We start from the raw sequence: 72,089 nt of genomic DNA, 5'->3' as shown, positions 1-72,089 counted from the left end.
CACTATGAGTTCAGCTGCCTTAGGTACCCAAGTCTGTGGACCATTTGAAGACTTTACTCAAGGAAAAATTACAACTAAAGAAGGGATTTGTTTTGCAATTTGAAGACCCAGACTTTGATAATGCACTGTGTAACTTGCACAGCATTGATGAGTTGCCAGCAGAAAAGGCTGTCTTGAAGGTAATTTATGGGGCAGTTATGGCCTGGTGGTAGGGAACTGGTCTTGTGACCGGAGGGTCGTGGGTTTGATTCCCAGACCTGAGGCCATGACTGAGGTGCCCTTGAGCAAGGCACCTAACCCCAACTGCTCCCCGGGCGCCGGGCTAGGGCTGCCCACCGCTCTGGGCACGTGTGCACCACAGCCCCCTAGTAATGACTGATGTGTGTGTGTGTGTGTGTGAACTGCACAGATGGGTTAAAAGTGGAGGACAAATTTCGATTGGGATGTAAAAAAAAATCACAATTGACAAAATATGGCACTTTTTTTTTGGGAAATGGAGCCATCGTCAGCACAAGATATATCAGATGTAAGCTCTGTGCCCTCCTTGGACACAGCAAGTTTGTCAAGTTCATCAGGTTCACTCCGAAGTCCAACAACTGTTTGCCCAAGAAACTTGCGAAGTGTTACACAGTGGCCTTCCCCCTTCCGTGTGCCTACGTTTTCACTTGATGTTGAACTTAGGCTACAAAAGGCTAATGAGATCTATCAGGAAACAAAGAAACCCTTGAATGTCCGCAGGGACATGAAGTCTGAGATACTGGACAAGCTTGCACAGACCATTTTTTAAATCAAAGCATACCCTGATGCATGTGAGATTGAGTCAGTTGCATCTGCACTTGTACAGAAACATCCATGCCTTAAAGAACCTGGCACAGGTTCAGGTTGGGATGGCTGGGTGATGAGCATTAAATTTAAACTAGGCAACTACCGTGCAAAATTGCAGGATGCTGGATGCTCGGAAGTGAATATCAACTGGAAAAGAGAAAGAGTTGAGGGTAAAGAGTTGAGGGTAAAGAGTTGAGGGTAAAGGGTTGAGGGTAAAGGGTTGAGGGTAAAGAGTTGAGGGTAAAGGGTTGAGGGTAAAGGGTTGAGGGTAAAGAGTTGAGGGTAAAGGGTTGAGGGTAAAGAGTTGAGGGTAAAGGGTTAGGGTAAAGAATTGAGGGTAAAGGGGCAGGAAATGAAGACACTTTTGGAGTACCTGGATGAACAGGTTCCGATTTCCGATTGTGGGTTCAATCTGGTGATTATTTAACTCTAAACGAAGCCACTCCTGTGGGATATAGTTATATACATAGACCTAGACTGTCAGGCAGTGGAGGTGGAATATGTATAATCTATCGTGATTGTTTAGAAATTCATCAGAAATACTTAGATATCTCAAACCCATTTGAGATGCAGTCTATTAATGTAATTAGTCCATCTGAAAATAAAAGTACATTCTCCCTAACTAATGTATACAGACCACCAGGGCCTTACTCAGATTTCTTAAACGATTTCACCGATTTTGCAGCAAATTTAGCAGTATGTAGTGACAAAATATTAATGGTAGGAGACTTTAACATACACTTTGATAATGCGGAGGATCCACTGACAAGGGCTTTTACTTCTATATTGAACTCTGTCGGCATTAAACAAAACGTAGTAGGACCTACACATTATCGAAATCATACCCTAGATCTAATATTAACGCTGGGTATTGACGTAGATAATATAAACATACTCCCGCAAACCGTAGCAATCTCCGATCATTATTTAGTAAAATTCGATTTTCACCTTAACATAAATACCCGCCCGTCTCCTCGGCAGTGTATAAAGCGCTCGATAAATTCATCAACAGCAACACAGTTTATTGAAACCCTCCCTGACTTAACTGCTTTAGCCCCCTCGCCATCCGATCCAGGAGAGTTAGATAGTCTAACCGACTACTTAGAGAATACCTGCAGATCAGCTCTAGATATAGTAGCTCCACTAAAATATAAAAAAGCTAGATCCAAAAAGCTCGCCCCGTGGTACACTGACCAAACTAGAAACTTAAAACAAATAGCACGTAAATTAGAGCGGAAATGGCGAACTACTAAATTGGAAGTATTCCACTGTGCCTGGAAGGATAGCATTATTGACTACAAACGGGCACTCACTAAAGCACGCTCAGCATACTTAGCCTCACTGATATTCTAAACTTACAAAAAATCAAGCAGGCACAGAACCTCAAATTCCAGTAAACCTCACTAGTAATGTATTTATAGATTTCTTTGATAATAAAATAGAGAATATTAGACAAAATATAAAACCCTTTATTAGCAATACAACTGGTATGTCATCTGGTTTGGTTGATATTGATTTAAATTACAATATAATAAATAAAAAACTTGATGCTTTTCATCCACTCCCAAAATCAGAATTAGAGAAAATAATTTCTTCCTTAAATTGTACTACCTGCACACTAGACTCAGTTCCCTCAAAGTTATTAAAAGAGGTATTACCAGCTGTAACTGAACCTCTTCTAACTATAGTTAACTCATCCATTACAATAGGTCACATGCCCAAATCATGTAAATTAGCAATTATCAAACCTCTGATCAAGAAACCAAATCTTGATCCGACTGTGCTATCTAATTATAGACCCATTTCAAACACATCATTTATATCTATGATCATAGAAAAAGCTGTTGCCCAGCAATTATGCCTATATCTGCATAGGAATAACACATTTGAAAAGTTCCAATCTGGTTTTAGGCCCCATCACAGTACTGAAACATCATTAGTTAAAGTAACAAATGATCTCCTCCTTGCATCAGATCAAGGCTATGTATCACTGTTAGTGCTTCTTGATCTTAGTGCAGCTTTCGACACAATTGATCATAGGATCTTGCTAGAAAGGTTAGAACGCTGGGTTGGAGTCTCAGGCACAACCCTTTCATGGTTTCAGTCTTACTTAACAAATCGCTATCAGTTTGTAGAGCTCAATAATATTTCATCCAAACGTACAATGGTTAAATATGGGGTCCCGCAAGGCTCCATCTTAGGACCACTATTATTTACATTATATATGCTACCATTGGGCACAATTATAAACAAACATGGTGTCAATTTTCACTGCTATGCGGATGACACTCAACTTTACGTATCAGCCAAACCCGATGACAAACTCAGTTTAGGAAAAATTGAGGCCTGTGTAAGAGATATTAAATGCTGGATGTCTCTAAACTTCCTACAATTAAATGAGGACAAAACAGAAGTTCTCCTTGAGGGCCTTAAGGCCGCAAGACAGAAAATTCCAAATTTAATGCTTAATCTTGCAGACTATCCCATTACACCTGGCACAGTAGCCAAAAACCTAGGCGTCATACTCCACTCCGACCTATCATTTGATAAATACATAGATAATACTACTAGGATAGCTTTTCTACATCTCCGCAACATTGCCAAATTAAGAAATGCATTATCACAGGATGATGCAGAAAAATTGGTGCACGCCTTTGTTAGCTCTAGACTAGACTACTGCAATTCACTACTGTCAGGATGTTCAAATAGGAATCTAAATAAACTTCAAGTAGTTCAAAATGCCGCAGCTAGAGTTCTGACCAGAACTAGAAAATTTCAGCATATTAGACCAGTCCTATCAGCCCTGCATTGGCTCCCAGTTAAATTTCGTATTGATTTTAAAATTCTATTATTAGTATATAAAGCACTACACGGGCTTGCTCCTGAATACCTCCAGGAAATTATTTCCTACTATGAACCCCCACGTCAACTAAGATCACAGGGTGCTGGTCTGTTATTAGTTCCACAAATTAACAAGGTAACAGCAGGGGGAAGAGCCTTTTCTTATAAGGCCCCCCAGCTTTGGAATAATCTTTCTAAATGTGTCCGGGACTCTGACACAGTCACAATCTTTAAATCTAGGTTGAAAACCCACTTATTTAGTCTAGCGTTTGATAATTAATATCCCCCTTAGATAAAGGTACAGATCCAGGGGTTCATAGATGAAGGGTTTTATGGTAGACTGGGGTGCTGGTGCTGTCATCCTGTCACTGCTCGTGGTCACTCAAGTTTGTTGACAGTGCAGAGGACGGATGCCATTGTCTCAGAATGCCCCCAAGCCTATGTTACCTTCTGGTTCTGCCTTTTTAGCTAGGCTGTAATAATTTAACTAAATGCCGGAGTTGCTGCCACACTCCGGAAATGTTTATAATTTTACCTGTCCTGTATATGTCCTCATACAGAGCTAATTTTCCCTGTTTCATTTCTCCACATGGCTGCCCGCCTGCTTGAGGAATAATGAGATGAGGAGACCAGCGATCCATCCTGGGCCAGCCACCTCCTGCCTAACCGGATGCATACATCATGATGGACATTATTACATATTTTTCCTTTTCTTTCTGTCTAAATTGTTGTTGTTGTCATGGTGACCGGTGTCGGCCAGAGGAGGATGGGTTCCCCCCCTGAGTCTTGGTTCCTCTCAAGGTTTCTTCCTCATGCAAAAAAACTAGGGAGTTTTTCCTTGCCACTGTCGCCTTTGGCTTGCTCACTGGGGGCTAGGACTCGGCACTTGTAAAGCTGCTTTGTGACAACAACTGTTGTAAAAAGCGCTATATAAATAAAATTTGATTGATTGATTGATTGACTACATTTTAGTGGAGCTACTATATCTAGAGCTGATCTGCAGGTATTCTCTAAGTAGTCGGTTAGACTATCTAACTCTCCTGGATCGCATGGCGAGTGGGCTAAAGCAGTTAAGTCAGGGAGGGTTTCAATAAACTGTGTTGCTGTTGATGAATTTATCGAGCGCTTTATACACTGCCGAGGAGACGGGCGGGTATTTATGTTAAGGTGAAAATCGAATTTTACTAAATAATGATCGGAGATTGCTACGGTTTGCGGGAGTATGTTTATATTATCTATGTCGATACCCAGCGTTAATATTAGATCTAGGGTATGATTTCGATAATGTGTAGGTCCTACTACGTTTTGTTTAATGCCAACAGAGTTCAATATAGAAGTAAAAGCCCTTGTCAGTGGATCCTCCGCATTATCCCACCATTATTATTTTGTCACTACATACTGCTAAATTTGCTGCAAAATCGGTGAAATCGTTTAAGAAATCTGAGTAAGGCCCTGGTGGTCTGTATACATTAGTTAGGGAGAATGTACTTTTATTTTCAGATGGACTAATTACATTAATAGACTGCATCTCAAATGAGTTTGAGATATCTAAGTATTTCTGATGAATTTCTAAAGGGGTCACCAACCTTTTTGAAGTTGGGAGCTACTTCTTGGATACCAATTATTGCGGAGGGCTACCAGAAAGAAAGTTGTTGAGCGGGGGGGGGGGGGGGGGGGGGTGGCGAACGAAAGTTGTTGGGGGGGGGGGGGTATTGGGTTCATGTGCGCATGTCAATTGCTAAGCGGGAAGCAACCGCGGACAATCGCTAATAGCAGCAAAAACATAAACGATGCAGCGCTTTGGTGCATGGCAATATAGTGAGCGGTTTTTAAAACAAGCCCGCGGGCGACTCATAACGCGGGCGACATGGTGCCCACGGGCACCACGTTGGTGACCCCTGCGATAGATTATACATATTCCACCTCCTCTGCCTGACAGTCTAGGTCTATGTATATAACTATATCCCACAGGAATGACTTCGTTTAGAGCTAAAACGAGTACTCTTTTTTTTTTTTTGCTCTGCGAGAGTACAGTCTCTTAAGATTAAACTTTGCTAAGTGGACAGGTCTTTGCATGGCTTAATCCTCCACTCTACCCTTGGTCACTGAACCCTTCTGTTTCCTGAACACAACAAATGGTTCTGCATTACACCCGGTTGCATTATACAGCTACCAAGTTTTTTCAGTTAACATTTCCTGACATTATTTTTTGGTTGCATTACACAGTTTTCAGTAATTATTAACATAACATTTAGTAAAGACATGTTGTAATACTTTTTAATAAATGTTTTATTAATGTTGTTAATGTTTTTATTAATCTTGTTGGATTGTGTTCTTTATTGATATAAAAATACTACATTTATTGCTTTTGTCTTAAAATATTAAGTTGACTTTGCTGAACTTTTTTTTACAGTGTACATAACAAATTAAGCTACCCTTAAAAATTTCTTACAGTATAAAAAAAGAAGAAAGAAAAATAGAAAGAAAAAAAGCAGTGTTAAGCAATTAACACTTGTAACTTTCAAAAATTTCCCTGCATACCATTTTTTTTTTTATGAAAATGTTCTACACATTCGTAAATCCATGTTGACATCATTCCAATATTTAACTCCAACAACAGATATACATCTCCTTTTAACCTCTTTTCCAGCTCTTTGAACAACAAATTTACAAACATCTCTCAAGTCATATTTAGACTTGTGCATTGAAAAAAACCTTTGTACACAGGCAGGAAGTAAATTTATTTTTACTTTGTACATTATTTGCATTATTTTATAATAAACCAAGTCATAAAATTTCATAACATGGGATTTTATAAAAAGTATATTAGTATGCTCATAATATCCAACTTTATTAATAATACGTATAGCTTGTTTTTGTAAAAGAACTATAGCATTTAATGCTGTTTTATATACGTAGAACCCCACACTTCCACACAATATGACATATAAGGAAGTATCAATCAGAATTTTTCCTCTGCATTTTCCCATCTGTTCAGTGAGAACACACACTAGGGATCACTAGGGGGCTGTGGAACACACACACACACACTAGTGATCACTAGGGGGCCAAGATATACACACACACACACACACTAGTGATCACTAGAGGACACACACAAATACACTAGTGATCACTTTAGGGCTGTGGTACACACACACACACAACCCCACACACACAAACACTAGTGATCACTAGGGGGCTGTGGTACACACACACTAGTGATCACTAGAGGGCTGTGGGGGGGCGGTGTGTGTGTGTGTGTGTGTGTGTGTGTGTGTGTGTGTGTGTGTGTTCTCTTTAGCATTGTTCTGCCTCAGCCCTGTTTATGTCTTGGTTATGTGTCTGTCTCTGACTACCCTGTGTATTAATATGTATATGTGTATGAATGTGTATATGTGTATGAATATGTATATGAACCTGACTTAAGACTCCCACTCTGTGTGTGGATTTGACTTAATAAACCTCATATGTATAATAATAGTAAATAGTAAACCTTGTATATATAATAATATAATTAACCTCATATATATAATAATAGTAAATAGTAAACCTTGTATATATAATTATATAATAAACCTCATATATATAATAATAGTAAATAGTAAACCTTGTATATATAATTATATAATAAACCTCATATATATATAATAATAGTAAACCTTGTCTATATAATTATATAATAAACCTCATATATATAATAATAGTAAATACTTTGTATATATAATAATATAATAAACCTCACATATATACAGTGCTGGTCAAAAGTATTGGCACCCCTGCAGTTCTGTCAGATAATGCTCAATTTCTCCCAGGGAATGATTGCAATTACAAATGCTTTGATATAAAAATGTTAATTTAATTTGTCTTCAATGGAAACCCACAAAAATAATTGTCGTAAAGCCAAATTGGATATAATTCCACACCAAACATAAAATGGATTAAAGTTGACTCAAACTCTGTCCTGTGTCCTTGTGTGTACCACATTGAGCATGGTGAAGAGAAAGAAGACCAAAGAAAACTCTGAGGACTTGAGAAGCAAAATTGTTAGGAAGCACGGGCAATCTCAAGGCTACAAGTCCATCTCCAAAGACCTGAATGTTCCTGTGTCTACCGTGCGCAGTGTCATCAAGACGTTTAAAGCCCATGGCACTGTGGCTAACCTCCCTAGATGTGGACGGAAAAGAAATATTGGCGAGAGAATCCAACAAACAATTGTGCGGATGGTGGATAAAGAACCTCGACTAACATCCAAACAAGTTCAAGCTGCCCTGCAGTCCGAGGGTACAACAGTGCCAACCCGTACTATCCGTTGGCGTCTGAATGAAAAGGGACTCCATGGTAGGATACCCAGGAAGACCTCACTTCTGACCCAGAGACATAAAAAAGCCAGGCTGGAGTTTGCCAAAACTTACCTGAGAAAGCCAAAAATGTTTTGGAAGAATGTTCTCTGGTCAGATGAGACAAAAGTAGAGCTTTTTGGGAAAAGGAATCAACATAAGAATTTACAGGAAAAAAAAATGAGGCCTTCAAAGAAAAGAACACGGCCCCTACAGTCAAACATGGTGGAGGTTCCCTGATGTTTTGGGGTTGCTTTGCTGCCTCTGGCACTGGACTGCTTGAACGTGTGCATGGCATTATGAAGTCTGAAGACTACCAACAAATTTTGCAGCATAATGTAGGGCCCAGTGTGAGAAAGCTGGGTCTCCCTCAGAGGTCACGGGTCTTCCAGCAGGACAATGACCCAAAAAGCACTAGAAAATGGTTTGAGAGAAAGCATTGAAGACTTCTAAAGTGGCCAGCAATGAGTACAGACCTAAATCCCATAGAACACCTGGAGAGATTTCAAAATGGCAGTTTAGAGAAGGCACCCTTCAAATCTCAGGGACCTGGAGCAGTTTGCCAAAAAATAATGGTTTAAAATTCCAGCAGAGCATTGTGAAACTCAGTGATGGGTACCGGAAGGTGTTGTTAGCAGTTATTTTGTCTAAAGGTTGTGCTACCAAGTATTAGGCTGAGGGTGCCAATACTTTTGTCCGGCCCATTTTTGGAGTTTTGTGTAAAATGATATTTGATTTGACTTTTTTTTCATTCTCTTTTGTGTTTTTTCATTGCAAGCAAAATAAATGAAAATATTAATACCAAAGCATTTGTGATTGCAATCATTTTCTGGAAGAAATTGAGTATTCTCTGACAGAATTGCAGGGGCCAGCACTGTATATATATATATAATAAACTTCATGAATATAATTATATTGTCACGGTACGGCGGGCCCCCTACTGGTCGCCTCCGTCTACAGCTGCAGTTGTCCTGTTGTTGTTGTTTTGTTGTGTATGTCCCTCAGGTGGGTGGGGCCCACGATCCGTCTCACCTGAGGGTTGTTTGTTTGCCTATATATGTCTTGTCTTTGTACCAGTTGACCGCTGGTTATTATTTCCTTCATTTGGATCATGTCACGGGTTTTTGGTTTGCGCACTTTCTCTATTAAACCATACTTTTTCCCTGAGACTTGGCGTGATCGCTTCCATTTTGTTTCGCTCACCCTGCCCGTCACAGAATAATCAGCTGCTTTCGGAAGCCGCCAGTCTCCTTTTTTTTCTCCTTTCATGTCTCGTGGTCATGTCTCATGGTAAGTGTTTGTCTGCGTGGTGTTTGTGTGAAGAGTTCCGCCGTGCTTATGTGTTGTGTGTGTGGCACGGCGAGGACCAGGGCGTCTTCCCTGGGAAAACTCTTCATGTTGTGTGGTCGCCAAATTGTTATGTGTACGGGTGTTGGGGGGAGACCGGCTGTGGTCCCATGCCATCACATGACACACTGCATCACATGAAACACTGTTCCAGGCAGATAGGTGCCTGTTTTTGCACGAATTATTGTTGTATATTTCAAGCATTAAACGCATTGGTAGGAACTGATACGTGGAATAACAGCTTTGTTTTGTAACAGGTGCATTGTTCTTGGTATATTGGAAACTAACCCTAACCCTAATAAGAAGGATAACCCTGTAGCAGTGAGGGTCCCTGGAGGCCCTTCAGAATGTCTCATATTCTTCTGAAGTCTTTTGGGTTATGGTTACTCATTAGAAGATGAGGTTGATGTTGTTTAAATGTTGTAAAACGTTCTGCATAATTAATTGTTCCAGGGATTTATCACCATGTTATTACTAATTAATTGGTAATCTTTGTGTATGGTCTGTCATTCTTATTCATTTTTATGGTACTTGCATCTGTAATGAAGTAAAATGCAGTAAATGCAGTAAAATATTAATTTACTACCATCCAACCCTTCCACCCCCACATCCACACCCTCCACCCCCACCTCCACCCCCACAGCGATCCTTACAGCGAGCACTCAGAACCTCAAGCTTGGCTCGACTCGAAACTCCACGCTTAAAGTCTTCATGGAAGACAAGGCTCCAGACTATTTTCCGTCCTGGCTTCAAGATGGTGGAACGATCTTCCATTAGCTGCTAGGACTGCAGAGTCTATTGCTATCTTCAAGTGTAGACTGAAGACTCACCTGTTTGTTGAGTTCTTACCAGAACACTAACTCAGCTGATACCACTTGCCATTGTTCTTAAATTTTATGTCGGTCTATGGTTATTAGCAGACGTGTGGACTCGAGTCACATGACTTGGACTCGAGTCTGACTCGAGTCACTAAACTGATGACTTGTGACTTGACTCGACAACATCACTGAAGACTTGCGACTTGACTTAGACTTACCTTTACTGACTTGGACTTGGAATCGGACTTGAGCTTTAAGACTTGAAAAGACTTGAAATCCTTATTTTAACATAATAAATAAGTAATATAGAATCACATAACTGGATCATTTTGTATTAAATGGTGCTGTAAAATGTGAACTGCTCAGCTCAGTTTATCCGTAACCTACAGGTGAAGTTCTGCAGCCGATCGGGGGAGAGGGGGAGGGGTGGGGGCAGCAGGGTTGAATTTGTGCAGAGAGGACAAGCAACATGCTCCCAAACATTATCCTGTTCAATTATAAAGATTATGCTGTTGTGAATAAAAGAAGAACTGCGATATGCAAGACATGTGGAGTCAGGATAAGAGATGGAGATGCAACCACTTTGTTCGACATTTGAGGCTGCACAAAACAAAGTAGCCTAAGTCTCTGCTATGTATATTTAACATAATGCTATAACGGTTAGCTAGCTAGCTGGAATGTGATGAGTCTAATCACTTTTACACATACACAGTAGTGTATGCACACACACATACATTTACAGATGTGCACACACACAGTAGTGTATGCACACACACATACATGTACAGATGTGCACACACACATACATTTACAGATGTGCACACACAGATTTACAGATGTGCACACACACAGTAGTGTATGCACACACACATACATTTACAGATGTGCACACACACATACATTTACAGATGTGCACACACAGTAGTGTATGCACACACACACATTTACAGATGTGCACACACACAGTAGTGTATGCACACACACATACATGTACAGATGTGCACACACACATACATTTACAGATGTGCACACACACAGTAGTGTATGCACACACACACATTTACAGATGTGCACACACACATACATTTACAGATGTGCACACACACAGTAGTGTATGCACACACACATACATGTACAGATGTGCCAGAGGTGGGACCAAGTCAGTGTTTTGCAAGTCTCAAGTAAGTCCAAGTCTTTATCCTCAAGTCCCAAGTCAAGTCTCAAGCAAAGACAGTCAACTCAAGTCAAGTCTCGAGTCAAGACAGGCAACCGTCAAGTCAAGTCCCAAGTCTGAAACTTGGAATTTCAAGTCCTTTCGAGTCTTTTTTTTTTTTTACAGGCACCAACGCTTTACGAATGCTACGCTGATGCGTTTCTTTACTCGTTTTGTTGGTGTCCGCCAGCCAAAAGATGACAGATCATTTACATTTTATCTTCTCTTAATTACATAAATGTACTTAAACAAGAATGTTTCGTTACATCATTTTACACGAAAATAGCAAGCTTCATCGTAAGCAAGATGCTGTCATTACGAATGGTTATTCTAAACATTTGGATTAAATGTTTAAATATAGACTAATAAAAGGTTAGGGTTATTTTTTCATTGTTTTCTGTTATTGTGGGGTCACGGTGTAGGCTACTATTGTTACCTGGAGATTCAGTGGGGTCACATATTCTGATGGCTGCCGTCAGAATTGGTGAGCCCAGTTAAAAAGGCTCACCTGTACATCCCATTCATGATTTCTTTGTTGGCTGCAATGGCGAGGGGATGGTAAATCTTGTTTAAGTACATTTATGTAATTAAGAGACGATAAATGTAAATATAAACATCTGTCATATTTTGGCTCGTGGACACCAACAAAACGAGTAAAGTGCATCAGCGTAGTTTACGTAGCATTCGTAAAGCGTTTGTGCCTCTGAACAGAAACTGTGAAATAGCTCCCCCTGTGGTCACAAAACTCGACGGTCACAGAATCTGGTGTAACGCCGGTGTTCTGAAAATCTGTGCTACCCCTCGAGCTGTCCTACCTTGGGCTACTGCGCATGCGCATGCTAAGATTACGTCACTCTCAGCGCACATGGCGCACACCCGTAGCGCAAAATTATAGACATATCTATCGATTCTTGCTACCATGTCAAAATGTAGTACCACAGCAGTAGCTGTACGTACGATCATGTTATAGGCTATATTACCTTATCCGAACGTGCTTCTACCATTGATACTGTATGTACGATCATTTAATAGGCTATATTACCTTATCCAAACATGTTTCTACCATTAATACTGTAGATGCGATCATTTTATAGGCTACATTACCTTATCCAAACATGCTTCTACCATTAATACTGTAGGTACGATCATTTTATAGGCTACATTACCTTATCAGAACGTGCATCCAGCATTAATACTGTAGTTAGGTACGATCATATTATAGGCTATATTTACCTTATCAGAACGGGTGTACAGCATTAATACTGTAGGTACGATCATATTATAGGCTATATTTACCTTATCAGAACGTGTGTACAGCATTAATACTGTAGGTACGATCATTTTATAGGCCACATTACCTTATCAGAACGTGCATCCAGCATTAAAACAGTAGGTACGATCATTTTATAGGCCACATTACCTTATCAGAACGTGCATCCAGCATTAAAACAGTAGGTACGATCATTTTATAGGCTACATTACCTTATCAGAACGTGTGTACAGCATTAATACTGTAGGTAGGTATGATCATTTTATAGGCTATATTACCTTATCCGAACGTGCTTCTACCATTAATAAAATCACAAGTCATTATTGAAACAATGCACTGGAGCAAAACAAATTTTAATTATACATTATGATACAGTTATTGCAAATTATTCTAGAATAAAACTGTGAACATTAAAAATACTACAAAAATAACACTGCAGTTTTGGTCTCTCAGCGTTGGTCTGTTAAAATTTCTGTACTGCATCGGTAGTTGTACCATTTCTGTTATGTTCTTGTCGTCAGCATCACCTTCTTACATGGAGAAATGACAGCGCAAACGTCATGAACGTTACATGGTTATTTACTTGTATTTAAGAAAATTGCTTCAGAAATATAAAATAGCCAAACTGAACGAATGTTAAGCGTTAAGAAGTGCTCGTTTTGAGGTGAATCAACTAAAACCAGTTAGTGTAGGACACTAGAATGAACAGATGGATAAAATCGAGTACGGCGAGGCTAAAACAGACATTTGAAACCTCCACTTGTTGGAAACACTCGAGCAAATAGTAATATTTACGAGGTCTTTCCTAGGATAATCACAAAAATATTTAACAATTGTCGAAAAAACACAATAAAATGCAACAAGATTTACATTGCAATATGATTAAATACGATAAATGGGCAAAACTCACCGTTATTCCAAGACAAAAAACAGCTGGTAGCGCAAAATTCTGGGCTACGCTGAGAGTGACGTAATCTTAGCATGCGCATGCGCAGTAGCCCAAGGTAGGACAGCTCGAGGGGTAGCACAGATTTTCAGAACACCTGTCTGCGTATTAATAAATATTAATATGCGTATTAATATGCATTTTAAAATTTAGATTTGGGGTAAAAAAAAATCAAGTCTTTGCAAGTAAACAGGTTGAAGTCCAATTCAAGTCCCAAGTTATTGGTGTAAAAGTCCAAGTCAAGTCTAAGTCTGAATATTTTTTCAAGTCAAGTCAAAAGTCTTAATATTAATGACTCGAGTCTGACTCGAGTCCAAGTCATGTGACTCGAGTCCCCACCTCTGGTGCACACACACAGTAGTGTATGCACACACACATACATGTACAGATGTGCACACACACAGTAGTGTATGCGCACACACATACATGTACAGATGTGCACACACACAGTAGTGTATGCGCACACACATACATGTACAGATGTGCACACACACAGTAGTGTATGCGCACACACATACATGTACAGATGTGCACACACACAGTAGTGTATGCGCACACACATACATGTACCACTGAGTCTTCCATAGCCCCTCTCACATGTGGAGTGGCCCAGGGTTCTATTCTTGGGCCTCTTCTTTTCTCATTGTATCTGCTCCCTCTTGGCTCCATATTAAGAAGGCATGGTGTCTCTTTTCATTTTTATGCAGATGATTCACAAATTTATATGCCACTAAAGCGACAGGATACCCACTCTTTGGAAGTACTTTTACAATGTGTTGAGGAAATTAGGGCGTGGATGACTAATAATTTTTTACATTTTAATGAAAAGAAGACTGAGGTAATAGTGTTTGGCCCAAATGACACTGGAGTTAATGACTGTGATCTAGGTGCCTTGACACAATATGTTAAACCTACTGTGACAAACCTTGGTGTGAAGTTCGACAGTAATCTGAGGTTTGACTCGCAGATTAGTACTGTTGTTAAAGCAAGCTTTTTTCAAATTAGACAGTTGGCCAAAATTAAATCAGTCCTCCCTCGTCACCATTTTGAGATTTTAATTCATGCTTTTATTACTAATCGCTTGGACTACTGTAATGCGCTTTACTTTGGTCTTGACCAGAAGTCCATTGCCAGACTCCTGCTTGTGCAAAATGCTGCTGCACGGCTGTTAACAAATACAAAAAAACGAGAGCACATCACCCCAATTTTAAAATCATTGCATTGGCTTCCGGTCCTTTTTCGAATTCAGTTTAAAATTCTTTTATTTGTTTTTAAATCTCTTCATGGTCTCGCCCCCCAGTATCTGTCCGACCTATTACAACACTATAGCCCAGCACGCTCGCTTAGGTCAACAGATCAGTGCCTCCTTACTGTTCCGAGGACACTGAGAAAGTGCAGAGGTGATCGCTCCTTTTCAGCTGCGGGTCCAAAATTGTGGAATGACCTTCCTTTGCACATTAGGCAGATTGAGTCACTCGCCGTTTTTAAATCTCATTTAAAAACACATCTTTTTTCATTGGCTTTTGATTTAATTAGATTTTCTTAGTGCTTTATTTGTTTCTATAGCTTTGGGTTGTGTTGTGTGTTCTCTTCCTAAATTTGGTGTTTTTATTTAAACACAAAATTTAAATTTTATGTTTGTGCTGTTTTATGTTTCTTATTCTTTCAGTATGTGTACAGCACTTTGGTATACATTTGTTGTTTTAAAGTGCTATATAAATAAAATGGATTGGATTGGATTGGATGTACAGATGTGCACACACACAGTAGTGTATGCGCACACACATACATGTACAGATGTGCACACACACAGTAGTGTATGCGCACACACGTACATTTACAGATGTGCACACACACAGTAGTGTATGCACAAACACATACATTTACAGATGTGCACACACACAGTAGTGTATGCGCACACACATACATTTACAGATGTGCACACACACAGTAGTGTATGCGCACACACATACATGTACAGATGTGCACACACACAGTAGTGTATGCGCACACACATACATGTACAGATGTGCACACACACAGTAGTGTATGCGCACACACATACATGTACAGATGTGCACACACAGTAGTGTATGCGCACACACATACATGTACAGATGTGCACACACACAGTAGTGTATGCGCACACACGTACATGTACAGATGTGCACACACACAGTAGTGTATGCACAAACACATACATTTACAGATGTGCGCACACACAGTAGTGTATGCACGCACACATACATTTACAGATGTGCACACACACAGTAGTGTATGCACACACACATACATGTACAGATGTGCACACACACATACACAACTAATTGTCTGCTGGGTGAAAATACATCTAATAATATGAACCCTCTCATCCACCACCCTACAGTCATTGCCAAAAGTTTTGAGAATTACACAAATATTATATTTTCACATGATCTGCTGCCCTCTGGTTTTTATGTGTGTTTGTCAGATGTTTTTATCACATGCAGAAATATAATTGCAATCATATTATGAGTAACAAAAGCTTTTATTGACAGTTAGAATTAGTTAATGCAGCAAGTCAATATTTGCAGTGTTGACCCTTCTTCAGGACCTCTGCAATTCTCAGTGGCATGCTCTCAATCAACTTCTGGACCAAATCCTGACTGATAGCAGTCCATTCTTGCACAATCAATGCTTGCATTTTGTCAGAATGTGTGGGTTTTTGTTTGTCCACCCGCCTCTTGATGATTGACCACAAGTTCTCAATGGGATTAAGATCTGGGAGTTTCCAGGCCATGGACCCAAAATCTCTGTTTTGTTCCAATCAATCAATCACACACACAGTAGTGTATGCGCAACTGTGCGCAACGGGCAACACGGTGGCTTGGTGGTTAACACGTTTGCCTCTTAGCACTGGGGTCTTGGGTTCAAGTCCCTATCTGAGTGGAGTTTCCATGTTCTCCCTGTGTCTGCGTGGGTTTCCTCTGGGATCTCCGGTTTCCTCCCACAGTCCAAAGACATGGAGGTTAGGTAAATTGGCCCTCCCTGATTCCCTGACAAAATTCTCCCTGAGTGTGTCTGTGTGTCTTCATGTTCAATAAAAAAAGCAGTTGTCTGAATGTGTGTGTGCTTGTATGTCCAGTGGTGGATGGTGCTCTGCCACTAGGGTCTGTCCTCTCTCCCCTTCCTGCACCCCATTCAGTCCCCCAGGGGGCTGTGGATCCCGGTAGAGAGTACGCTGTGCGCAATTGGCTGCCGCTTCTCGCCGGTGTGTGATTGGTTGTGTACGAGTTGTATCCGTGTTAAAATTGTAAAGCGTCACTGAAACAATGTTAGCTGGTCCTTTTAAGGCAGGGTTACAATGAAGTTAAAATGTGTTTTGGGGGATAAAGTTCATTTTCTAGGCAAATATTGACTTTGCAATTAATTGCTGTTAAGCTGATCACTCTTTATAACATTCTAGAGTATATGCAAATTGCCATTATAAAAACTGAAGCAGTAGACTTTGTAAAAATTCATATTTGTATAATTCTCAAAACTTTTGGCCATGACTGTAAACTCACTAACCCAACACACCACACCATACTCACAAACACACCACACCATACTCACTAACCCAACACACCACCCCATACTCACTAACACACCACACCATACTCACAAATACACTACCCCATACTCACTAACCCAACACACCACCCCATACTCACTAACACAACACACCATACTCACAAATACACCACACCATACTCACTAACCCAACACACCACCCCGTACTCACTAACACACCACACCATACTCACTAACACACCACATCATACTCACTAACACACCACACCATACTCACAAATACACCACCCTACTCACTAACACACCACACCATACTCACAAATACACCACCCCATACTCACTAACCCAACACACCACCCCATACTCACTAACACACCACACCATACTCACAAATACACCACCCCATACTCACTAACCCAACACACCACCCCATACTCACTAACACACCACACCATACTCACAAATACACCACCCCATACTCACTAACCCAACACACCACCCCTTACTCACTAACACACCACACCATACTCACAAATACACCACCCCATACTCACTAACCCAACACACCACCCCATACTCACTAACCCTAATCCCTCTCTTTAACCCCTAACTCCTCTCCCTAACCTTAGCCCCTCTCCCTAACCCATAACTCCTCTCCCTAACCCCTAACCCTACACCTCTCCTTAACCCCTCTCTCTAATCCCTCTCCCTAACCCTAACCCTTCTCCAAAATTCTTCTCCCTAATCCCTACCCTCTAGCCCCTAACTCCTAACTTCTCTCCCTAACCCCTAACCCCTCTCCCTAACTTCTAACCACTCTCCCTAACCCCTATCCCATCTCCCTAATCCCTAACCTCTAGCCCCTAACATCTAACTCTTCTCCCTAACCCCTTTCCCTAATCCTTCTCCCTAACCTATAACCCATCTCCTTAACTCCTCTCACTAACCTCTAACCCCTCTCCCTAATCCCTCTGTCTCACCTCTAACCCTTCTCCCTAATTCTTCCCCCTAATCCCTAACCTCTAGGCCCTAACCCCTAACCCCTCTACCTAACTCCTAACCCAGTTGTATTACTGGGTTTCAACATATCCATGCACACAAACATACACACACACAGTGGTCCAGTGTTACTTCACTTTGCCAGACAAAGTTTAACATATTGCAAGTCCTGTGGAGGTTTTGAGTGTGATGGAGTGAGTGTAGGGAGTTTTATTTTCAGTGTGTGGTGTGGGTGGGGTTTTTTTCTCAGACATTGACTCTTTGGGTGTGTAAGCTAAAAACAGATGAGGGTCTGGCAAAAATTAAACACATTTAAAATACTCCTACTCAGTATTACAGCGTGTGTGTGTGTGTGTGTGTGTGTGTGTGTGTGTGTGTGTGTTAGAGAGTGTGAATGCGAGTGTTGGCACATGTGTGAGTGTATGAGTGTGTTTGTGTTTGTGTGTGTGTGTGTGTGTGCGTGTGTGTGAGTGTGTGTGTGTGAGTGTATGAGTGTGTTTGTGTGCATGTGTGTGTGTGTGAGAGAGTGTGTGTGTGTGTGTGTGAGTGTTTGAATGTGTTTGTGTGTGTGTGTGTGTGTTGAGCTTGTACTATTCCCTGTTTTAGCTTATTTTAAAATATTTAAGGGTCAGTTCAAGTGTGTTACACAAAGAGCATTAGCAAAACAAGGTGTGGAGAGCTGTGGAACACTGAACTCTAAATATTTCCATTTTGTTCATGATTCTCTCCCTCTCTCTCTCTCCTCCATGCTCTCATTTCCCTCTCCCTCTCTCTCCCTCTCTCTGTCTCTCCCTCTCTCTGTCTCTCCCTCTCTCTCCCTTTCTCTCTCTCCTCCACACTCTCATTACCCTCTCCCTCCTCTCTCTTTCTCCTTCACACTCTTATTACCCACTCTCCTCTCTCTCTCTCTCTCTCTCTGATGTTTTTGTATCTAATTCTTGATCATGACGTTCTTGGTAAAACCCAGAGCTGTCTGGTTTATGACAGTGTAAACAACGTGCAAATTCCAACCTCACTAACAAGTTCTCTCTGTGTTTGTACTTTCAGACACATATCTGTCTTCTGCATTTCCTGTTTATCTGGAATATAAGCAGTATGTCTATCATACATATGTCTTCATACACATGCACACTCACCCTAAACCAACACAAATCTCCAGGTTCACTTATTTTATAAATAGAGTCATATTAATATAGAATAACCTTTTAACATATTTTAATGAGAAAAAAATCTATGATATACTATATCTGCCTATCTCTGTATACTGACCTATACTATATCTTTCTGTCTCTCTATACTGGCAGTCATGGCCTGGTGATAGGGAACTGGTCTTGTGACCGAAGGGTCGTGGGTTCGATTCCCAGACCTGAGGCCATGACTGAGGTGCCCCTGATCAAGGCACCTAACCCCAACTGCTCCCCAGGCGCCGAGCTAGGGCTGCCCACCACTCTGGGCACGTGTGATCCACAGCCCCCTAGTAATCACTAGTGTGTGTGTGTGTGTGTGTGTGTGTGTGTGCACCACAGTCCCTTAGTAATCACTAGTGTGTGTGTGTGTGTGTGTGTGTTAACTGCACAGATGGGTTAAAGCGGAGGACAAATTTCGATTGCGGTGAAAAATCACAATTGACAAAAAAATATGGCACATAACTCTCTGTCTCTGTATACTGATCTACACTATAACTGTCTGTGTCTCTATACTGAAATGTGTCTGTCTGTCTCTCTACACTGACATATATTAAAACTGTCTGTCTCTCTACACTGACCTATATTAAAACTGTCTGTCTCTCTACACTGACCTATATTAAAACTGTCTGTCTCTTTACACTGACCTATATTAAAACTGTCTGTCTCTCTACACTGACCCATATTAAACTGTCTGTCTCTTTACACTGACCTATATTAAAACTGTCTGTCTCTCTACACTGACCCATATTAAAACTGTCTGTCTTTCTACACTGACCTATATTAAAACTGTCTGTCTCTCTGTAACAGAAGTCGCACTGTTCCTCACTCCCTCTCTGATCGCTTTTCTACCTCTGACCGACAGTTTGTTTCTTCAGATGTCTGTCTCCTTCTGCTGTGTGTGTGTGTGTGTGTTTGTGAGTATGTGTGTGCAGGAGGAAGGAGTGATCTAATATTCTGTAAACAGTAGGTGGAAAAGACTGATAGAAAGGGAATGTGTGTGTGTGTGTGTGTGTGTGTGTGTGTGTGTGTGTGTGTGTGTGTGTGTGTGTGTGTGTGTGTGTGTGTGTGTGTGTGTGTGTGTGCGTGTGTGTGTGTATGTGTGCGTGTGTGTGTGTATGTGTGCGTGTGTGTGCGTGTATGTGCATGTGTGTGTGTGTGTGTGTGTATGTGCGTGTGTGTGTGTGTGTGTGTGTGCGTGTGTGTGGCTCTAATCCAGACATGTGGAGGGAGGTGTGATAGGGGTTTATAAAGGCTTGTGGCGTCAGTATTAAAGAATACTTACAGAAATAAGAGAGAGTGAGAGAAGACAGGACCCAGCCAGAGCTCCCACATAACCAGCATTCGTGCAGAGGTAGGAGAACCTCACACAGGGGTGGGAGAACCTCACACTGGGGTAGGAGAACCTCACACTGGGGTAGGAGAACCTCACACATACTGGTATTCAGTAGCACAGTGCATGCATATCAGACATAATACAGTCATTGTGCATCTGTATTCAGCAGCAGAATGCAAGCTTAATGCACTGGGCTGTTGTGTAGTGTTAATGCACTGGGCTGGTGTGTAGTGTGTAGTGTTAATGCACTGGGCTGATGTGTAGTGTGTAGTGTTAATGCACTGGGCTGGTGTGTAGTGTGTAGTGTTAATGCACTTGGCTGTTGTGTAGTGTTAATGCACTGGGCTGATGTGTAGTGTGTAGTGTTAATGCACTGGGCTACTCACTGTGTAGTGAGTAGTGTGTAGTGGTAGTGTGTAGTTTGTAGTGTTAATGCACTGAGCTGATGTGTAGTGTGTAGTGTGTAGTGTGTAGTGTGTAGTGGTAGTGTGTAGTGTTAATGCACTGAGCTGATGTGTAGTGTGTAGTGAGTAGTGTGTAGTGGTAGTGTGTAGTGAGTAGTGTGTAGTGTTAATGCACTGGGCTGGTGTGTAGTGTGTAGTGGTAGTGTGTAGTGTGTAGTGGTAGTGTGTAGTGTTAATGCACTGGGCTGGTGTGTAGTGTCAGTGTGTAGTGGTAGTGTGTAGTGAGTAGTGTGTAGTGGTAGTGTGTAGTGTGTAGTGTTAATGCACTGAGCTGATGTATAGTGTGTAGTGAGTAGTGTGTAGTGGTAGTGTGTAGTGTACTCTAGCTCTCTCTCCATCAGCACATTCCTTCTCACCTCTAGTCTGTTCACTTTCAGCCACATATGGTGGAATTTCCTTCCACAGTTCCACCACAGTTTTAATTTGTGTGTGTGCGTGTGTGTGTGTGTGTGTGTGTGTGTGTGTGTGTGTGTGTGTGTGTGTGTGTGTGTGTGTGTGTGTGTTTTTCAGGCAGCAGATGAAAGCCATGCGTGCAGTTCTTCAGTGTGTGGTGGTGTGTGTTGTCATGGCGATTGCTGTTGGCTACGGTTTGTAAAAAACTGGTAAATTCTTCATTAAAGTGGCATTTTTCACACACACATTCTACAGCCTTTCATTGCGTCTATCTCTCTCATCCCACAGACTCACAGGAGAGCCAGGAGTCTTTTGAAGGTACTTGCTAAATCTTCTGCAGGGCTCATGTTATGGTCTTTGAGCAGTGTTTACTAAAGGGAGTGAGTGATCTCACTGATTTACTCTGTAAGGAAAGTGAGAGGTAAGAGTGTGAAAAAATCACACTGGACACAAGAAAGTGTGCAGAACAGTCTGTGGACAACATTCACATCCAGATATTTCTGGATTATCAGTACATTTGTATCAAACAGACAGGTACGGATGGATTTAGGGGTTAGGGTTTAGGGGTTAGGGTTAAGTCATGTAAAAAGCAAATACAACTCAATGTAAACTTACAAATACTAGTTAAGCTTCTTTTGTTTTGTTTACTTCCACCACAGGTTAGAGTTGTTCTTGGCCATTAATAATTTAATCTGAATAAGTTGATTTTTTCACTTGTGAGAAACTCCACATTTCACCAATAAACATGAACTCACTGGGATGTTATTAAAGAAGGCAGAGCGACAGGGCAGAGTGCAGAAATGAGCATTCATAGAAAAATGTTCTTTATTGACACGTAATGCTGCACACTAGCGTAACACAACAGGCAACAGAGAAACAGACATGGAGCGACTCAAAGACAAGTGACGGTCACAACATCGACACATATACTGTATATAAAAATAAATGAGACCCACGTGTACTGCATGACGTTGATGAGACGAGACACAAGTGAGACGAATGAACGCACGCACATGGAACCACATCCAAAAAAAATACATATATGGACATAACCAGACATAGACTTTGCTTTGTTACTTTGCTTTTTCATCCTCTCTCTCTTTCTCCCTGTCTCTCTCTCTCTCCATCCCTCTGTCCCAGTTTTTTGTAATTTGCAAATTTGTAGATTGTAAATGGTTAATGAAGTTTATTTGTAACTCTCTCTCTCTCTCTCTCTCTCTCTGTGTGTGTGTGTGTGTGTGTGTGTGTGTGTGTGTGTGTGTGTGTGTGTGTGTAGCAGACATGTTCCTGAGTCCCTATAGGGCTAATGCCTTCATCAGTCCAGTACATCGCCGTAACTATTATAAATACAGAAGGTGAATACACAAAATCACTGCAGTTTGGATAAAGAACTGTGTACATATATAAAATATATAAAATACTTCACCTGTATGAGGTATTTTATGTTTCTGTATTTATGTTTCTGTCTCCTGTCTCTATGGTTGTATCAGAGTGAAGGCTCAAGCTGAGCTCAGGACTGAGATATGTGAAGACTACACCCCATGTCGATTCTTTGCACAGCACTATGGTTACCTACAGGCCTACCAGACTTACTTTGGTGCTCGGAAAGTCAACAACAACGTCTACCGATACTGATGTGTTTAGTGTGACGTGACAAGTGCTTTAATTATAAAACAGTTCCAGTTCCTCTTGAATATTTCCTCTTCCTGGTGATTGATCTGAGTTTGTATGCAAATCACTCAGTTTGATTAAGGTCAGATCAGACCAGTCAAAATCTAATCTAGCCAGTGTTATGTAATCACTTTACTGTTATCTGTTTAAGAATAAAATTGCTTTAAATCATATTCACATTTTCTGGCACTTACTGTCACACACACACACACACACACACACACACATATTACAGCCCCCCAACACACTACATATGCACATACAGTGAGGAAAATCAGTATTTGAACACCCTGCGACTTTGTAAGTTCTCTCACTTAGAAATCATGGAGGAGTCTGAAGTTTTCATCTTAGGTGATTTTTAATAATTTATTTGTGTGTTACTGCCGCAAACAAGTAATTGAACACCTAAGAAATTCATTGAAAATCAATGTAAATATTTGGTACAGTAGCTTTTGTTTTACAGAGGTCGAACATTTCCTGTAGTTTTTCATCAGGTTTACACTGCAGCAGGGATTTTGGCCCATTCCTCCACACAGATCTTCTCCAGATCAGCCAGGTTTCTGGACTGTTGCTGAGAAACTTTTTTTTTGTTTTTTATGTTCAGCATTTAGGTCTAGAGACTGACGCATCTTCAATGCTCTAACTGAGGGAAGGAGTAACACAAAAAAATTATTTTAAAAATCATACATTAAGATTTCTGGATTTTTTTAGATTATGTCTTTCACAGTGGACATGAACCTAAGATGAACATCTCAGACCCCTCCATGATTTATAAGTGGGAGAACTTGCAGTCACAGGGTGTTAAAATACTTATTTTCTTCACTGTAACTCCACACCTTAATTTTACCACATTTCACACTGGCGATACAGAGTTGGAGATTTGCCCAACAATAAATGTATGTAAAATAGAAGACCGTGTTAAAGATATTAAATCTAGATATTCTGCTAATCCAGGTGGGTCATGTAATGGTGTGGTGTAATCCTTGCAGATTAATATTATAAACCACATATATATTTATAGGTAACTGCTCCAAAACCCTAACCCTAACCCTTGTCATTTAAGAAGTACATTCAAAATAACACATATGCTGAGGAACTCCGACATACTTTTAATAGACTAGACTACTGAAATTTCATAATGTCTAAATTACACTGATGAAACTTCATGAAATCTACTACTGGGTTATGGTAATTGTCTAAGGTAGTGGGCGAATTTCTGTCAGTGTAAATCTAAAACAAAGTGCATATTATCTCTTCTGTTATTTCTTAAATACATTTCTATTACATACAGAAATGTATAATGCCAAATTTAAGTCTGTTAGGTCTGTTTGGTCTCTCTCGGTCACATCCTTAAAATGCCGTGTTCCACTCGACAGGTGGCGCTGTGGGCGCGACCGTCGCCGATAACCACAGAAGAAGAGCGTTATTTCCGCTCAGGGCGGTAAATATGGCGGAGTAACGCGAGTTGTTCCAGTCCGCTAGTTCATAACGCCGAGAATCCGGTTAAATAAACCCGATAAACCCGATAAACGCGCCTGGGTTAGTCCTCGGAGGGAGAACTGTCCCTCTCAGCTTTCTCAACAGTCCAGGTAGTTTAATTCAGCTGTGTGTGTGTGTGTGTTAGCATCGTTAGCATCAGAGCTAATGCTAATGCTAACAGAAACACAGAACCGGGTTATTTTAACACTAACTGGTTATGGTGGTTTATTTATTAGTGTTATATATTTATTGGGTTATTTTAACACTAACTGGTTATGGTGGTTTATTTATTAGTGTTATATATTTATTGGGTTATTTTAACACTAACTGGTTATGGTGGTTTATTTATTAGTGTTATATATTTATTGGGTTATTTTAACACTAACTGGTTATGGTGGTTTATTTATTAGTGTTATATATTTATTGGGTTATTTTAACACTAACTGGTTATGGTGGTTTATTAGTGTTATATATTTATTGGGTTATTTTAACACTAACTGGTTATGGTGGTTTATTTATTAGTGTTATATATTTATTGGGTTATTTTAACACTAACTGGTTATGGTGGTTTATTTATTAGTGTTATATATTTATTGGGTTATTTTAACACTAACTGGTTATGGTGGTTTATTAGTGTTATATATTTATTGGGTTATTTTAACACTAACTGGTTATGGTGGTTTATTAGTGTTATATATTTATTGGGTTATTTTGCATTGCTAATGCTGTCTGATCTGATTGAGTGTTTTTCCGTGAGTTGTGATGATGGAGGTTGTTCCATGTTTCCAGGTGAAGAGACAGTACTGAACCATGGGCCGAAGATCCACGTCCTCCACCAAGAGTGGGAAGTTCATGAACCCCACAGACCAGGCCCGTGAGTGTCAACCATGTCTGCACATCTGTATAAGCCATAATGACACGTGCCTTAAAATGATTAGTTTAAAAATACATTTTTTAATTATTGAAAAAAAAACATTTGTGTGTTTAGGGAAGGAGGCGAGGAAGCGAGAGCTGAAGAAGGTGAAGTAGCTCAACATATTAGAACAGCTGCAGAGCACAGTGATGAGGGCCAGAATTAGAGAGAGAGTGTGTGTGTGTGTGTGTGTGTGTGTGTGTGTGTGTGTGTGTGTGTGTGTGTGTGGCTGCAGAACAAGAAGCAGAGGATGATGGTAAGAGCAGCTGTTCTGAAGATGAAAGATCCCAGACAGATTATCAGAGACATGGAGAAACTGGATGAAATGGGTAAGAGCTGTGGGGGGCACGTGTGTGCGCACGTGTGTCTACATTTGTCTCTTGCACCTCTCCGTTTAAGAGCGTGTTTGTACGCACTTCAATTTCTATGTGAGTGCTGTGTATCTGTATCTCACTTTAATGGTGCATGTGAGGCTTAATTATATGTAATTCAGGGTTTAATTCCATGTGTCACAGTCAGTTCGATCAAACAGTCAATTCGGTTGTATGTGTACATGTGTACATCAGTTTAATTCTGCATCTTCTTCTCAGAGTTTAACCCAGTACAACAGCCATTGCTGAATGATAAAGTTTTGCGTGATAAGAGGAAGAAACTTCGTGAGACATTTGAGAGAATCGTGCGTCTGTACGAACGTGAAAATCCCGACACCTATAAGGAACTGCGCAAGCTGGAATTGGAATACGAGAGCAAACGTGGACAGCTCTCTCAGTACTTCGACTCAGTCAAGGTCTGTGTGTGTCGGGGTTAGTGTGAGTGTGTGCGTGCGTGCGAGCTCTCATACTCTGTGTGGATTCTGACTGTGGTGTTGAGTCAGTTCCTTAACACTGCTGTTCCAATTATTTGGCTTGTCTTCATTTACATTTTGCACATTTGACGCTCTTATCCAGGTTTATAGCTATGTGATGTTACAGAGGTGCCTATTGTACTGATGGCAGGATGGCATGCTTATTGGTGTAGAGTACTGAACCCCAGTTGCCCGTACAAGAGGCAATGCTAGCACCCCTTACACTGTGCACATTCAGTAGTTGACACCCCTTACACTGTGCACATTCAGCAGTTGACACCCCTTACACTGTGCACATTCAGTAGTTGAGTAGCCATCACATTCAGTATGGTTAGGGGTCTGATCCTGTGTTGATATCTGTACTACACTCTGTAGTTATTCATGGGCATGAAGCCTCCTGCATCAGTGAGAGTTCAGGGGTTTGTAGTAATATTGGGCTGCGGTTGGTATTCTCAGTTTTGTGTGGTATATTGGATTAGGGTTGGTATTCTGTTGAGTGGAGCTGTTCTGTGCGGTGTTGTGTGTGGTGTGTAGAACGCGGAGGCGGTGCAGGTGGACAGTATTCCGTTGCCAGAGATGCCTCACGCACCTTCCAGCGTGTTGATCCAGGACATCCCACTGCCGGGAGCCCAGCCACCCTCCATTCTCAAGAAGAGCTCAGCATTCAGGTAATAATGCACCTCTCATTTATCCCTAATATAAACCCAGATAACCAAATAACTAAATCTTAGCCTAATCTCTCACTTCACCTTAAACCAGGTAAGCCACACTAACCCTACCATCAGTAATCCCTAACCTAACCAAGGCAACTAAACTAAACCATTACACTTATCTACACAATTAACCATCTTCTTTCCTGAAGATCTGTGTATGTATCTAACTCCAATTCAAACCATCTCTGTGTAACTAACTGTAACTCCAGCCCTTTGTGTCTAGGTAATTAACTCTAACCTCAACTCTCTGAATTAATCACCAGCAGTAGTTGAAATCTGGTCATTCAGAAACATCTTGACCTGGTCATTCACCCCTAACGTCCTGTGTTAACACCCCTATGTTTCACAGTAAAGGTTCTGGATTGGTATCAGCAGCAGTTGCCGGGGTTCCTCGGTTACCGCCTGGACGCAAGCCCCCTGGACCCCCCCCTGGCCCCCCCCCACCTCGGATACTGCAGCTCTATGGCAACCGCAGGGCAGGTACATACGTACACACACACTTGCACACATCTCGGATACTACAAACCCCGACCTACAGTGGGTTGCAAAAGTATTCATACCCCTTGAACTTTTCCATATTTTGTCACATTACAACCACAAACATAAATATATTTCACTGGAATTTAATGTGAAAGACCAACACAAAGTGGTATACAATTGTGAAGTGGAAGGAAAATTATACATGAATCAACATTTTTTTTACAAATAAAAAACTGAAAAGTGCGATGTGCAAAATTTTCCTTCCACTTCACAATTGTATACCACTTTGTGTTGGTCTTTCACATTAAATTCCAGTGAAATATATTTGTTTGTGGTTGTAATGTGACAAAATATGGAAAAGTTCAAGGGGTATGAATACTTTTGCAACCCACTGTATTTGTATGGTGGAGGTGTGGTCTGTCTGATTTGTGTGGAGGTGCTACATGTCTGATTTGCGTGTGGCGTGTCTGATTTGCGTTGATGTTTCTGTGTGTGCAGAGGCAGACATGGCCGCTGAAGCGGAGCTGATGGACGTTGAGCCTGAGAGTGATAGTGGCACGGATGAAGATGACGAAGGTGCTCAGGAAGACAGTGAGTCGGACGAGGCCAGCGGTGGAGAGAGAGAAGACCTACAGGACAAGAGGACAGGGGAACATCATGATGACCGAGACGACGAGAGAGAGAGAGGTGAGAGAGGGACAGGGTATATGGAGTCAAATTAGGGTCTTTAATGGTGACGAAAAAATAATAATATCGCAAATATAAGATTAGCATTTTGCATTTTACGTTCCTAATTTGTTTCTGCAATACTTTCCCTCTTTTGCGTTTCTTTCTTTTTTTTGCGTTTCACATTTTATGTTGCTGCTTTTGTTTTGCAATACTTTCTCCCTTTTGCGTTTCTTTCTTTTGTTTGCGCGTCACTGCTTTTCTTTGCGTCTCGCATTTTACGTTCATAATTTTTTTTTGCGCTTCTCTCTTTTCTTTGCTCCGGTTTTACCCTCTGTGTGGGGGCGGGGAAAGAGGCGTGGCCAAGAGCGAAAGGCGTGCTGTGAATGTTCAGCGTCAGTTCAGCTTCCTTCCACTCGCTGAACTGAACTGCTGCTGCAGCACATCTGGTGTTAAAGGAAGAGAGAGGTCGGGTGTGTGCGAGGTGGTGGCGCATTTCAGGGCATTGTTTTTAATCGCTCAGGTTTTCAAAAGATCATTTCAAACCGACCTCAGTAAAATGTTAATAATAATAATAATAATAATATATATATTTTTAAACGAAGTTTTAAAAGGGCACTTTCGTTGATAAAGGGCAGAGTTGGTGGTGCTTTAGCACCTGATGTCTATGTCTGCAAGCATATACCTGTGGTCCAGCTGGGCGACCGTCTGCCATGATACCAGTAACTAAATTGCCGCGCTGTGTGACGGTTCAACTGATGACGCTGAACGTTCACAGCACGCCTTTCGCTCTTGGCCACGCCTCTTTCCCCGCCCCCACACAGAGGGTAAAACCGGAGCAAAGAAAAGAGAGAAGCGCAAAAAAAAATTATGAACGTAAAATGCGAGACGCAAAAAAAAGCAGTGACGCGCAAACAAAAGAAAGAAACGCAAAAGGGAGAAAGTATTGCAGAAACAAATTAGGAACGTAAAATGCAAAATGCTAATCTTATATTTGCCTTATTATTTTTTTTTCGTCACCATTAAAGTCCCTAATTTGACTCCATACAGGGTACCCGCGGGTCCTTAAAAAGTCTTAAAATGTCTTAAATTTAGTTTTCCATATTCAAGGCCTAAAAATGTCTTAATGTCTGGAATTTTATGAGGGGAGGCATTAAATTATTATAAGTGTGTGTTGTTCAGTTGTTCTGGCGCGATGTGAACTTTGCCGAATCTAGCGCTAGGACCATGCAGAAAATAACCGCTCCAGGGTCCTAGTGCTAGATTACTAGCGCTGGAGTATACGGCCTCAACAACGTCAACAATTTTCGTTCGCCAACCGCATCCCCCCCCCCCCCCCCCCCCCCCGTCAACGATGTGGAAAACACCTGCATCCCCAGTAATAGTATTATTTTTTCTTGTGAGAGGTATTAAAAAGGTCTTAAAAGTCATTGAATTTGAGATTTAAAAATGTGCAGATACCCTGGAGGGAAGAGAGAGGGAAGAGAGAGAGAGGTGAGAGGGGGAAGAGGGCAGACCTACAGGATGAGAGGGGCGCAGATTATGATGTTGTGTAGTACAGGTTGAGATTGACTGATTGGGTTATTTGTTTGTTTGTTGTTAGGGAGGACTGTGCGATTTGCTGATATGCCACTACCTGTAAAGAGGAGGAAGAAGAGAGTTGTGAAGAAGACGAAGGCGATCACTCCTTTACAGGCCATGATGCTGCGGATGGCAGGTACATATGGCACCCACATCATCAGATCACACCTGGGGACACGCTGGTCCGTGGTCACACCTTTTATCAAGCTGAAAACACTTTCAAAAATAATCTCTCTAAATAATCTGCAGTATAATGTCAGGTGTGTGTGTGTGTGTGTGTGTGTGTGTGTGTGTGTGTGTGTGTGTGTGTGTGTGTGTGTGTGTGTGTGTGTGTGTGTGTGCGTGCGTGCGTGCGTGCGTGCGTGCGTGCGTGCGTGCGTGCGTGCGTGCGTGCGTAGGGCTGTTTCAGTGGTCTGTGTGTGTAGGGCTGTTTCATTGGTCTGTGTGTGTGTAGGGCTCTTTCATTGGACTGTGTGTGTGTGTGTGTGTAGGACAGTCTGTCCCAGAGGAAGAGGAGGAGGAGGAAGAGGAGGAGTACACAGATTCTGAAGAGTCCGACAGTGAGGAACGAGTTGCCCCAGGCGACGCGCCGTCTGCCCAGTCGCTGCCTAGACTCCCCCCCCCATCTGCACCAGTGGGAGCGCAGCAACCACCGCCTCACTTACAGGCTCCACCAATCACAGGCCCTCCTCCTTTAGGGCCACCTCCAGCACCTCCAATGAGGCCCCCAGGCCCACCCTCAGGACCGCCTCCTGGCCCGCCTCCTGGTGAGTGACGGTATACTGCTTTGGTGCAGTGTCCAGGTAAAGAAATTTAGTCTGTAGTGGATTAAACCCAAATGTAAATTAGACCTTGTGTGTGTGTGTGGGGGGGGGGGGGGGGGGGGGTGGCGTGTATCATGACGGTAATGCAGGCATGAAAATCTGTCACCTTTCGGCGAAATTCGCCGTTTTGAAGTTGAAAAGGGTGACCTAGGTGAATCGTGTAGATCCGATGAGTTTTTTGTTGGGGGGGGGGGGGGTCGGGAGATTATATGTATATATTTTAATTATCATATTGACTTAATAAGCAAACAGAGCACTTCCGAAATCGGCCATTTCAATGACACAGTGGCCAGCAGTTTCCGCCCAGAACCTTCATAGAGTCCAAATTGCGTTTCAATCATACGAACGTTCTTCATTCATGTTATTCATTTACTGCTAAGCGGGACGAGAAGCAGGACCTAGTGCTACACCGGGGACAAGGCTGAAGAGCGTACATTTACCAGATCGTACATTTACCACTACATTTACCAGATCGTACATTTACCAGTGGATTTAATTGGGTTATTAATGGTTTCAATCGTTTTCATATTTTGCGGTAAAACAAAGTTACTGCCGTTCGCTACAGCGTTGAATACGATCAGAGCCACAAGCTCTTGTGATAAATAGGTAGATAGATAGAACCCTATTAAGTTCGCGTCAACCCCGTGTAGTTAACGGTGACATAAAATAAGAAACGAGATTTTTTTTCTAGTGTCTGTAGTTGTAACTGGTGAATCCAGGGACGGGTGAGGATAACATTCGCGCCAGGGCTGAAAACGTTGAAGATGAAGTTGTAAACTCTTGTCGTTTGAGTCTACCCTGTGCTTTAGCCCATGTTAGAAAATAAAAACACGTGAACCTGGTATTTTTACACTCATTTTCGCCGCTGATGTATTTATTGTTTCATTAAGACGTAATGGTTTTGACTGAGCCATCTGGAATGGCGAAAGCCGCTTCTCGCGTTTAAGGATCTGGCTTCATACATTGAATCCATTGACAAGACAGTCAAAAAAAAAAAAAAAGTTAATAGATTTTACTATATTTTATGGAGCCTGTAAAGTGACATCATGTAAAAAAATAATAACGCGTGGCCACGACTTATTAACGCGTGGGAGATACTAATGTCGCCTTTCACACGCGGCAACAAAGTTTTTTTTTTAACAGCAAAGCAAGCAGATCCCAGGGACGTTCGCGAACTGACTGCCCAAGGAAGGTAAACCTGGCTTTATATAAAGTAATACTTAATTATCTTGTTCGCACGCGTTAGTAAGTCGTGGCCACTCGTTATTATATTTTTTACATGATGTCACCTTACGGGCTCCGTAATATTTGGCATCACCTGTGCTGTATCCCCGTACACCAACACCCCCCCCCCCCCCCCCCGTTGCCGTCGCCGTATACCCATGACGTCACATGTCAACGCCCCGTCGCCGTATCCCCATGACGTCACATGCCCCGCCCCCCGGTCTTCTCACCTTTTTAACCCCTGACCCATTTTCATGCCTGGTAATGGGTGGTGTATGGTGTGTGTGTGTGTGTGTGTGAATCAATCAATCAAATTTTATTTATATAGCGCTTTTTACAACAGTTGTCACAAAGCAGCTTTACAAGTGCCGAGTCCTAGCCCCCAGTGAGCAAGCCAAGGGCGACAGTGGCAAGGAAAAACTCCCTAGTTTTTTTGCATGAGGAAGAAACCTTGAGAGGAACCAAGACTCAGGGGGGGGAACCCATCCTCTTCTGGCCGACACCGGTCACCATGACAACAACAATTTAGACAAAGAAATAAAGAAAAGGAAAATATGTAGTAATGTCCATCATGGTGTAGGCTCATCCGGTCAGGCAGTAGGTGGCTGGCACTGGATGGATCGCTTGTCTCTCCTCATCTCATTTTTCCTCGAGCAGGCGGGCAGCCATGTGGAGAAAATAAAACAGGGAAAATTAGCTCTGTATGAGGATAGATAAAATTAAACACATTTCTGGAGTGTGGCAGCAACTCCGGCATTAAGTTAAACTATTACAGCCTAGCTAAAAAGGCAGAACCAGAAGGTAACATAGGCTTGGGGGCATTCTGAGACAATGGCATCCATCCACTGCACTGTCAACAAACTTGAGTGACCACGAGCAGTGACAGGACGACAGCACCAGCGCCCCAGTCTACCATTAAACCCTTCGCCTGTGAACCCCTGGATCTGTACCTTTATCTAAGGGGGATATTAATTATCAAACGCTAAACCAAATAGGTGGATTTTCAACCTAGACTTAAAGATTGTGACTGTGCCAGTCCCGTATGCATTTTAGAAGGTTGTTCCAAAGCTGGGGGGACTTATAAGAAAAGGCTCTTCCCCCTGCTGTTACCTTATTAATTTGTGGAACTAATAAATGGCCAGCACCCTGTGATCTTATTTAGATTCCTATTTGAACATCCTGAATTGCAGTAGTCTAATCTAGAGCTAACAAAGGCGTGCACCAATTTTTCTGCATCATCCTGTGATAATGCATTTCTTAATTTGGCAATGTTGCGGAGATGTAGAAAAGCTATCCTAGTAGTATTATCTATGTATTTATCAAATGATAGGTCAGAGTCCAGTATAACGCCTAGGTTTTTGGCTACTGTGCCGGGTGTAATGGGGTAGTCTGCAAGATTAAGCATTAGATCTGGGATTTTTTATCTTGCGGCCTTAGGGCCCACAAGAAGAACTTCTGTTTTGTCCTCATTTAGTTGGAGGAAGTTTAGAGACATCCAGCATTTAATATCTCTTACACAGGCCTCAATTTTTCCTAAACTGAGTTTGTCATCATGTTTGGCCGATATGTAAAGTTGAGTGTCATCTGCATAGCAGTGAAAATTGACACCATGTTTGTTTATAACTGTGCCCAATGGTAGCATATATAATGTAAATAATAGTGGTCCTAGAATGGAGCCTTGCGGGACCCCATATTTAACTATTGTAAGTTTGGATGGAATATTATTGAGCTCTACAAACTGATGGCGATTTGTCAAGTAAGAGTAAAACCATGAAAGGGCTGTGCCTGAGACTCCAACCCAGCATTCTAACCGCTTTAGCAAGATCCTATAATCAATTGTGTCAAAAGCTGTACTAAGATCGAGAAGCACTAACAGTGATACATAGCCTTGATCTGATGCAAGGAGGAGATCATTTGTTACTTTGACTAATGCTGTTTCAGTACTGTGATGGGGCCTAAAGCCAGATTGGAACTTTTCAAATATGTGATTCCTATGCAGATATAGGCATAATTGCTGGGCAACAGCTTTTTCTATGATCTTAGGTATAAATGATGTGTTTGAAATGGGTCTATAATTAGATAGCACAGTCGGATCAAGTAGGGATGCACCGAAATGAAAATTCTTAGCCAAAACCGAAAACCGAAAATGAGGAAACCAAGGCCGAAAGCCGAAAACCGAAACACCGAAATACATTATGCCAATTATTAGTAACATTGGATTTATGGCTAACCTCACTAAAATCAAGGCATTGCTATTAAAAGAATAAATCAACTACAAAATTTGATTTGAAAATATTTAGCACTGACATTACAGTAATGCATATTATAAAGTAAAATTAGTGGTGGGCCGTTAACAGCGATACCGCTGACAACGGCCGACCACTAATTAAATTAAACTCGCTTGCAGACCGTTTTTATCTGAGAGGATAAATATATGTATTTTATACGAGTTAAATTTAATTATAACTGACTGGCCTGAAAGATAAATATAAATTCTCTCATAAAAACGTGACGTGAGTTGCAACAACATTAAACAGCTCAGGTAAACACACTTCTGAGAAATGTCGTCTGCTCGGCAAAACATAACGGGGCTCAATGTGCTCTATTAGCCTACGAAATCCCTACGACAGAGAACGGCTGATCGTATAAGGCAACGAGTTCCATAATTTTTGGTGTAACGTCCTTTTGCCTTGGCGCCATCACTGGAAACTTTTTTGCTAGCTTTATCCAAATAAGCGCGTGCAGGTGGCGATTTTTGCTTGCGTCATCACAGCACACTGTTTCGGCCGTGTTGTTTCGGTGATGAAAGTATTTCGGCCGAAAACCGAAAATGCAAATTTAAGCCATTTCGGCCGAAAATTTTCGGTGGCCGAATTTTCGGTGCATCCCTAGGATCAAGATTTGGTTTCTTGATCAGAGGTTTAATAATTGCTAATTTACATGGTTTGGGCATGTGACCTATTGTAATGGAAGAGTTAACTATAGTTAGAAGAGGTTCAGTTACAGCTGGTAATACCTCTTTTAGGGAACTTTGAGGGAACCGAGTCTAGAGTGCAGAATTATTTTCTCTAATTCTGATTTTGGGAGTGGATGAAAAGCATCAAGTTTTTCTCCCGGTATGTAATTTAAATCAATATCAACCAAACCAGATGACATGCCAGTTGTATTGCTAATAAAAGGTTTTATATTTTTTCTAATATTCTCTGTTTTATTATCAAAGAAATCTATAAATACATTACTAGTGAGGTTTACTGCAATCTGAGGTTCTGTGCCTGCTTGATTTTTTGTAAGTTTAGAAATAGTATTAAAAAGAAATCTAGGATTGTTTTTATTTTTCTGTATCAGTGAGGCTAAGTATGCTGAGCGTGCTTTAGTGAGTGCCCGTTTGTAGTCAATAATGCTATCCTTCCAGGCACAGTAGAATACTTCCAACTTAGTAGATCGTATAACTGTATCTCACTGTAATGGTGTGTGTGTGTATATATATATAACTGTATCACACTGTTATGGTGTGTGTGTGTGTATATATAACTGTATCACACTGTTATGGTGTGTGTGTGTATATATAACTGTATCTCACTGTAATGGTGTGTGTGGGGGTGTGTGGGTGGGTGTGTGTGTGTGTATATATAACTATCACACTGTTATGGTGTGTGTGTGTGTGTATAACTGTATCACACTGTTATGGTGTGTGTGTGTGTATAACTGTATCACACTGTTATGGTGTGTGTGTGTGTATATATAACTGTATCACACTGTTATGGTGTGTGTGTGTGTGTATATATAACTGTATCTCACTGTAATGGTGTGTGTGGGGGTGTGTGGGTGGGTGTGTGTGTGTGTGTATATATAACTATCACACTGTTATGGTGTGTGTGTGTATAACTGTATCACACTGTTATGGTGTGTGTGTGTGTGTGTGTGTGTGTGTATAACTGTATCACACTGTTATGGTGTGTGTATATATAACTGTATCACACTGTTATGGTGTGTGTGTGTATATATAACTGTATCACACTGTTATGGTGTGTGTGTGTGTGTGTGTGTGTATATATAACTGTATCACACTGTTATGGTGTGTGTGTGTGTGTGTGTGTGTGTGTGTATATATAACTGTATCACACTGTTATGGTGTGTTTTAGGTGCTCCACTCTTCTTGAGGTGGTGTATGGTGTAATGGGTGGTGTATGGTGTAATGGGTGGTGTATGGTGTAATGGGTGGTGTATGGTGTAATGGGTGGTGTATGGTGTAATGGGTGTGGTGTGTTGTAGGTGCTCCACCCTTCTTGAGGTGGTGTATGGTGTAATGGGTGGTGTATGGTGTAATGGGTGTGGTGTGTTTTAGGTGCTCCACCCTTCTTGAGGCCTCCTGCTATACCAGGTGCCCTGAGGGGACCAATGCCGCGTATGCTGCCCCCAGGACCGCCCCCAGGACGTCCCCCAGGCCCGCCCCCGGGCCCGCCCCCGGGCATGCCACCTGGTCCCCCCCCAAGAGGACCACCACCAAGACTACCCCCCCCTGCCCCCCCAGGTATGTGTGTGATGTGTAAATAGGGATGACGAAGACAGTGGGTGTGGTAATGTAATCAGGATGTATGGCCCATCAATTATACAAGAGACAAATAGCTGAATGTTGTGTGTACTTGTGTGTGTGTGTGTGTGTGTGAGAGAGAAACTTACTGTTGTGTTTGCCTCCGTAGGGATTCCTCCACCACCTCCTCGTGCTGTCCCACCTCGAATGGCTCCGCCCTTATCTATGTTCCCGCCTCCTCTCAACCCCAATGTTCTGAGTGCCCCTCCCAACATAGTTCCCCGCCAGAAAGCCCCGCCCAGCAGCTCCAGTGATGGGTCCACTGCTGCCGGGCTGCCTCCCCCCTCCCTCCCTCTGACCATGCGGGCCTCTGGCCTGCAGATGCCGCCCCCTCCTGGCACCGCTCCTGCCAACCCCCCAGGACACAGCCACACCATAGAGAAGCGCGCCAACATCACCAGTGTCCCCGCCCTCTCCAGTGCAGTGGGCCAATCAGGCACCGCCACAATCTCCGCTAAACCGCAGATCATCAACCCCAAAGCCGAGGTCACGCGCTTCGTCCCTACGGCCCTGCGTGTGCGCAGAGACCGCGCTGGCCAGCAGGGGGCAGTGGCTGGGGTGGTGACAGAAAAAGGAGGAAGGAGGGAGGAGGAGAGAGGAGGGCAGAGCCAGAAATCACAGGCCACTACAAACCCCGCCCACACAGGATCCAGCTCCGCCCCCCCCAGTATGAAAACCAAGGACCAGGTGTATGAAGCTTTCATGAGGGAGATGGAGGGGCTGCTCTGAGCGGGTTAGATGTTTTTGTAGAAAGTGTCCAGTGCTTCAGTCATTGTATTTGCAGTCTTATCTGGTTCAGCCGTTACCAGGATTCCAAACAGCGTTTTTATATTAAGTTAGTTTGGCTGTTTTACGTCAGATGTTATGGGAGAGCAGTGGGAGGAGTTATGTGGTGAATGTTTGTCAGAACCTTGAATAAACGGAGCTCATTCTCTCATCTCAAAGCTTTAGCTGTACTTTATTGGGGGGGGGGTGAATCCTGTTATGTACAAACAGTAGTAATGCACTTTTTGTGATGTGATTTTCTAGATTACCAGAAACTAACCCTTATCTGGAGACTCCAACTCTAACCCAGATTACTAAAGCCCAACCCAGATTACCAGATACTTAATCTAACATGTCATTAAGCTGCGAAGAGAATGGCCCATGTGCCGAGAACTTGCATATGGAAGAAAACTGGAAAAAGACAAACAAGTGGTGACATTGGTCACAATACAGAACTGAATCCCTAAAGACCAAATCTGTCTGATAAAATTAGTAACCGGTTTAAAAGCCATGGTCTTGTGGCCAAATCTCTCACACCATCTAAATATCAAACAGTGAAAAATAAGTGCAGTCAGTAGTGATGTCATTGTGTGAGATCCTCGAAAATAAACAGATCTCCATTGGTCCATTTTGCTACATTCTATAATCAGATAATTGAAGTGATTTTTTTGTGCTGTGTAACTTTCACAGGTGAGACTTATACACATGGGAATCTGTTATAAGGCTGTTTGATATTATAGATTGCTTTATATATATATATATATATATATATAGTGTTTGTAATACCTTCATATTAGAAGTCATTGTAAACATGTTTGAGGATAACCGTGGATGTTCTGGAGGTGTTAATATCTTATAGGTTCAGCAGAAAGGCAGTGCCAGTCTCTCTGGTAGAGGCAGTCGTGTTGCTACACACCAATCACACTATACAGTGGGGAAAATAAGTATTTAGTCAGTCACCAATTGTGCAAGTTCTTCCACTTAAAAAGATGAGAGGACGGTAATTGACATCATACGTAGACCTCAACTATGAGAGACAAAATGTGAAAAAAAAATTGAGAAAAGCATTTTGTCTGACTTTTAAAGAATTTATTTGCAAATAATGGTGGAAAATAAGTATTTGGTCAATAACAAAAGTTCCTCTCAATACTTTGTTGTATATCCACTGTTGGCAATGACAGAGGTCAACAGTGGATATACAAAGGACACTTTCTCCAAAGGTTTTCGATGGGGTTGAGATCGGGAGACTGGCTAGGCCACTCCAGGACTTTGAAATGTTTCTTACGAAGCCACTCCTTTGTTGCCCTGGCAGTGTGCTTGGGATCATTGTCATGCTGAAAGACCCAGCCACGTTTCATCTTCATTGCCCTTGCTGATGGAAGGAGGTTTGCACCCAAAATCTCACAATACATGGCCCCATTCATTCTTTCATGTACACGGACCAGTCGTCCTGGTCCCTTTGCAGAGAAACAGCCCCAAAGCATGATGTTGCCACCCCCATGCTTGACAGTTGGTATGGTGTTCTTTGGATGCAACTCAGCATTCACTGTCCTCCAAACACGATGAGTTGTGTTTTTACCAAATAGTTCTACTTTGGTTTCATCTGACCATATGACATTCTCCCAATACTCTTCTGGAACATCCAAATGCTCTCTAGCAAACTTCAGACGTGCCTGGATATGGACTGGCTTAAGCAGGGGGACACGTCTGGCACTGCAAGATCTGAGTCCCTGGCGTCGTAGTGTGTTGCTGATGGTAGCCTTTGTAACGCTGGTCCCAGCTTTCTGCAGGTCATTCACTAGATCCCCCCCTTGTGGTTCTGGGATTTTTCCTCACCGTTCTTGTGATCATTTTGACCCCACGGGCTGAGATCTTGCGTGTAGCCCCAGATCGAGGGAGATTAGTAGTGGTCTTGTAGGTCTTCCATTTTCTGATTATTGCTCCCACAGTAGATTTCTTCACACCAAGCTGCTTGCCTATTGCAGATTCAGTCTTCCCAGCCTGGTGCAGGTCTACAATTCGGTTTCTGATGTCCTCCGACAGCTTTTGTCTTCACCATAGTGGAGTTTGGGGTGTGACTGTTTGAGGTTGTGGGCAGGTGTCTTTTATACTATTAACGACTTCAAACAGGTGCCATTAATACAGGTAATGAGTGGGGGATAGAGGAGCCTCTTAAAAAAGAAGTTACAGGTCTGTGACAGCCAGAAATCTTGCTTGGGGACTTCCGGTATGGCGCAGACACAAGTAGCAGCCTAAGTTTGAGGCTCCCAGACGGTCTTATTCCCCCTCTAACAAATACTGAGTATTGAAGCCGAAAAGTGTACCTTATGTCATGGAAGGGGGACATAAAAGAAAGACAAGAGGAAATTTGCAACAAAACCTTAAGATGGACGATAAACCCTCGAATGAAAACGAAGAGGCTGGCGACGACGCTAGCAACCCTACCGGACACGAAGCTATGGAGGCTATTCAAGCTAATATCATTAGCGAGATACAGGGGATCCGTTCGGACATGAAAAAAGCTTGGTGAAGTGGTGGGACTGTTGAAAAAGGAACTGGTGGACTTTAGAGAGTCAACCAGAAGCTGAACTTTATCGGATCTGATCTGAAAGAAATAACTGGCAGAGTTGAGGAGACGGAGCGGCGAATAGCTGAAATGGAAGAGTGGAGCGCCGAAGCTAAGCAGGTACTCTCTCATGTTTTAGAGCTCCAAGAGAATACTCAAGCGCAGCTAACAGAGCTGGAGGCGCGTTCACGCAGAAATAACATACGGATACACGGAATTGAGGAGGGAGCAGAGGGAGATAATATGGAGGAATTTCTAAAAAAATTTATCACAACAGAGTTATCTTCTCCCAACGCTACCCTCGACATACAGCGCTGCCACCGATCCCTTGGACCTAGACCACCACAAGGCTCTAACCCAAGGTCTATAGTGATCTGTTTCCAGGAGTATAAAACAAAAGAAATGGTTCTTCGATCTGCCTGGAAAAAGAAAGAGATACACCACAGAGGCAAAAGAGTGTTTTTTGAGCAAGATTACCCTCCCGAAATACTCAGGAAAAGAAAGGCATTTTCCACAATTAGAAAAGCGCTTAAAGAAAAGGGACTCCGCTTCCAGACGCTTTACCCGGCGAAACTCAGGGTCTTTTTTGACAACGGGCCAGTTATCTACAACAGCGCACCAGAGGCGAGAGAGGATTTGAAGAGTAGGGGAATGGACTCCCTGGATGCGGAGCCCCCAGAGCGAGGTACTCTTACGACGAGAATGACACAACTTTCATGGGAAGCTGCGGGCGGAACATCACGTTGACACCGCGAAGCCCGTCTGAAGCACATTCGGGAGAAGTTAAAAGGATTTCGTCACTGCGGAGACACAACACAAAAACCCGCTAACACGACGGACTGATTGGTTTCCAAGAAAAGAAAAAAAGAGGAATAAAAGAAAAGTCCGGTAACAACAATAAGTAGCTCTTAAAAGATACGGAAAATTTCCTGTTGTAAGCTTAGAACCTTAAAACCGACCGTATGTCTGGTAATTGATATCCGCGTTCTATGTGCACAGTTCTGATCCCAAGTGATCAGAAACACCAGGTTGCACTAGGTAGGGCCCCTTTAGTTCTAAGGGCTTCCCTTCCTAACTTAGAAGTTGAGTTCACACTTCGAAGATGGAGGTCACCGTTGTTAAATATGACTGTTTGCAAGTTAAGTTTCCTTTTGTTTTTTGGGCAGATTCGTTGTTTAGGTTACCATGTGATATTTAAATATTTAGGTAAAGAGTTTTTCTTTTTTGAAGTGAAATGCAACATCAACAATATAAAGTAACTTCTCTCAATGTAAATGGGTTACATAACCCTATAAAAAGGAGCAAGGCCATATCTAAAATGAAAAAAGAAAAACAAGACATCATTTTCTGGCAAGAGACACATCTTTCAAATAGTGAACATGAGAAGCTGCGGAAAATGGGGTTTAAGAACCTATATTACTCTTCTTTTGGAAATAAACATACAAGGGGGGTAGCTATACTTATCTCAAACAGAATACATTTCCAGTTTTCCTCACAGATTACTGACAAAGAGGGGTGTTACATAATGGTTAAAGGATTTCTTGATCATAAAGAAGTTACACTGCTGAATGTATACAGACCACCAGGCAGTGATAAACGGCTGATTAAAAATATTTTTAACTCAATATCTTTGGAAACATCAGGGGTGCTGATATGCGGGGGTGATTGGAATATCCATTTGCACCCCTCATTAGATTCCTCAAGTAAAACAATAAAGATTAACCCTGCTGCAACATATATTAATAAATTGCTAAAAGAATCTGGCTTAGTAGATGTCTGGAGGGATTTCCATCCACGTGATAAACACTTTACTTTTTTTTCCCATGCACACTCTATCTACACAAGAATTGATTATTTTTTTATGTTTGATTCCGAGAGACACAGGATTCAGAGCTGTGATATAGGGGTAAGGGACATCTCTGACCATGCAGGTGTATATTTAACATTACATTTAGACAACAAACCCAAAGAGACCCTATGGAGACTTAACACCAGCCTTCTGAACGACCCTCTACTCTTAAAATATATAGAGAAAGAATTTGAAGAGAATATGATTAATAACAACAATGGAATGGTAGCGCCCAGCGTGTTGTGGGATGCTGCAAAAGCTGTTATTAGAGGCAAACTTATAATGTGGACAGCTCGCAGGAAAAAGGAAAAAGAAAAACAAATGAGAGACCTAACTAAAACATTAAAACACCTGGAAAGTAAACATATGATACATAATGAAATCCATGTTTTAAACCAGATTCAAAACACAAAGCAACTTCTAAATAATTTATATGAAAATCAAATGGAGCAGAAATTGAAACTAATTAAACAAAACTATTATGAGAATGGCCCAAAATTTAAGAAGTTATTGGCGTGGAGATTACGTAAGCAGCAAGCAGAGAGATTTATACGGAAAGTAAAAGATCCCCAGACTAACAAATTATGTGACAAAATGGAAGATATACAACACTCCTTTGAAAAGTATTACACAAAATTGTATGCCCAACCTATAGCAGCCGAATTACAAGACGTGTCACAGTTTTTGAGGTCTTTAGATCTACCATCAATAGGAACTGAACAAAATAGAATATTAACTCAGGAGATAACAGAGGAAGAAATAGGTAAAGCTATATCAAGACTGAAAACTAATAAAATGCCAGGTGCCGACGGTTACCCATCGGAATGGTATAAAACCTCTAGAAAGATAATAATACCGTTACTTAATGACTGCTTTAATTATGTTCTTAAGGGGGGAGAACCCCCTTTGTCTTGGAGACAAGCAGTGATCTCAGTAATACCCAAAACAGGCAAAGATAAAACAGAATGTGGTTCTTATAGGCCTATTTCTGTTCTTAACATAGATTACAGGTTATTTGCATCAATACTAGCAGCACGATTGGAAGATATCATCCCAGACCTGATAGATACAGATCAAACGGGTTTCGTAAAAAACAGACATACCCAGGACAATGTGAGACGTGCTCTTCATCTTATCGCCCATATGAGAAACAGCCAAGCTGAATCTTTGGCTCTTAGTCTGGACGCCGAGAAGGCGTTTGACTCAGTTCGATGGGAATATCTGTATTTAGTTCTCAAACGATTCGGTTTTGATAATCAAACGATTAATTGTCTGAAATGCCTATATTGCTCTCCAACAGCCAGAATTAAAATAAATGGGAATCTATCCAAAACAATATCTCTTGAAAGGGGATGTCGACAGGGATGCCCGCTTAGCCCCACACTTTTCGCCCTTTTTATCGAACCTTTAGCACAGGCAATTAGAGAGGATAAAGATATAACAGGCGTGTTGATTATGAATACAGAATATAAAATATGTCTTTATGCAGATGACATACTTTTGACCCTGACTAAACCGGAAGCAAGTTTACCTAAATTGTTGTCTCTGCTTAAAAGATTCGGAACATATTCAGGCTATAAACTAAATTTACATAAAACTCAAACTCTTACCTTTAACTATAACCCACAGGAAAAAGTTCACAAAAGGCAAATATCTAAATGGGAAAGTATCATAATTAAATACCTAGGTGTGCGAATACCTAAGGACCTATCTGGTATTTATTTGCATAATTATACCCCACTAACAGCTGAAATCAAAGCAGACTTACATCGTTGGTCATTATTACCAATGAATATGTCCAACCGAATAGATGTTATAAAAATGAATATATTACCTAGGCTGCTTTTTCTTTTTCAATCATTACCGGTGGAAATACCGCTCAAACAGTTTCATGAGTGGAAAAGAATGATCTCAACCTTTATTTGGGGAAAACAAAAACCAAGAATTAGGCTACAGACACTACAGTTACCCAGGGAACAGGGTGGAATGGCCTTACCCTGCTTAGAAGACTATTATAGAGCAGCACAGTTACGTTTTCTGGTATGTTGGTGTGATCCGGAACATGATGCAAAATGGAAGGATTTAGAACAAAGCCAATTGAATATACCCCTGCCATCTATACTAGGTGATAAAAACCTTTTAAAGAAATACCTGGATAAGGTTACCGGCTGGATGGCTGTCCCTCTAAATATTTGGTATAAAGAAATTAAAGATTCGAAATTTGAAAGGAATGCACGAAGTTTACGTTGGATAACATATGACACAGAATTCACACCAGCTAAATTGGACACCAGATTTAAATATTGGATGGATAAAGGCATAACTTCATACTGTACAATATTCGCCAAAAAAGATTTAAATACCTATCGACAACTTACAAAAAAATATAATTTAGAGAAACAGGATTTCTTTAGATATCTTCAATTGAGATCTTACTTTAACAAAAACATCAAAACGGTGGGAGAAAAAGGAATGACTTTAATTAAGATATTTATTGACTCATACAAAGGGAACACCAACCGAGGATTAATCTCAAGAATCTACTCATCTCTACAGCTGGAAAGGGGTCTCTCCACAATGTACGTTAAGTCAAGATGGGAGAAAGAAGCCAATATAAAGTTAGCTGAGGATGACTGGCTAAACATATGCAGGACAATGTCTACTACCTCTAGCTCAGGTCTTTGGAGAGAATTTACCTGGAAAAACACTTTAAGATGGTTTATAACCCCGAATATTAAAAAATTACAAAGTAACAATGAAATACATGGCCGGTGTTGGAGAATGTGTGGTAATATGTCTGCAGGTCATTTTCATATTTTCTGGGAATGTCCAAACATTTCCACTTACTGGGTAAAGGTGGTAAAGGAGATCAGAGCAATACTTAATTTTGAACTTGATTTTGATTTCAGTGTCATTTACTTGGGAAACATACCAGCTGGAGTGAGAAAACAGGATAGATACCTCTTACAAATTCTATTAGCAGGTAGTAAAAAAGCAATAACTAGGAGATGGCTAAGCACAGAATCCCCAACTCTCTCTGAGTGGGTAGAAATTATTCAGGAGATTTATGCTATGGAGAGAATGACTTTCTCATTAAGACACGCCTCTAACAGATGTGAAAAGTACTGGAGAAACTGGACATCATACTTGGCTTTGAAATGATATACCTTCTCATGTAATATTGTTGTTTTCTGACCACACGTGTGTGGACGTATATGTGTGTATGAGGGTCCCCCCTCTCCTTTTTTACCACTCTGTAATTGCTAATAACCCTCCTGTATTAGCAGCTATGTAACCTTGCTGAGGACAAAAAAGACAACAGATATATAGCACAATGTAACTCTTTTTCTTTACATATGCATGTATGTGGAAAGCATTTCAACTCTTTGATAATGGTCCCTGACTTCTCCTGATCTGCCTTTTCTTTTTGTTATTGTTGCTGATATCTATGTTCCCTTCTATTGAATATAAAAAAATAACAATAAAAACAAATTATTTAAAAAAAAAAGAAATCTTGCTTGTTTGTAGGTGACCAAATACTTATTTTCCACCATTATTTGCAAATAAATTCTTTAAAAGTCAGACAAAATTATTTTCTCAATTTTTTTTCACATTTTGTCTCTCATAGTTGAGGTCTACCTATGATGTCAATTACAGGCCCCTCTCATCTTTTTAAGTGGGAGAACTTGCACAATTGGTGACTGACTAAATACTTATTTTCCCCACTGTAGTTGGTCCTGCTACAGACCACCTGAAACGTTACATTTCCTATTTGTGCAGCCAGTACGTTTTCGATTCCAGTGCGTTAGGTGCTACCGCTTGTTATAAAACAAACACAGATAGTGTATGCCATAAATACCTATTGCTACATATTGTGAATTTATCCCCACACAATGGCTTTCAATAAAGATAGATTTAGAAGATGTGAAAAGATCACATCTGTGAATTAACGAGTTAATGCTAGTAGGTAAGTGCTTCAGTGTATGATGTCTTTTCAAAATAAAAGTTGATTAATGAAATTAGTCATTTTGGAGAAAATTTAGTTTTCTTTAAAATGACCTTAATCATGATTGTGAACCAGTGAACTGAAGCATTTGAATGTCTAGCATTACCTGAACTGCTCAATATTGCTTCAGTTCACTGGTGCACAATCATGATTAAGATCATTTAGTCTATTTCAGACAGACTGGATAATTTATGCCACATGTGTATGTAAGTCATATCCTTCTTACACAGAGTGGGTAAGTAGTTGAACGTTTGTAATACATAAGCCTATGTCTGTCTATAAATAACACTGGCTGACAGTGTTTACTGTATGAATGAATGTTCGATTTATATAGCGCCTTTCCAAATTCCCAAGGCGCTTTACAATTTAACACAGGTACAAGTCACAGACAACCAATCACACACACACACACCGGCGAGAAGCGGCAGCCAATTGCGCACAGCGAGCCACAGCCCCCTGGGGGACTGAATGGGGTGCAGGAAGGGGAGAGAGGACAGACCCTAGTGGCAGAGCACCATCCACCACTGGGCATACAAGCAAACACACACACACACACACACTAAGACACTACTTTTTATTGAATATAAAGACACAGACACACACTCAGGGAGAATTTGTTGACTGCCAATTTACCTAACCTCCATGTTTTTTGGACTGTGGGAGGAAACCGGAGACCCCGGAGGAAACCTACACAGACACGGGGAGAACATGGAAACTCCACTCAGATAGAGACTTGAACCCAAGACCCCAGTGCTGAGAGGCAAACGTGCTAACCACCAAGCCACCGTGTTGTCCAAACTGATACAGATACAGTATCAGTATAGATACAGTGCAGTCTTTACAACTGCTGGTTCCACCAGAAATGTCTCTCAATGACACATGAAGAATGGGAGACATTTGCTCAAACGGGACATGGCTGACACTGTCCACACTGCACTGCGTGTGAATAAATATGACAGACCAAAATTGTATAAATCTGTCTGACTGTCTGTCATCACTGTCTGTGATGGAATATAAATGTTCAAGTTGAGAGGATGTGTACTGCTATATGTGTTCACACAAAGACAGGACTGAAACGAGTCTTGATCACATGGGTGAACATCAGGCCTCATCTGACAGTGTGAAATATGGGAAATCTGCGCTATAATGTGTTTTCACAAATGTAAGAAATGTAAGTCCAGGTGCACATGAAATGCATAGCTCCTTGTGTGTGCTTGATACCTTTGTGTCTATAGGTTCACATGTTCCGTTTAAAAGTTGTAGCCTACTAACCCATGACTTTTATTTTGAAAAGACGTCTTAGCACTGAAGCGCTTACCGACTAACATGAACTCGTCGTTAATTCATAGATGTGATCTTTTCACATCTTCTAAATCTACCTTTACTGAAAGCCATTGTGTGGGGATAAATTCACAATATGTAGCAATTGCGATAACCAAGACGTGATAATGAAGCTTAAAAACTCAATTTCCCAGCAGCATTGCGGGAACGGGGAACTTCCGGCTGTGAGGTCGCCGTAACACGTTGATGGAGGAGAAGCATGGCAGAACAAGCAGAGACCAACGACTGCGCTGGAGCTGCTAGCTCAGCCTCAAATGAAGATGGATGTTCAAGTGTCGGCGAAACAGAAGAGCCAACCAAAACTTTCAAAGATCTGGTAAAACAGCAAGTTATGGAAAATCAAGAACGTAACGTAGAGCTCATGTGTGCTAAATGCTAGTGAGCGTTAGCGAAGCTGCGTTAGTTATTACGGCGAGATAACGCCAGCCCGGGGATTATAACTACTACAGTTTAATTCAGCGAGATTATAACTACTACAGCCTAATTTAGCGAGATTATAACTACTACAGTTTAATTCAGCGAGATTATAACTACTACAGCTTAAGTCAACGAGATTATCACCAGCTGTGTGTTTCTCTACCTGCTTGGGTAACTTGGATTATAGGTCTAAATTGATGAACTGTTTAATGGTTTGTTAATCTTGTCATATGCGCCGTGTCTATATTGAAGTGGCTGTTTCTTCATAGAATTTGACGAATGTTAAATGTATAATTTTTACATCGCTAGAGGTGTGTGTGGGGGTGAGTGTGTGTCTGAGGGGGTGTTATGTGAACAGTATCTGTTGTTTTAATGGGACCGTGTATGTATGCGTTGTAGGGAGTGACGGAAGTTCTCTGTGAAGCATGTGATCAGTTGGGCTGGAGACAACCCACTAAAATCCAGGTGGAAGCGATACCTGTAGCTCTGGAGGGTGAGCACCGTCACCATGGTTACCTGTTGTGAATAAATGTATGTGAAACTGATCTGTTGGCTGTTCCTCTCTTGCCCGTGTCGTCCCCCCCCCCCAGGACGTGATGTCATCGGGCTGGCTGAGACTGGATCAGGGAAGACTGGGGCGTTTGCCCTGCCCATCTTGCAGTGTCTGTTGTCCTGCCCACAGAGACTGCACTCCCTGGTCCTCACCCCCACACGCGAGCTGGCCTTCCAGATTGCTGAGCAGTTTGAGGCTCTGGGCTCCAGCATTGGAGTTAAGACAGGTGCATCTGCGCATGTAACACTGGGACACAAATATGATGGTGATACAGGTGACCTGTAAACACTGGCATGAGTACAGAGATGTGAGTGTTTGGAGGACTGATGTGTTGACATTAGACAGACACATACACTTACAGCTTTGCATGTCAATTATGCTAAGCTATTTATATAGGTAGGCCAATATTATCTGACCAAAAAAACCTGAAATTATGCTTGTAATGTGAACACACCCTAAGAGGTGCACCAGACAAATGCCGTACTGATTCCTCTATATAGGTCCTCCCTGATGTATTTGTATTGAGGCGGTGTAACTAACCCTAGCCCAGTGTAACTTGGGTGGAGATCTGAATGTTAATGCCAGTTTTTTGAATATTAATACATTGACTTGATTGTCTTGGGGCAGAATGTAAACAAATGTAAATGCTAAACACAACAATATGCTTTAATCACTACAATCTTCCTAATAGCTTTGTACAGTGCACAGTGTGCTTTAATCACTACAATCTTCCTAATAGCTTTGTACAGTGCACAGTGTGCTTTAATCACTACAATCTTCCTAATAGCTTTGTACAGTGCACAGTGTGCTTTAATTATCTTTGTTTTTTGAGGTTAGGGTTGGCAGTTAGTAAGTTAGATCCAGTCCTACTGTGTCACATTTTTAAAAGGCTATGTCTAAAGTTCTCCTTACACAAAGTAAACTATAATAATAACAAAGTAGGTTAATCTGTTTTTAATTATTGATTAAAGAAAACTAAAATGGTTGGTAATTGTCTGAAGTGTCTGTATATAAATGTCTATTTATAAATGCCTATGTTTATAAATGTATGTTTTCTTACAGCCGTCATTGTTGGTGGAATTGACATGATGTCACAGGCATTGGTGTTGGCAAAGAAGCCACATATAGTGATTGGTGAGTGTGCGCTCATACACGTGCATTTCATATAGTGATTGGGGAGTGTGCGCTCATACACGTGCATTTCATTTAAACACGGTGGCTTGGTGGTTAGCACGTTTGCCTCTCAGCACTGGGGTCTTGGGTTCAAGTCCCTATCTGAGTGGAGTTTCCATGTTCTCCCCGTGTCTGCGTGGGTTTCCTCCGGGGTCTCCGGTTTCCTCCCACAGTCCAAAAACATGGAGGTAAGGTAAATTGGCAGTCAACAAAAAATTCTCCCTGAGTGTGTGTGTCTCTATGTTCAATAAAAAGTAGTGTCTGTCTGTCTGTCTGTGTGTGTGTGTGTGTGTGTGTTTGCTTGTATGCCCAGTGGTGGATGGTGCTCTGCCACTAGGGTCTGTCCTCTCTCCCCTTCCTGCACCCCATTCAGTCCCCCAGGGGGCTGTGGCTTCCAGTAGAGAGTACGCTGTGCGCAATTGGCTGCCGCTTCTCACCGGTGTGTGTGTGATTGGTTGTCTGTGAATTGTACCTGTGTTAAATTGTAAAGCGCCTTGGGAATTTGGAAAGGCACTATATAAATCGAACATTCATTCATTCATTCATTATATCATTCATATAGTGATTGGTGAGTGTGCGCTCATACACACGTGCATTTCATATAGTGATTGGTGAGTGTGCGCTCATACACACGTGCATTTCATATAGTGATTGGTGAGTGTGCGCTCATACACACGTGCATTTCATATAGTGATTGGGGATTGTGCGCTCATGCACATGTGCATTTCATATAGTGATTGGGGAATGTGCGCTCATGCACATGTGCATTTCATATAGTGATTGGTGAGTGTGCGCTCATGCACGTGCATTTCATATAGTGATTGGTGAGTATGCGCTCATGCACGTGCATTTCATATAGTGCAGGGGTCACCAACGTGGTGCCCGCGGGCACCATGTCGCCCGCGAGGACGTCACGAGTCGCCCGCGGGCTTGTTTTAAAAATAGCTCACTATAGTGCCATGCACCAAAGCGCTGCATCGTTTATGTTTTGCTACTATTATAGATTGTCCGCGGTTGCTAGCGGTCTTCCCGCTTAGCAATTGACACTTGCACACGCACCCCCCCCCCCGCTCAACAACTTTTCGTTAGATTGATGCGAATTCATCTGCTAGCCCTCCGCAATAATTGGTCTCCAAGAAGTAGCTCCCAGTTTCAAAAAGGTTGGTGACCCCTGATATAGTGATTTGGGAATGCGCTCATGCACGGGCATTTCATGTCTTTGTGTAAGTGAGATGTTAGAAAAAATCAGGGTTGGCTGAGTGTGGTTTATTTATTGAGAGAAAATTCTCAAGTACCTTTACATCTCCAGCAACTCCTGGCAGGCTGATTGACCACCTGGAAAACACCAAAGGTTTCAACTTGCGAGCACTCAAGTTTCTGGTGATGGATGAAGCTGACAGGATCCTCAACATGGACTTTGAGTCTGAGGTAAAGCTCCTCACTGCCAAAGTGTTTCTTGTGTGTCTGCTAGCAGAGTTGACTTTTTCCAGGTGCCAGTCACTCTCAGTGGGGTGTAAGTTCTCTGCTCACTCCTCTGCTGCTTTCTGACACAGGTGGATAAAATCTTGAAGGTGATTCCCAGAGAAAGACGCACATTCCTCTTTTCTGCCACCATGACTAAAAAGGTATCCACATCCACTGTCCCATACATTTGAGGCTGTGTCCATGAATGCTTATTTCCTTAGTACCTAGTGATCTAGGGTTAGGGTAGACTCTGCCTTAGTATCTAGTGATCTAGGGTTAGGGTAGACTGTGACTTGGTACCTAGTGATCTAGGGTTAGGGTAGACTGTGACTTGGTACCTAGTGATCTAGGGTTAGGGTAGACTGTGACTTGGTACCTAGTGATCTAGGGTTAGAGTAGACTCTGCCTTAGTACCTAGTGATCTAGGGTTAGGGTAGACTTAGTACCTAGTGATCTCCATAGTCAGCACTATAACCTTTTATTTATAGCAATATATTGCATCTATAATCCTTATGTTCATTTACCTCTATAACCTTTATAGTAATTATATTTCTATAGCCCTTATTGTAGTATTGTAAGTTTTTTGATTGATATTTTCTTGCAATTTTAAGTTGCAAAGACAAGTTTACATATATTAGTACGTCTAGATCTTAGCATGTCAAAGTTATCATGGTATTGGTTTTAATAGCAGGCTTGGATATGTTAGGATTAGCTAATAATCAGTTTAGCTTGGTGAGCTTCTATTGTGCCATTGCCCAGTGTTCATGAAGTGATGCTAGTCATGATTCTGATCCAGGGACCAGGTCAGAGCTACAAGACTTTAGGGTTTGGGTTATCAGTGATTAAATGGTGGAGAGGCAGTTTATTGGGGAGAGCAACTCTTAAAGTCAGATAGTTGGATAGTAATATAGTAATATAGTAACAGTAATATAGCTTACCAGTTAATGTTGTGCATAATTATGGCCCAAGGTAACGTCACAGCCAGTGTACACAACAGGGTTAGGGTTAGATGTAATTGCTCTCCGCGTCTCCGTAATCTCTCTTGAGGTTCCAAGATGTTAAAACTGTTCCTGCCTGGAGAGTCACTGAGCACCGTGGCCGTTCCCAGGGTGCAGAGACATGGTCATCATTGTCCACTGAGTGTCCGTTGAGCAGCAAATCGCCTCATCAGAGGAGTGAAAACTGGTTTTATAGCTATTAGCTTGTTCATACACACTATCCATTTGTCCAATGAAACTGTCTGCTAACATTTAATGGAGCGCACACAGTTGTTGCTTCATGCTGATACGTGTGAAATGTGTTGCTCAATGACTACACTAACGCAAACTAGTTTGTCTGTGTATGTTGGATCGGTGTACGAGATGCCCCAGTTATAGGGTGAGAGTTCAAGTGATTGTTGTGATGTGCATTTGCACACAGTAAGACAGTCTTGTCTACTTGGGTGATAGCAATAATGTTTAATGTAGTTCTGTGAATTAATGTTTGTTTTTGCAATCACAGTGTCTTATTAATGTGAAATTCTGTATTATAATATATTGCCATACTACAAATTTGCCTTACACTGAACACCAGACAGTGTTTCTGTACTGGGTTTAGTTATACTAGCTAAGCACAGTCATGGGCAGTCATGGCCTGGTGGGGGCAGTCATGGTCCTGTGGTAGGGAACTGGTCTTGTGACCGGAGGGTCGTGGGTTTGATTCCCAGACCTGAGGCCATGCCAGAGGTACCCTTGAGCAAGGCATCTAACCCCAACTGCTCCCCGGGTGTCGGGTTAGGGCTGCCCACCGCTCTGGGCACGTGTGCACCACAGCCCCCTAGTAATCACTAGAGTGTGTGTGTGTGTGTGTGTGTGTGTGTGTGTGTTCTAACTGCACAGATGGTTTAAAAGCGGAGGACAAATTTCGATTGCGGTGTAAAAATCACAATTGACAAAATACGGCACACACAAAAGCATTGAAGTAGAACCACAAGTGACCTAAAACTGATTTGCTTCTCATTTGTTCAGGTTCAAAAGTTGCAGAGAGCAGCTTTAAAAGACCCAGTGAAATGTACCGTTTCCACCAAATATGCTACAGTGGACAAACTGCAGCAGTACTACATATTTATTCCAGCCAAGTACAAGGTATGTACATGCATGTGCACACAGATTACTGCACTAGGCACACAGCACTGGGAAGACCACATTTATTCCTAGATTAGCATTGGAGCTAGCAGCGCGCTTTCTCCCAGTAGCATTGAAGCTAGCAGTGCGCACTCCCCCAATAGCATTAGAGCAGGGGTACCCACAAGTTTTCAGCTTGCGAGCTACTTATAAGATGACCAAGTCGGAAAGATCTACCTATTTATTTTTTAGCTGCATGTGTCAATCGTTGACGGGGGGGAGGGGGGGGGTCAAACCCTAGACGTCAGATTGGCTACCATGTATGTCAATCAAAATGCTACTGTCAGTGCAGATGGACGATAGCCTGTCATTCATCCACTACTTTTTAATGTTATGCGATCGACCCACACTTCCTTCGCGATCGACGTAATGAGCACCCCTGCATTAGAGTTAGCAGCACATACTCCCCCAACAGCATTAGAGCTAGCAGCGCACACTAGGGATGTCCCGATCCAGCTTTTTGAACTTCCGATACTGATATCGGCCGATACCGGCCTATCCGAGCATGTATTAAAGTTTAAAGTTATTTAGCCAACTTACTTTGTTGTCAAACTCATGTTGAAAAGTAGCCAGCTGAATTAGGTGTGTTTGAATAATACACAATGGTTGGTAAGGAGAAACTGACCTGTTTATTTAGCAATTAATAAACTCAATAGACAAAATATTAAATAACAAACAGAAATGGCATCATTAAACAAAGGATTAAAAAGCCACAAGTGCAAATAATATTGTAAATTATATTAAAAAAGCAAAACTGTCACGTAGGGCTACGCCCCCTCTCCTAGCTGTCACTCTGGGTTCCCTGATGTCTGTGTTTCTTGCCTGTTCATCCCACCCTGCTCGTTTGTCTCTATGATTTCCTATTGTCTGCCACGCCCCTGTCGTCATTGTTATCACCTGGTCCTTGTCTAGTTCTGTGTATATTAGTCCCTGTATCTCCCAAGTCTAGTCATCGGTTGTTTTGTGCTTCATGTATTCTCTGTTCACGTTCGCTGGCTCTTGTGTGTGTATTCGCGTTTCCCCGTTTGTTTCAGCCTGTCGTTGCTTGTTCAATGTTCGGACTCCCTCAATGACCCGTGCTATCCTCTTCGACCCTGATTTTGGAATTTCCCTTAATAAATCTCGCTCTCCTCAGCGTTTGTGTCCGCCTCCCTGTTCTGCCTCGCGCAGAACGTTACAAAAACACACAACCTGAGTGGAAAATAGTCTATTAACAAATAGTCTATTAACATTAACATCCATCAGTGCTCTTGAACAAGTGTAAACCAAAGCTTAAAAAAATCCGTGCACATATCGTAAACTAATTAAAAGCAACATGCCTTCTACTCCACATTTTGCTGCTCCATCCCCATCTATACACTCCGTTCAATTCAAACATTTCTGCCAGTGTTAGTTGTGTAGGACCTTTCTTTTTGTCTTCGGTTTTCTTTAGAAACTCGTCATGTTGTTTATGGTGGTATTTCGCTAAATGCTTGATTAGATTGGTTGTATTAAAAGTTCTTACAGCTTTACCACCACGCTTGACTTTACTGTGGCATATGTTGCACTCTACCTCTTCGTCTTTGTCATCCTTTAAGGTAAAGTAATCCCACACAACTGACATTTTTACCGATAACTTCAAATTTACACGGCGGTCCTAATGGTTAGGAGATGCCACGCCACGGAGCTAAATTGGGGAGACGCTATGCTCGTGTGCTGAAGGTGTGCTGGAAAATGCGGACCGGATTTTACTCTCATTGGCAAAACCACAGCAAAAACTGGAATGGATTATCTAAATGGGTGCGCTGGACTTTTTAAAAAAACTGGATCGGGAGTCTGGATCGGCATTTTCTCGTGCCTGCCGATCCGATACCGATACGCATTTTTTGCTAATATCGGCGGCCGATCCGATCCAAATATCGGATCGGGACAACCCTAGCGCACACTCCCCCAATAGCATTAGAGCTAGGTTTATACTTGATGTGGCGCAAGGGTCCGTGCACCGAAAATGACATAATCTGCGCCCGTGCATGAGGGCCTCGCGCTTTGTCGCCTCGTCAGGTCGTGCACCTCTCGAATTTTGTAACTTGGAGCGAAAAACCGGTATGTCTTTTGTGTTATGAAGCGCTGGTGGTTGTCAAAGTGTACAGTCTACATTGACATTTTGAGACCAAACACAGATCTAAGTATCAAGAAAAACAACAAATTGCCAAAGAATTAAAACTGCGATCTCAATAGAATGTGTTCACAAACAATGCGGCAGTAAAAGCTAGCTTTGTGGCTGAATAAATCACCACGCTTTAACAAATTAAAAGGATTTATTTTATAATAACAGAGCAACAAGCAAACATATATATTTTTTTAAATCTATGCAAATATATATTCTTTGGATCACATGCTGACAAGTGTGAAGTGCAGCCAACAAACTGCACTAAAGTCAATCAGGATCACATGAGGACTACCAAAGCAACAAAAATTGCAACTTTCAACGTGCGTGGCCTCAACGATCAACACAAGCAAGCACAGCTCATCCAAGATCTAAAGAGCTACCAAGTCGACATATGCTGCATACAAGAGACAAAGACCGGACAAATGGATGAGAATAGAGACGGGTACAGACTAATTACTCTGCCCAGTGAACAACGCCATTACGGTCTTGGCTTTGTAGTGAGCAAAAAATGGACATCCAGACTGATCACATTTAAATCAGTGAGTGATAGAATCGCCGTTGCAACTTTACGTCTAACCAAACGAACGCGTCTAAAAATCATCAACGTGTACGCGCCAACACAAGAAAGAACAAAGACAGAGAAAGGACAGAAAGAGCGAGATCAGCTTTATGATCAACTAAATCAGATCATAGCTGAAACAAACAGAGTCAACTCTCGTTCTAGCGGGTGATTTTAATGCAAAAATTGGTGTCAACATACCAAACACTCAATGTATCGGGCGATTTGGGCGCGGTAGACGCAACCTCAATGGACAAGCCCTAGTAGAATTTGCTGAATCGCACGACCTCATTGCTACAAACACCAGATTCAAGCATAAAGCAAGCCACAGAACAACATGGGCAAGCAAGAGGACCGATCCACGCACCAACACGGAAGTCAATATCTACAACCAAATTGATTACATATTTGTGTCCAGGCAACAAATACAACTCGCCATAAACGCACGCAGCTACATGGGCACAACCGTGTACTCCGATCATCGATTAGTCATCACCACTATCATGATCAAGCCAAATTACTTAAGACGGCAAGGCGCAAATAAGAAACAAGCAAAACTCAATGTATCAAGGCTGGCAAACAACGACTCAGACCAACACAGATTTCAAGCTGAGCTAGATAAAGCACTGAACTCGATCGACAACACAGTCACGACAAAAACAGCGTTCGACCAATGGTGTGAAATCAGAAGCTCGCTTGTCAATGCGGCCACACTAACAGTTAGTACGATTGAGAAGAAAGGTGCAAAACAACAATGTCCGATCGTGCAGGAGCTCTCAGAAAAGCAAAGAGCTGAGAATTGCATTGAACAATTCAAATATAACTGACAATCAAAGTCAGCAGCACAAAAAAGAACGCAACAAGACGCTTAACAAGATACATAAGCATCTAAAACATCTCAGAGAGAAAGAGATCGAAGAAAATACAGCGGAAATCGACTCCCTCAAGAACACTGCACAAATGTACCAAGCAGTGAGAGAGCTAACGAGAGACAAACCTGCAACAGTAGTCATCAAGAAGCAGGACAACACCATCGCTCAACCAGAAGACAGCGGAAGAAGTGGCTGCCGCTGCCAAAAAGCTGAATAACAACAGAGCAGCAGGTCCAGATGAATTACCAGGCGAACTACTAAAATATGGCTCCGATTTACTATATCAAAACATCGCAAAAACACTAAATCAGAACGAAGACCTCCAAATTGGTACAGGTACTCTCATTGTACTGCAAAAACCTGGCAAACCAGCAGGATTGATGAGTAGTCTTAGACCAATTGTTCTACTCAACACACTTAGAAAAGTCCTGTCAACAATCACTCTGAACCGCATCAGACCAACAATTGAGTCATTTTTGTTACCAGGCCAAAGCGGTTTCAGACGTGAACGTAGCACAACAGATGCCGTATGGGCACACAAATGGATGATCTCAAGAGTAATGAAGGCTAAAGAGATAGTTTACATCCTTGGTATAGATCTCAGTAGAGCATTCGACACAATTGATCGCAACGAATTGCTCAAGGAGCTATGCCACATCGTAGACGAGGATAGCTGGAGACTATCTCACATCCTGCTTGACAAGACCACGCTAGTCGCTCGAATAAAAGGTGCTCTCTCAAATCCAGTAGACACCAATATCGGTTCACCACAAGGAGACACGCTAAGTCCAGTTCTATTCGCCATCTATCTAGAACTTGCACTCAGACAACTGCGTTCAGCATGTCCACGTCTCAAAGAAGATGAAGCACTACCAGAAGAAATCGAGTACGCAGATAATACAGACTTCATCAGTAGCAACAAAGCCTACATTGACAAAATTGAAGCAACAGCACCAGGCATCCTTGCACAATGGAATCTCACGATGAACCAGGATAAAACGGAACATACAGTCCTGAGACGGGAGGAAAAAAAAGAGGATGAAAACTGGCGAAAAGTCAAGAAATTAGGCACTCTGCTAGGCGATTATGAAGAAATGCAGAGATGCAAACAACTTGCAACTTCATCCATGAAAAGTATGTGGAGGTTGTGGAGCAATAAGCACAACAAGATCAGCTTAAATAAGAAGATCCAGCTCTACAATACATACATCACACCAATTCTCACATACAATGCAAGTACATGGGCCTTAACCAAGCTAGAAATGGAAGAATTCAACATATTCCATAGAAAACAACTGAGATCGGTAATAGGGGTATATTACCCAAATAGAATCTCCAACATCAAGCTCTACGAGACTTGTCAAACTGATAAAATCTCTAAGACAATTAAAAGTGCCAGATGGAGAATGCTTGGTCATGTACTAAGAATGGAAGATAAGATCCCAGCTAAAGCTACAATGATAAACTATTTTCGAGAGGTATAGAAAGGAGATGGTTTCAGAGGTGCCCCAAGAACGACACTAGCGACAATCATCAATAACGACCTCAAGGAAATAACGAGCAGCATAATCACGCCAGCAAGTTCACAATTGCCAAAACAACTGAAGACAATTGACGACTTGAGAATGCTTGAAAAACAGGCACACCAAAGAAAGAATTGGAAAGAAATCATGCGAGACATGCAAGTTCTCGAGTAGCACCAAATACAACTGTATCGCTATTAGCTGGTTGTATGTTGGCTGTTAGAGAACGAACGCTATTATTATTATTATTAAATATATATGTGTGTGTGTGTGTGTGTGTGTGTGTGTGTGTGTATATATATATATATATATATATATATATATATATATATATATATATATATATAAATGAAGTAGTTACATTTATAAGTCTGTGGGCAATGATTATGCTGATGTACCCTGCGACGAAAGAGTTTGACACCCCTGCTTTAGCATAAATTTCAGCACTTTTCAAACCTGGAACACAATGCTACATTATCATTCGTCAGGTAAATGTTCCTTCCCCTGTTTTTGAGAGGTATTCTTTACACTACCACATATTGTTTTGGAGACCAAGTATAAACGCCTTTTGTAAGTCAGAAGATGAATTTCAGGAGCGTTTGTTTTTTCATGTCAACATTCACAAAGTTTTTGCATGGCCACTAGAAACTCGATTAATCTCAAACTTAACATTCTTTCTTTTGATACCATTTTGGTCATTCTCCTGTAGAGAACTTTGTTTCCTGTATGTAGTTAACGTATGTGTAGCCGCTTTATGTGAATGTCACCTTCTCACAGGTCCACTGCTAAATTGCCAGTCATGTTGAGTGTGAATTAAGTTTTCGTTTAATCAGCACTTAATGTCATGCACAGAACACTTCAGGATGCATGGCTTGAAATGGCATTCAGTCTTTTGAATTTGCATTGAATTGACATCGTTTTTTGACAACATATTCAGGGGTAACAGTAGGTAAATGCTGGCAGGTGCTGTCCTTGAATTTGAGGAAGTTGGTCCTGGAAAGTCATTGAAAGGTCCTTGAATTTGATGTTAACCAAGGTGTGGGAACCCTGTATATTGTCGATTTTATGTTTCTATGCATAAATAAGAGCTAGACTTTAATTATCCATCACAGCAAACGGCATTATCTATGTCCAAAGCCACACTGGCTCAAGGGTGTTGATAAAGCCAGTGTGCATTATTTTAAATAAAATGCACACTGGCTATACCGAAGTTCACCTCTGACCACGACTTCGCAGTATTACAGTGGTATTATGTCTAAATATCTAGTTAGGACAAAACTAGAGTGCGCAATGAACTAAGTTATAATCACTGTAACTCCCAAATAACATCTGTAGCATCTTTATGCGTGTGCAAACGAGGGGAGTCGGATTCTGCCGGGGAGTCGGAATTTGGCACACCACATGTTGGTTTGAAAAAATATCTCCGTCGTGCCTGCTGCTTGCATGTGCTAAACGAAAATGAACACTTTCTTCTTTGATTTACAACTTACCACCTGATATTAACTTTCTGCTCTGCCCCCTTACGGGTGAAGCAAAATCTACAGAAAAGCCGCACCTCTTTATAAGCCGCATGGTTCAAATCGTGGGGAACTGAAATAATGTGGGTTTGATGGTGTGATGTACTTCCTCTCATCCCTTGTACAGGACTGTTATCTGGTGTCTATATTGAACGAGCTGGCTGGAAACTCCTTTATGGTTTTCTGCAGCACCTGTAATAATGCCCAGCGGGTGGCGCTGTTACTGCGAAACCTTGGCATCACTGCCATTCCACTGCATGGACAGATGAGTCAGGTATATTCAGACACATGCATGCGTACACACGCGCACGTGAACCAAAGTTTTCTTACTTTATGCTTGTCTAATGCGTCTTTAATAATAGTAAATAATAATAAATGTCTTGAAAAGTGCAGTTGTCCCACAGCATGGAGCACCCCAACCCCAGGAGAGAATCTTGTTTAAAGGAAACTTATCATATTGGGATTAAAAATACATATTTTTCTAATAAATATAGGGGCTATTGTACTGCTTAAGGCAGTACATTAAGCACTGTATTACTACATTGCTAAGCCTAACTGTTCTCTATATGATTAAACCCTTTTGGTACACCTCTCAGATGCTAAATCACAAATGGCTGAACCTAGTAAACATAGTAAAGCTGTGAACTGCATATCTGAGATGGACTTGTTTACCACGTAGATCTGTTTAATGTGAGGATCTTTTACACAGGTGTTTATATAGAGTAATGAAAGCATGTCTGGAGATCATAGATGTTCATAACCACTGTGGGAGGAAAAATTTATCTGTGGCTGTCTAGAAGCTGTAAAATGATTTGTGTGTGTGTGTGTGTGTGTGTGTGTGCGTCAACGTGAACAGAATAAGCGCCTTGGAGCTCTTAATAAGTTTAAGTCGAAGTCTCGTTCCGTGTTGCTGGCTACAGATGTGGCTTCTCGTGGTCTGGACATACCTCATGTTGACTGTGTCATCAACTTTGACATCCCAACACATTCAAAGGTAAAATGGGATCTAGGCCTAAGGGTCATGTACAGTCATTCTGGGTTCTAGGTGCAAGCGTTTTGGGGTTCTGGTTCTAGAGTCACTGTGACTGCACTCTGGGGTTTTGTCTTTTTCACCTCTTCATTTGCTCAGTCCGATCTTGCCATTATGATCTTATGTATGTGACTGTGAGGACAGCTGCAGCAGCGAATATGACTAAACCTGATCTGATTTATTTAACCCTTATCTGCCCTTTTATTTATTTGATTTATTTAAACCTGATCTGTCCTTTTATTTATTTAACCATCATCTGTCCTTTTATGTACTCCTAACCTTTCTGCCCTCTGTCCTGTGCTGGTGGTCTGATTGTAATCTGTCCTGTACCTAAGGACTACATACATCGAGTGGGCAGGACTGCTCGAGCAGGACGTTCTGGTAGATCCATCACATTTGTAACACAGTAAGTAGTGTTGCTCTTCCTCCTCCTCCCACATGCCCCTGTGTTCTCTGCACTCAGCCCCCTTTGCACTGCCCAGGTATGATGTGGAGCTGTTCCAGCGAATAGAAGCTTTGATTGGAAAGAAACTGCCTGCCTTCCCAACCCAGGAGGAAGAAGTGATGATGCTGGTGGAGAGAGTGAGTGAAGCACAGAGATATGCGCGAATAGTACGTATGCTTCATGTTTTTTTTCTGAGAGGAGGTTCTGTTAGTACTGTCTGAGCACATTGATCACTGATACACACATTTTTCTGGTTCTCCCTCCCTCTATTTTCTCACTCTCTCCTCATCTGTCCTTCTCCCATCCTCCCTCTTTTGTCCATCTCTCCTCATCCCTCTCTCTTTCTCTCTTCCATTCCTATCTCCTCACCTTCCCCCTCCTTTTGTATCCATCCCTCTCTCCGTCACTGTCATACACCCCATTTTATTCATCCCCATCTTTCTCTCAACCCACATCCCTCCGTTCATCCTCCCACTTTTCTCCATGTAGGAGATGAAGGAGCAGGGAGAGAAGAGGAGGAGGCCTAAAGGAGGAGAGGAAGATGGGGATGATGCTGAACACTCCAGTGGTGTGCGCAAAAAAGTAAAAGGAGGAAAGCTTGTTGGAGGAAAAGGAGGCATGTCCAGGAGGGGGCGCTAGATACGTGTTTCTCTTTGCTGTTTCTTTAGTCTGTATGTACAGTATATCTTTTGGAATATTTCTGTCCCATGAAATAAATGTTTCATTTACCTATTGTGCTGCTTCTATTGTGCTGATTTAGAGAATTCTGTAACAGCTTCAGATTTTGGTTAAGAGCGACCTTTCTTGACTACTGTAGATTACACTTGATTACGGAGGATCTGGTAGTGGGAATACCTTACTAATACCTTACTAATCCCACCGTTCAGCAATCCCACCCCTTTGTAATCATTATTCCCTAACCATTCATTGTACCCTTCAGATTATTTGTAATTGAATTCCAATTTTGAGGCTTTTGCATATAGTCATACAATTACTCAACTTCTGGAAACTGCATAATATTAATCCAATTAAGTTTGAAGTTATGATGGAAATATCTTGCAGGAAACCTCAGCAGATGTAAAACTTTGAGGGGGGGGGGGGTTGTCGCCGGTGAATTATAGATGTCAGAGATAAATAAACTAGTTTTTTTTTTCAGCGCGACAAATCGAATTTGTTGTGTATTTGTTACACTAATAAAATAAACAGTGAGGCATATTACCGGTGTAGATTACCGGAAACACTGCTCTGATGTCTCGGCCAGCCTTTGTAGTGTAGCTCTATAACCTGTTGCAGTATGGTGTCTGCCGCCGTGGCTATCTTCAGCTTTGAGAGTGTGTCTGCGTCTCTCCTCAAACAGGTCCTCTTTCGCATCATCCTTGCCATCACTGACAACAGCACGAGATAGGGTATCAGCAACGTGCGTTTCCTGCCCGCAGTGTAGACTATTCTCAGGTCGTACCGTTGGAGTTGTAATAGCATGCACTGAAGTCGTGCCGGTGCCTTGCTTAGATGTTTTTTGAAGATGATTTCTAGTGGCTTATGGTCGGATTGTACCGTCACTGTGTTGCCATTGACATACTGGTGAAAGCGTTTGGTTGCAAAAGCTATTGCCAATAACTCTTTCTCTATCTGAGCATAATTCTTCTCAGAGTCTGTGAGTGCTCATGATGCATACGATAGTGGCCTACCTTCTTGCAGCAGACAGGTGCCAAGTCCGTCCTTTGATGCGTCACACTGTTTGATAAGTGGTTTGCTCTGGTCATAGAACTGGAGTACTGGGGCCTGCATGAGGGCGCTCTTGAGCTTGTCCATTGCAGCAGTGTGTTGATGGCTCCAGTGCCAGGCAGCATCATTTCGTAGCAGCTCTCTGAGTGGGCTTGTGATCATGGCTTCATTTGGGATGTATTGGCAGAGATACCTTGTCATTCCCAGTAGCCTCTGTAGTGCTTTCTTGTCCTCAGGCTGCGGCTTGTTTCTGATGGCACATTGGACTCATCTGGCTTCACTCCCCTACATGTGACAACATGTCCCATGTATCTGACTTGAGTCCACTTTGTATTGAATTTTGTCCTTGTTGAATTTGATGATGTTTCTCTGCGCGGTGTCCATGACTTTTTGCAGAATTGCATCATGTTCTTCCTCAGACGCAGCAGCAATAATCATGTCGTCTGCAATGTGCACTCCTTCAATGTCACCAAATGTTTCACCGTTTTTCTGCTGGAAAACCTCACTGGCAGACTTAATGCCAAAAGGTAGTCTGTTGAAGCGGAATCTGCCCCATGGTGTGCTGAATGTGCAGAGCATCGAGGATGGCTGGTCCAGAGTCACTTGCCAATATCCGTCCTTTTCGTCTAGGATGGAGAAAATGGTTTTCCCAGACAGGCGGTGGAGTACTTCTTCTGGGGTTGGTATTGAGAAGTGCTGTCTCTTGATCGCCTCATTCAGGTCTCAAGGGTCCAAGCACACCCTGAGTGACCCGTTCTTCTGTGTGATGACAAGGCTATTTACCCATTCTGTGCCCTCTGTTACAGGTGCGATTACATCTCTTTCCACGAGCTCTCTCAGCGTGTTTTTTAGCCTGTCCATGACGGCGATGGGAATTTTCCTGCAGCCATGCACAACTGGGGTCACACGTGGGTCTGTGTGGATGTGATGTACCCCAGTGTCCAATTTTGTGTTTTTTATATTTGCACTTGTGTACCACGTGTCGTCCTGCTGACTGTTTTCTGGTCCAGCATAGGACATAGTCCCTATTAACAGTGATTTTACTTCAAGATCGTGGACGCCATGGGCTGTGGCTCCCCTATCCTGTGCTGACATGCACATCTTTGCATAGCGATTCCTCTTGTTGCAGTTGTGGCATATAACGCCGAGTGCTGGACATTGACGAGGTTTATGTACACGGCCGCACTTTCTACATGTGTTTGTTCTTTTGTTTGCTGTGTGTGCCTTTCTCTCTGGTGGTCTTGTCATTGTTTTCATGGCCGCTCTCCTCTTCTCTAAGCTAGCTGGCCCCTTGTGAAGAGCCTCCACGGACACCTCTGACTGAGCTGATCGCATAGCTCGCATCTGTGATTTGGTGACTTCAGCCGCTCTGCAGATATCAACTGCTTTATCTTGTGATAAATAGGTAGATAGGCCTATTAAGTTTGCGTCAACCCCGTGTAGTTAACGGTGACAAAATAAGAAACAAGATTTTTTTTCTAGTGTGTCTGTAGTTGTAACTGGTGAATCCAGGGACGTGTGATAACATTCGCGCCAGGGCTGAAAAGGTTGAAGATGAAGTTGTAAACTCTTGTCGTTTGAGTCTACCCTGTGCTTTAGCCCATGTTAGAAAATAAAAACACGTGAACCCTGGTATTTTTACACTCATTTTCGCCGCTGATGTATTTATTGGTTCATTAAGACGTAATGGTTTTGACTGAGCCATCTGGAATGGCGAAAGCGGCTTCTCGCGTTTACGATCTGGCTGCATACATTGAATCCATTGACAAGACAGTCAAAAAAACATTTTTATGGATTTTACTATATTTTACGGAGCCCGTAAGGTGACATGTAAAAAGATAACGCGTGGTCATGACTTACTAACGCGTGGGAACAAGATACTAATGTCGCCTTTCACACGCGGCAACAAAGTTTATTTTTTCACAGCAAAGCAAGCAGATCCCAGGGATGTTCGCGATCTGACTGCCCAAGCCAAAACCTGGCTTTATATAAAGTAATACTTAATTATCTCGTTCGCGCGTTAGTAAGTCGTGGCCACGCGTTATTATATTTTTTACATGATGTCACCTTACGGGCTCCGTAATATTTGGCATCACCTGTCGCTGTATCTCCGTCACCAGCAGCCACCCCCCCGTTGCCGTATCCCCATGACGTCACATGCCCCGCCCCCGGTCTTCTCACCTTTTTAACCCCTTACCCATTTTCATGCCTGTTTTCTTTGGTATGCAGTACCTTCTGAATACATTCAGGATATTTTGTATTGTGGGCTCACCAGGTTGACCGTCCACTTCCTCTACTTCAACATTGAGGGTGTTGTAGATCACCAGGGCATCCTCACCGACCGTGTGTAGCATTGTAGCAATCTTCACCTGTTCATCCTTCTCGTCTGCACCCGCAGCCGTCATGTACAGCTTAAACCGTTGTTCCCATCTGCGCCAATTCTCGCTGATATTCTCGCCGGTTAGCACTAGCTTGAACTGATCCATACGTTCGGTCACTCGTCGACGTTAAAACTAAACATTTCTTACCACAGCGGAGTAACAACGAAAAAACTATTTATGTCTCGTGTCTCGTGTGGAGTAAGAAGTAACTTCTGACACCATGTTGTGTATTTGTTACACTAATAAAATAAATGGTGAGGCATATTACCGGTGAACACTTTGTATGTGACCTTTATTTTTACCCGCGCTAGACACACACTAGAAACAGGCATAACGAATCGAACACTGATGCGTCTCTAGGGTCAATAACAAATGATCTTAGATCATTCTAACAATATACTACAGGATGTGTGAGCGTGTGAAGACAGTCAAATGTGTGTCTCACACTCATTGCGTGAGAGTTGGAAACCCTGTGTTAAAACAATGCAGTCTACCCTAAAATGTATTTTTATTCTTTTAACATATATACTTTATACTTTTTATTTATCAGATGCTAGGGGTTTTCCCATGTCCCTGGGGTTGTGCTTTCTGTTTTTGTGATAGAAATATGAGTTATAACCATTAGAATATTAATTTTAATATTGTTTAAAATATTGCTTAAGTCCTCCCTAAATTATATATGTGTACGTCAATGAGGTTTATTTTATCACAATTTTTAAGGGTTTATCACGTGCCTCTAGTTACTGTCCACCCTGTTATGCCTAATGAACTGTCTCTTTAAATGAAGAAATTTTCCTAGAGCTCACATACATTCGTTTCAAAGGCAAGGGAAACAACAGTGGAAGGTGAGTGCCTATCACCTCATGTCAATATCTGTTATTGCTCATTTTATCTGTTTACATCTGATACATCTACAAATCCTTTCTGGATATATCTACTCATAACTCCAACTACAACAACCTCCACAAGCCATCGAAATACCTTTTCGACTCCAAAAACATTGATGGTCAACCAAAGCTAAGTATCTCACAGGGTTCTTGCAGGTTTCAGTGAGTTAAATTTAAGACTTTTTTAAGACCTTTTAAGACCATTCTCAGTGAAATTTAAGACCAACACAACATATTACCACAAACAATCCAATGATCCCAGAAACTCTTAAAACATTTTATTTTGATTAATTTAGTTACAGGATTACATTAATTCAATATTAAAACAGATAATCAAAATAGTAACATTCTCAACCCAAGCAACCTTACCAACACAACACTAGCATATCTACATACAACCTCACCCTACATATCTCTGAGTTCTTCCTTTTCAGTACCAATCTCAGTTTCAAGGATTTTGACTTGGCCAAGCTTTTCTGTGTATGCCCTTCTCAAGGCATTTGACTTGGAAAGGAGCTGAGCCATCTTGGATCCAGCCTTGCCCTCAGCTTCTTCTGCAAGAGAATCTGCCACTCTAGCAAGACAGGTGGACACGTCTTCCAAGCTTTTCTTCCTTTTCTTAAAGTCCTCTAAAAAATGCTTAGTCAGCTTTCTTTTCTGGCTCTGGGATTCCTTTTCTTTCCTGATTCGTTCCTGATCCAGAAAGAGTCAGTATTTTGACCGTGCTGCACCCACAGATGCTAAGAGTTCCTTGGTGAGGGGAACCTGTGACACCTCCATGCATTGTGACAGTCACATATGAGTCTGTGTGTGACAATTGTGTCCTCTTGCATGTTTTCTGCCTCCACCTCCTTGTTGGAAAATAAGAAATAAAAAGATAGACGTACACCATCAAATTAAATAATCATACACACATTATACATTTAACAACATGTAGACTCAGCCTATCTTCCAATATGTCTAAGGCATGGTTTGACCAAAATCCTCACACCCTGCAGCTGATAAAATTTATTAAAATGTTACATTTTGGTTAAATTACTGAAATAAATGAAATTATAAAATTAACTAATTAAATAAAGGCTCAGAATTTTCTTTCCCCAGGCCATCTGTATCTTAAAACACACAAAACTTTTTTAACCCCCTACCTTCTTTTCTATTTATTATCCCGATGAAACCAACTTACTTTGTCTAGCCATGCTGAATATGAATTTGAATGTTAACATTGAAAACGTTGGGACACACTACCTGTTTTTACCCTATGTATATATGCCCACTAAAAGGCAATACATCAGTACAATGTAAATAAAACCATGTGCAATCCATGAAACAGAGCATGGGACAGTGGAACATGTTTCAAAACATGACATAACCCATCTACAGGGCATAGTTGTTTTTTTTTTTTTTTTTTACATTTTACATGATTTAACACAGTAAATATATTTTTATTTCCTCTAGCTGGGATTTAGCATGCATTGAAACATTTCTCTAACTCAATGCCATGGACAGTACATGGTTCTGAGATGTTTTTGTATTGTAGCCTAATTGTATAAAATGGTTAACACATTGAAAAGAAGACTGTGGAGCATAAGTAAGGATCACTTACTTTGATACGTTTTGGTAGATCCTGCGCTGTTTCATGGCCCATGAAATGATGGCCCATGAAATGAGAGCCCATGTACCTCGATTGCACATATCCATTGCTCCAGAACCGAACATGAATATCCAGCTGTTTGGATTTTGTGGTTGAATTAAAGCTTTCATCGAACATTAACACATACGGCCCGGTAAGAGCGTATCAACTCTCTCTTGATGAAGTCTGCCAAGCCAAATCTAGCTATATATGCGATTTGTTTAGTCCACACGAAAACTTTTTCGCGATATTCGAACCAGGGAACATTGCCGTCACTCTATCCTAATGTAGCCCGAATATCATTAGCCGAAGCACTAGTGATACTGCGGTGGAGTCCGGCGGGACCCGGCACTGACGATAGCGAAGACGGCGGGGATGAGGCACAAAATTGCGTGAAGGCTTTTCGTGACAAGGGCCGTTTCCTGCCTGCGGTTATTATGGGTTTTGTAGTTTAATTAATTAACACGTATCAACACCTGTAGCCCCGCACAAACACAGACAACACAGAACTGACTTCCGGACGTTTCGATTAAACTACACTTTTCTAAAATTAACTAAGGTAAAATTTTAAGACCTGACTAAATTAAATTTAAGACCTTGGATGAAAATCTGGCTGTTTTTTAAGTCTTTTAAGGCCTTAAATTTAAAGTTTTGAATTTCAGACATTTTAAGACTTTTTAAGACCCCGCGGGAACCCTGTCTCAACATGTCTGAGTCACTTGTTGCTTGTGCTGAGTGTGGCATGTATAGCTATCCTTCCGTCAATAGTGATGATGTGATTTTTTTATTAGCATGACTGAGAAGATTTTGTGTTTAGAGGAGCACGTCTGGGCATTAGAAAGTCCTAGAGAGTCGGCAGCACATAGCGTAGCAGGCCTGGTTGGCACAGCCATAGCTCTCAAGCCCCCAGCTCCGGCATTACAGCCCTCACAGCGGGGAGAATGGGTGATGTCTCTGAGGGCTGAGCACCGTTCGTCTCAGGTTTGCCCCTCTCAGTAATACACCGACTGAGCTACCTGTTAAAAGAGCTCTGGTGATAGGAGATTCACAGCTTTGACACATGAATGGAGCGACCCCTGTAGAGACACCAGCAGCCATAGTCTAGTGCAGTGGTTCCCAAAGTGGGGGGCGCGCCCCCTAGGTGGGGTGCGGAGCTATTGCAGGGGGGGCGCGGAGCTTGAAAGTAAAACGTGCACATGTGTCAATATTAGGGATGCACCGATTCCGATATTAATATCTGAAAAAATACTAGATCGAGTATCGGTGACAATGTGACCGATCCATAAAAACAGATCTATTCAGTCTAATTCTATGCTTCTATTGCTTGCTTTTCGGAGTTAGTTCAACCTTAATACTCGCGCTGGTGGTATTCCACTTAGTCCGTTTATTTGCTGGTTGACCAAAATAAACCTAGGCTCCAGCAATGCTTCACTGTTCATACATGAATTGGTGAGTTGTCCAAAGCTCATTGAATGCGTTACTTACAGAAATAAAATAAAGAGCAGTGGTCTGACTCGGTCTACGGCAGAAAGCTAAAAACAATACGGGCGCTCAACTCGCTCCCTTAAAGAGACAGTACACATATTTCTGGCCGTTACATGCTTTGTGCTCTGCGTGATGTCTGCGCTTGCAAACTAGCCGCATATGTATTGCTGTTTCTCTTATTTCATCTCTTTATTTATTTTAAATTATATTTAGAATTCTTGAACCATTTAAAAGGTTTCTTGCAGTTTTTTTTTTCATGTTTGATCAAAGTTGTGAACCTATTGTTTTTGTAAGTTTCAGGTTCTTTGGTATTATTACAAATGCAAGTTGTGGTGTTTTTACATGTTTTATGTGTGTTTAAGTGTGCTATACTGGTGCAGAGTTTTCAATAAACTTGTAATTCAGTATGTCTGTGTTTAAAAAAAAAAATGCTTTAAGTCGATTCAGCACAGTTTTACTCTATCAGATTGGTATCGGCAGAGGTGGTCTTTGCATAGAGGCATGGCTAGGCAACTGCCTTGGGCCCCTCCCACTCCAGCCCACTGTAGGGCCCCCCTGATTAGCTGACTTATTTCTCGCATATTAATGTTGATGGGCCCCCTACCTAATTTTGCCTTGATCCCCCAAATTGCTAAGTCCGCCACTGGGTATCGGATCGGTATCGGCCGATACGAAGCCTCAGATATCTGAATCGGTATCGGAAGTGAAAAACGTGAATCGGTGCATCCCTAGTCAATATGGGGGGGGGGGGGGGGGGGGTGTGCAAAATATTCTCATCTACTAAAGGGGGGCACGGCAGAAAAAGTTTGGGAACCACTGGTCTAGTGTATGCCGGGGACTAGAGCGCCTGACATCAGGGCTAATCTAAAGGTGCTGGCTAAACAAGATAGTTTCCAAGATAGTTGTACACGTCGGCACCAATGATGTGGGGTTGAGACGGTCAGAGATTACTAAAGATGACGTTAAACAGGTGTGTGAGTTAGCGGTATTGTAGGAGTAGTTAATGGGTATTGATAAACCAGAGCGGAGGCAGCAGACAAACAGGCTAAACCAATTGCGTGCTGCAAGGAGACCTTACCTAGGTCACACCAAATTGAAACTGTGTTCCTCGATTACCAAAAAATAATCCTTGTTCTTTTAGCCACTGCAAGATAGTGGATCCTTGGTCTTGTCTTTATAATCATGTTTGATGTGACCGTCCCAGGCATGGACGTAATTTTGATTTCATAAATGGGGGGGGGACACACAAACGGGGGTGGCGAACGAAAATTGTTGAGCGGGGGGGGGGGTGTTCTCGGAGTGGTCGTTTTCTGCTTGGTCCTAGTGCTAGATTCGTCGCTATTTGGGGGGGGGACCAAAACCGGCTTTTGAAAAAGTGCCCCCCCCCCCCCCCCCCCCCCCCCCCCCCCCAAACTACGTCCGTGGTCCCAGGATAAATCAGATGAAATCTGGACTCCCAACAGTTTGAAAGTGGTGACTCTACTGATATTTTGGCCGGAAATGATTGGAGAGGGAATATTATCCTGATGTCTAGCACTAATAACCAGTGCTTAATTTGTCAATCAAACTATGCCGGAACACAACCAGCGGCATGAGACAAGGGGTCACTGAGGCCAACAATGTCACCGGATCTCACACAAAACGCAACGCTTAGGCGCACAAATGTCAAAATAACAAGCCAATTCGTATATATAAATTACTTTTAAATGATTTACGTGTTTTATAAGTGTTTTAAGTGCAGAAGTGGATTTTAAGTGCATTTTCAAGTACTTTAGCCTAAATTCCAGCAATTTACAAATCTGAAACACAAAGCAACATTAAAATTTGTCAGGTAAATGTTCCTTCCCCTGTTTTTGAGAGGTGTTTCTTAATACTACCACATATCGTTTCGGAGAACACTGCATAGAATATGACGCGGCTAGTATAAACGCCTCCTCCGTTCACGGAGGAGTGCAGAAGTGGATTTTGTTTCCAGAGCAGAACTTGCGCTGTCTCTCCTTTATCAGATGTTTAACTTGCACAGTCATCCACGGCTTGTCTTTATTCGTAATTGATAATTTCTTTAGTGGAACTACTGTATCCAAAATAGACCCCATCATAGAGGTAAAGGTTGTAACCTTAACGTCTGGGTCAGTAACCGCAAAAATAGGAGAGAAATCAGTGGTGTTCATAAGAAGGCCCAACTGCCGCATTGCCTCAGGTGTATGTTTACGGCATATGATGGATTGAGTGCGTTGAGAAGGCCATTCACCAGCATTCCACATGATGGTTTGATGATCAGAAGTGCCAACAGGGGGCAAATGGACAGGTAATTCATACAAGGAAGGAATGTTTGTGAAAATTGCATCAAGTTGGCTAGCCCTCCTTGTTGTACCGGTCACAACTTGCTTCAATCCATGTCTGACACAGAAGGTTTCAGACTTATTCTTGTTTGTATCCCAAAGAATGACAACTGCAGCATTCTGATATTTTCATTCAATATTTCCAAGACAGCGATCAAGATATGCTGTAATTAACAAGTCTGATTTGGCAGATGCAGAAGAGTGAGGTGGAACATATAACACAGCGATAATGCAATTTAACCCACGAGGTAGACGATTAGGTCTCATCCAGACCCATAAGGCTTCATACTCATCTTCCTCCAAGTGAGGCAATCTCTTCTGTGAGATGTCATTCCTAACATACAATGCAACTCCTTCTCCCCTGCTACCCTCACGATCACATCGATGTAAAATATATCCAGGAAAAGTTACTATAGATTCAGGAATGTCAGGTTTTAACCAAGTCTCTGATACTGCAACAACCGCTGAACGGTTGTTTACTGATACAGTATATAACTCGTCACATTTATGGAGTAGTGAACGCACATTAGATAAAAGAAATCCAGGCAGGGTTGGCTTCAGTTTGTTCTGAGTTACTTTTATGTGAACAAGGTTCATAGGGTGGAGCGACCGGGAGATGTATCCAATTTTCGCCAAGCCAACTGCATTTTAGTACCAGTTGCCACTTCACAGACCTTTGGACGGTTCCCCAAAATGGGCTTTATTGATCGAATAACATTTTTCCCAGCTTTCTT

The 72,089-nt window shown here is 41.8% G+C and overlaps 3 protein-coding genes across 4 annotated transcripts; all 3 read left to right on the top strand.

The window, feature by feature from the left end:
- The first annotated feature begins 20,494 nt into the window (after positions 1-20,494).
- mgp (matrix Gla protein) lies at positions 20,495-23,372 on the top strand. Of its 2 annotated transcripts, none has more exons than XM_077010292.1 (5): positions 20,495-20,752; positions 21,646-21,722; positions 21,817-21,846; positions 22,808-22,883; positions 23,019-23,372. In XM_077010292.1, exons 2-5 carry the CDS (start codon positions 21,653-21,655, stop codon positions 23,161-23,163), a joined length of 321 nt encoding a protein of 106 aa, XP_076866407.1. In that variant the 5' UTR covers positions 20,495-20,752; positions 21,646-21,652; the 3' UTR covers positions 23,164-23,372. The 2 variants fall into 2 exon arrangements, with proteins under 2 accessions (XP_076866407.1, XP_076866406.1); XM_077010291.1 differs by having other exon boundaries at positions 20,504-20,689.
- A 1,248-nt stretch (positions 23,373-24,620) lies between these two features.
- Positions 24,621-37,451, top strand: wbp11 (WW domain binding protein 11). The gene is made up of 12 exons (XM_077010290.1): positions 24,621-24,788; positions 25,468-25,552; positions 25,667-25,698; positions 25,827-25,920; positions 26,182-26,378; positions 26,970-27,103; positions 27,498-27,628; positions 28,127-28,315; positions 29,898-30,011; positions 30,367-30,642; positions 36,269-36,454; positions 36,624-37,451. Exons 2-12 carry the CDS (start codon positions 25,489-25,491, stop codon positions 37,241-37,243), a joined length of 2,037 nt encoding a protein of 678 aa, XP_076866405.1. The 5' UTR covers positions 24,621-24,788; positions 25,468-25,488; the 3' UTR covers positions 37,244-37,451.
- A 9,727-nt stretch (positions 37,452-47,178) lies between these two features.
- On the top strand, positions 47,179-61,638 carry ddx47 (DEAD (Asp-Glu-Ala-Asp) box polypeptide 47). The gene is made up of 12 exons (XM_077010289.1): positions 47,179-47,357; positions 47,858-47,951; positions 48,049-48,237; positions 49,074-49,145; positions 50,494-50,612; positions 50,738-50,809; positions 52,655-52,771; positions 59,558-59,704; positions 60,287-60,424; positions 60,796-60,866; positions 60,943-61,072; positions 61,395-61,638. Exons 1-12 carry the CDS (start codon positions 47,241-47,243, stop codon positions 61,542-61,544), a joined length of 1,416 nt encoding a protein of 471 aa, XP_076866404.1. The 5' UTR covers positions 47,179-47,240; the 3' UTR covers positions 61,545-61,638.
- Positions 61,639-72,089: the final 10,451 nt, after the last annotated feature.

Source organism: Brachyhypopomus gauderio, chromosome 6, assembly GCF_052324685.1.
Source record: "Brachyhypopomus gauderio isolate BG-103 chromosome 6, BGAUD_0.2, whole genome shotgun sequence".
NCBI classification, from domain to species: domain Eukaryota; kingdom Metazoa; phylum Chordata; class Actinopteri; order Gymnotiformes; family Hypopomidae; genus Brachyhypopomus; species Brachyhypopomus gauderio.
The sequence above is the reverse complement of the archived record's forward strand: the minus strand, read 5'-3'. Positions and strand labels throughout refer to the sequence as shown.

Excerpts from the sequence above, each read along its gene's own strand:
- mgp (XM_077010292.1), top strand. The coding sequence starts at position 21,653 with ATGAAAGCCATGCGTGCAGTTCTTCAGTGTGTGGTGGTGTGTGTTGTC. Across the intron at positions 21,723-21,816 it reads GGCGATTGCTGTTGGCTACG|ACTCACAGGAGAGCCAGGAG; the intron begins GTTTGTAAAAAA and ends CTCATCCCACAG. Across the intron at positions 21,847-22,807 it reads GAGCCAGGAGTCTTTTGAAG|ACATGTTCCTGAGTCCCTAT; the intron begins GTACTTGCTAAA and ends TGTGTGTAGCAG.
- wbp11 (XM_077010290.1), top strand. The coding sequence starts at position 25,489 with ATGGGCCGAAGATCCACGTCCTCCACCAAGAGTGGGAAGTTCATGAAC. Across the intron at positions 27,104-27,497 it reads AAGAAGAGCTCAGCATTCAG|TAAAGGTTCTGGATTGGTAT; the intron begins GTAATAATGCAC and ends TATGTTTCACAG. Across the intron at positions 30,012-30,366 it reads CATGATGCTGCGGATGGCAG|GACAGTCTGTCCCAGAGGAA; the intron begins GTACATATGGCA and ends GTGTGTGTGTAG.
- ddx47 (XM_077010289.1), top strand. The coding sequence starts at position 47,241 with ATGGCAGAACAAGCAGAGACCAACGACTGCGCTGGAGCTGCTAGCTCA. Across the intron at positions 48,238-49,073 it reads CAGCATTGGAGTTAAGACAG|CCGTCATTGTTGGTGGAATT; the intron begins GTGCATCTGCGC and ends GTTTTCTTACAG. Across the intron at positions 60,867-60,942 it reads TCCATCACATTTGTAACACA|GTATGATGTGGAGCTGTTCC; the intron begins GTAAGTAGTGTT and ends TGCACTGCCCAG.